Raw genomic sequence first — 65,211 nt, forward strand, 5'->3', positions numbered from 1 at the left:
CCGCTCTAACCAATAGACTCCATTCCCCTTCCAAAGCCAGGGAGAGAACCCAGGAGTCCTGGCCCCCAGACTCCCCCTGCTCTTACCCACTAGACCCCACTCCCCTCCCAGAGCCGGGGAGAGAACCCAGGAGTCCTGGCTCCCCTGCCCCTCCCCTGCTCTAAAGATAATTTAAACCCTTCAGTCCAATGACAAGACTTTACAGACTGGAATGAAAACGGAGCTGAAATCAGGGCTGGTTCCTTGCTTGGGGCTCTGGGCGGGTTCAGGGATTCCCAGAGTCATGAGACTTAAACACAGGGTGTTGGAAGGGAAAAAATTTCTATGGAGCCAACTTCAGCACCATGAAATATAGATGAGGCAGGATGCAGCTATGGCTCGAAAAGGCATGAATTATTCAGTGGGCCCTGGAAGGGCTGGTCAAAAGGAAGCTGGGCCTCTCCCCGCCTCCGCGAAAGTCCTTTGAAGGAGGGGAAAGGTTGCACAAGTCCCGGTTCCCAGCACCTCCCAGCTCTAACCACTAGACCCCACTCCCCGCACAGAGCCAGGGCAGAACCCAGGAGTCCTGGCTCCTAGCACGCCCCCCTGCTCTAACCACTAGACTCCACTCCCCTCCCAGCACTCGGGAGAGAACCCAGGAGTCCGGGCTTCCAGCCCCTTTCCCAGGAGGAGCCACCCCAGACATGGCTGGCAGTTGTGGGTAGTTTTCATGGCCTGGGGTGTTAACAGTTTAGTTAACCCACGAGGCAGGTTTTCAAGTTCCCTACGGAGACGGTTCGCTCGAATCTACCTGGGTCACCTACCCGACTCCCATCCTTGGGACAGGCTATTATCCCATGGTACAGAGGGGGGCTGGGGAGAGGCTAAGTGACTGAACCAGGGTCACCTGGGGAGTCTGTGGCAGGGTACATGCTGGAACCAGGTTTGCCATCTCCTAGGCTGTGTCCTAATCCCTGGGCCGCCCTGCTCTGGGTCAAGGGAAATAGCAGATCTAAGGGAGCAATACTGTCTCCCCCATGCACACGCGGGGGTCACGTGGAACAAACCAGGAACTCCTTGAAAACCTCCATTCCCCTGCTGCCAGCTCCCTGGGTGCCCTGCTTCCCTCCCAGGGATTCCCTAAAACCCCCAGATTGTCCCCCATGCCAGGGGCTATATGTGCCCTCCCATTCCTGCCACCTCCCATACCCGGGTAGCTGTGGGTGCCACCCCTCACCCCTATGCCTCTAGGGATTGTGTTTTTAAGCTTTTTGCCCCAACTGGGAGGTCTAAAAGGATTACTATTTTTCATTTTAAATGGAAGCTGACATTTTCACAAAATCCCAGGACTCTGGGAGCTGGGGATTCGGAGAGAAACAGAGACTGTTGCCAGACACTGAGGTGCTGTCAAAACCCCTGGAGTGCCTCTCACTGCATCTTTGTGTTCCTAAATCTCTTGGGAAATTTGGGCCCAATTTCTCTTTCTCTCTCTCTCTCACACACACACACACACACACACACACACACACACACACACAGAGCAGGACTCATCTGCTCAAGCAAGGGGAGGCCAGGACACAGGCACACACAGGATCCGGCCTTGGCACATGACAAGAAGCAATTTCACGTTGGGAGCCGGGCGGGAGGATTAGCCCCGGCCCAGCTGTCTAGTTCACAGCAGTGAAGGGAAAAATATCGAACGGCCTTTCGACTTTGCACTGGCCTCCCGTGACCCTGAAAGGTGTCGGCAGCTGCCAAACAACCCAACACCTTCCTGCACAAATCTTGTGTGTGTGTGTGTGTAATAGATCAATAGATAGAAGGGCTGGGTGGGGATGCATGGATAGATAGAGGGGGTGGCTGGGGATAGATAGAAGGAGTGGAGGGGGATAGATGGATGGGGGCGGCTGGGGATGGATAGATAGATAGATAGATACAGGGGGTGGGTGGGGACGGATAGAGGGAGTGGAGGGGGATAGATAGGTAGGTAGATAGATAGAGAGGGGGTGGCTGACGATGGATAGAGGGGGCGGCTGGGGATGGATGGAAGGAGTGAAGGGGCATAGATGGGGGGTGGCTGGGGATGGATAGATAGAGGGGGCGGCTGGGGATGGATGGAAGGAGTGAAGGGGGATAGATGGGGGACGGCTGGCGACGGATAGATAGATAGAGGGGGTGGCTGGGTATGGATGGATAGATAGAGGGGGTGGCTGGGGATGGAGAGAGGGGGTGGAGAGAGATGGATGCAGGGTGGCTGGGGATGGATGGATAGATAGAGGGGGTGGCTGGGGATGGATAGAGGGGGGGATGGGGGATGGCTGGATAGATAGAGGGGGTGGCTGGGGATGGACAGATAGATGGGGGGTGACTGGGGATGGATGGATGGATAGATAGAGGGGGTGGCTGGGGATGGATAGAGGGGGGGATGGGGGATGGCTGGATAGATAGAGGGGGTGGCTGGGGATGGACAGATAGATGGGGGGTGACTGGGGATGGATGGATGGATAGATAGAGGGGGTGGCTGGGGATGGACAGATAGATGGGGGGTGACTGGGGATGGATGGATGGATAGATAGAGGGGGTGGCTGGGGATGGATAGAGGGGGTGGAGAGAGATGGATGGGGGGTGGCTGGGGATGGATGGATAGATAGAGGGAGTGGCTGGGGATGGTTTGATAGATGGGGGTGGCTAGGGATGGATAGAGGGTGTGGAGAGGGATGGATGGGGGTGGCTGGAGATGGATGGATAGATAGAGGGGGTGGCTGGGGATGGATAGATAGAGGGGGTGGATGGGGATGGATGGGGGATGGCTGGGGATGGACAGATAGATGGGGGGTGACTGGGAATGGATGGATGGATAGATAGAGGGGTGGCTGGGGAGAGCTGCCGAGGCCAGGAGGCTGGCGGGCCCTGCGGCAGGGCATTGGAGGAAGGGACAGGAGCTGTGGGGAGCCGACTGGCTCCTATCCCCGCCCCTGCTCCTGAGCACCTGGGCGAGGCCAGGCAAGGCCCCTCAAACCAGGGTTTCCGGGTGCCCGCTGTGCTGGAAGCACTCTGCACACACCGGCCCTAGGAGGAGCCAAGCGAGTCCTGCCCGGCCCCTCAGCTTCCCGGCGGTGATCATGGGGCTCAGTCCCTGATCTGGCGCAGGGGGAAAGGAATCCACCCATGGGAAGCCCGGAAGGGATCAAACACGGCGCAGTGAGCAGGGGGCGGGTTGAACCATGTGCCAGGAACAAGGTGCGAGGCTGCCCGGGGAGGGGTGCGGGAGCTGAAGAGAAAAGCGAATGTTGAGCGACGAGGCTGAAACTCAACAGGGAAGAGCCGCCCTGTAACGAGCCTCGGCCGTGCCGTGAGGCGCCGGCCCGGCATTAAAAGCTGCAGGTGCGGCCGGAGTTAAGGACGGTCTGGAAAGACCGGCGCCCAAGGGGACCCGGATTAAGGACGCTGAAGAACCTTCCATGGGGTGTTTCTGGAGCACTTGACTTGCCGCTCTTAGTCCTGATCTTTTAACGTCGGTTTCATCCACGCGCACCCAGAGCTTAGGCGAGGGAAGAGATACGCACCCAGATCTGCGGCCCCCGGCCTGTAGTAGCTACACAAAGATTTGGCTTGATCGATCACAGCCGGCGTTTATAGGTTATATATAGAATAAAGTGTGTGGGTGGATCGCTAGTGCATAGGCACACCGCTTAGACACACATATAGACACATGCAGATCTGTGATAGTGTCCATATATAAATGAGTGTGGAATTGATAGATATACATCTATGCAAATAGATTTTATTTTGTCCGTACTCATGATTTTATACCAACGGTGTAAGGTCTAGACTGGTAGTTTTCAACACTTTGTTTCTGGCGACCCAGTTGAAGAAAATTGTCAATGCCCGTGACCCCGCAGAGCTGGGGGTGAGGGGTTTGTGAGGGGATGAGGGATCTGGGCTAGGGGTGCAGGCTCTGGGGTGGGGCTGAGGATGAAGGGTTTGGAGTGCAGGAGAGGACTGTGTTGGGGGGCTCAGGGCTGGGGTAGGGGATTGGGGTGCAGGAGGGCGTCAGGGCTCTGGGCTGGGACTACAGGCTCTGGGGTGGGGTCAGAGATGAGGGGTTTGGGGTGCAGAAAGGGGGCTCTGGGTTTAGGTGTGGGGGGCTCAGGGTTACCTCAGACGTCTCCCAGTCAGCAGTGCAGCAGGGGTGCTGAGGCAGGCTTCCCACCTATCCTGAAGCAGCCAGCAGCAGGTCTGGCTCCTAGGTGGAGGCACACAAGCTGCTCTCACCCGCAGACACTGCCCCCTCCCCAGCTCCCATTGGCCAGGAACCAGCCAATGGGAGTGTGGAGCCGGTGCTCGGGCAGCGCACGGAGCCCCGTGGCCCCCCCGCCTAGGAGCCGGACCTGCTGCTGGGCACTTCTGGGGCGCAGGACAGGTTGGGACCAGCCTGCCTCAGCCAGGCAGCACCACCGATGGGACTTTTAAGGGCCTGGTCACCAGGGCTAACCAGAGCCACCGCGACCCACTGGTCTAGATAATACTTAGTCCTGCCATGAGTGCCGGGGAGTGGACTGGACGACCCCTCAAGGTCCCTGCCCGTCCTCTATATACAATATATAGACACACACCTGGGAATGTGTCCATAGATACGCAGGTGCATATATATATATATATATATATATATATATATATATATATGCGCGTGTTTATTGCATCGTTTTTATTACGCGTGTTCATATACCACCCAATCGGTGTGTGTGTGCGGGCTCGCTCATATATATTACATACACACCCATGCCCGTAGGGTTTATTACATGCAGATATCTGTGTATGTGTGGAAAAGTAGGTGTAGCTAGATATGTATTATATATTATCACCTCTGGGGGTGTATATTTTATTGTATGTAACACACAGAAAATCTCACAGATGGGATGATTACACAATAGACACCCCTTTGATTAGCTATATAAGGGCATATATTAATATATATTATATGCACAGAAATTGTTATGACACACACAGAGGGCTTTGATCTAATCACCTCCTGCTTTGCACAGCTCCTGGCCAGAGCCTTTCGCACAGGGTTTCTCGCTTGCTGTATAAATAAATCGCGCGGGATCCATTTAGAAACCTGGTGCATATTTCATGAGGTTTGGCTCTGGTGGGACCCACTCTTCGGCGGAATCCGGGCCAGTTACGTAAGGGCACCGGGATCCGTCTCCGTGCCAGGGCCGGGGTTTGTTCTGCTCACTCGGCGGTTTGCGAACACCACAATGTCCCGGCTCCGCATCGATCCGCCCTTCCCCCCCCCGGGGACCGCAGCGCTGGGCGGCTACGGACCAGACCTGCGGGCTGGGGCCCGAGGCGGGAATTCATGGCTTACGTTAAAACTCGTTCAACCCCCCAGCACACCCCCCACACCGCACGCCCCCACTTCCAAGAGATACCCACGTGCAGATGCTTGCCAGATGTGCAGGGCACCATGCACACAGCACAGGGCCCGTCCCCTCCAGCAGGGGGCAGCAGGGACCCACACCAACCCAGCAACTGCATGACCTGAAATATCCCACCCCCCAACTTGCAGGGCAACCCCAACATTGTGTGATCCCTTCCACACTCATCACAACCTCCCCCTAGGTCTCCCAGCCCAATGGGCCTGTCCCCCCCATTCCCCTCCCCCACCAGACCCACAGAAGGGTTCAAACTTCATCGGGGGGGGGGGGAGAAATTGCACCAAGCTGCAGAAATGCAGAACCCGGCCCGCGTGTAAAGGCCAAAGCGGGGGGATTAGAGAGGGTTGGGGGGGGGGGGGGGGGGGGATGAATGGATGAAGGTTATAAATAGAAAGCAAATATCTCTCCATCACATCCTCCCCAGGAAGGGCAGATGGGAAGCGTCTCCCTCCCTAAGGCAGATCTGGGGTGTGCCCCCAAGCGAATTGCCAGCCCCTGCACCCCACCACAAAGAGTTGTGTATAAGTGTGTGTGTGTGGGGGGGGGGGAAAGAGAGGGGTCTGGCATCTGCCCCTGGGCATCAAGGCAGGGTTTGGGAAGGGAGGGGAGTGTGTGTGGGGGGTGAATCGTGGGGGTGCAGCAGGCGAGTCTAGAGTTAAATGTGGGGGGCTGAGAAATGGGGTAAAGCTAGAGGGCAGTGGGGGGGCCTGAAGCCAGGGTTTGAGGGGAAGTGATGGTGTGTGGGGGGGGGTGCTGAGGAAGAAGAAGTGGATCTGGGGGGGCAGGGGGCTGAGGGAAGAGGGTAGATCTGGGGGTCAGGGGACTCAGAGGGGTGAACGTGGGGGGGCAGGGGACTCAGGGATGGGGGAAAGGGTGGATCTGGGGGGCAGCCAGCAAAGACCAGCCCAGGTCATGCAGTAACGCGCCACCCGCTTGGCCACCAGCCGGCCCCAGCCCACCAGGGCCCCGATCCCGGCAAAAGCAGAGACCAGGGCCCTGATCCTGGCCCCACAGGGGCCCAGATCCTGACAAACCCTCCCACGACCCTTCCCCACGCCTCACCTGTGCACCTGGCCCAGCGTCTTCCCGGCCAACTTCTGGAATTCCTCCTTGTTGAACTGCATGGCAGCGAGCGGGACCGGCCCGGGCTGGGTCACAGCACCATGCTCCGGCCCGCGGCACCGGGGGGCGGTCGGTGGGGGTGTCTCTCTCCTTCCTCCCTCCTGTTTCCTTCCTTCTTTTCTCTTCTCTCTCTTTCCGTCTCGTTCCTTCTCTCCCTCTTCCCTTCCTTCTCTCCGCTTCTCTCCCGCCCGTCTCTGGCTCCCAACCGCGGCAGGAGCTCTCAGCCGCCGGCTGCCCAGGACCGATCTGTCCCAGCCCCAGCTGCTCCCCTCTCCCCGCCCCACGCTGAGCCTCCCGCGTCACTGGCTCTCAATCCAGGCGATCCTGCGTGGGACGCTGCCGCCGGCTCTGCCCCCCCCCAGGCTACAGCGGCCCAGCCCTGAGGCCACGGGGAGGGGCTGGGAGCAGCACCAGGGACAGCTCCGAGCAGAACTGGCCATCCCCCGCGGAGGGGTTCCTCGGGAGAGGAGCCCATGGGGGACAAGGAGGCTGGGAGCCAGGACTTCTGGGTTCTTTCCCAGACTCTAAACCTGCACAGCCCATCCCCTTCCCAGAGCTGGGGAGAGAACCCAGGAGTCCTGGCCCCCAGACCCTCCCTGCTCTAACCAGTAGACCCCACTCCCCTCCCAGAGCTGGGGAGAGAACCCAGGAGTCCTGGCCCCCAGACCCTCCCTGCTCCAACCACTAGACCCCACTCCCCTCCCAGAGCTGGGGAGAGAAGCCAGGAGTCCTGGCCCCCAGACCCTCCCTGCTCCAACCACTAGACCCCACTCCCCTCCCAGAGCCAGGGAGAGAACCCAGGAGTCCTGACTCCCAGAGCCCTCTGCTCTAACCACTGGACCCCGCTCCCCTCCCAAGGCAGTGGACCTGGCCAGCTCCAAGCTTGTCCTCCCCTGGGCCCCGGAGCAGCCAGCTGTCGGCAGCCCCAGCCAGCCGGGAGGCAGCTGCCCAGACCGAGGGGGGGGTGGGGGGGGCGGGGGGAACATGCCCCAGTGGGAGACAGATGGTGCAAGTGTCTCAGGGCACAGGCCCCCTCTTGGCAGGTGAGGTGGGAGCAGCCGGCAGCCTTGAGCAAATCTGTGCCCCCCCACAAACTGCCAGACCCCACTCCCCTCCTAGAGCTGGGGAGAGAACCCAGGAGTCCTGCCCCCCCCCGCCCACCAGTGAGAATTGCATCCCAGGAGCAATGGACACTTCCCAGCACCAGATGGGATGGGTGGGCAGGATAATGAGATGCAAAGATATGCACCGAGGAGGGAGTGGGGACAGGGTCTGGGGGTAAAGAGATAGGAACGGGCTTGAGGCCCCCCCTAGTCTGAGTTTCCAGGGTGGTCTGGGGGGAGGTGCCGGAGAGCCAGGGACAGCCCGAGACAGATGCCCCCCCCAGCACGGCAGTGGCCTCAGGGAAAGGCTGCAGGTTCCCCCTCCCTGTCATCCCCCCCGCCTCCAAGGGGAAAGCCCCATTCCCTGCCCCCCTGAGCCAGCCAGTCCCTGCCCTGGGGCCAGATGGGAGCCGGCGCCCCCTAGAGGGGACAGGCCCCATGCCCCACCCCCAAGCCAGACAGGCCCCACCTTTCAGTGCCCGCCCCAGGGAAAGGGCCCCGCATGGGGTGGCAGAGAAAATCCTGCAGCCCCAGGCACGGCTGGCAGATGGCTGGGGGGCGGCAGAGGGGGCCGGCTGCGAAGGGGGGGGGGGAAACAGGCTGTACGAAGGGAAGGTGAGAAAGCAGCGCCGGGAAGGCGGAGGTGGCAGAACAGAGGAGGGAGGGACGGACGGAGACAGAAATAAGAGCTGGAGATGTGGACTCTGTGCCCAACCAGCGCCCCCCGCTGGGCAAGGCCAGGCCCTGCCCCCCAGCCGGCACTCCTGCCCCATCTCCCCGCCCCATCCCCGCCGGGCACAGACGGACGACGCCGTGTTTCCATCGCACCGTTTATTGTGCGCCTTCGGGTGAGGATTTGACATGGCACGAGCCAGCCTCCCAAGCCAGCTGCCCCCCCCATCCCCACACCAGGGCAGCAGGCCCGGCCCCCCCACGGACAGCTGATCTCTGGGCACACCAGGAGCAAGAGCTAGAAAGAAAAATCCAGGAGTCCTGGCTCCCAGCCCTCCCCCCCCCACTCTAACCACTAGACCCCACTCCCCTCCCAGAGCTGGGGAAAGAACCCAGGAGTCCTGGTTTTCTCTGTCCACCCATTGCTGCTGGGGATCGCAGCCCCAACCCCCCACATGCTGGCTCCCCCTTGGTCTGGTGGGGGGCCCCCCACTCCGGATCCTGGATTCTCTCCTGTGGGCGGGGGAGGTCTCCTCAGGGGGGCGCCAGCTGGGGCTGGATGGGCATCTTCACCGTCAGCACCTGTGGGGAGACGAGGGGGGGATGAGTGGGGAGAGGAACGGGGGGGGCCCACTGAGTAGGGGGAGGAGTCACAGCCTGGCAGGGAGGGGGCACACCTAAGGGGGTGGGGTCATGACAGAAAGGAGGGGGCCACAGCCCGAGGGGAAGGAGTCACACCCTGGGGGCGGGATCACTGCAGAGGGGGAGGAGTCACACCCTGGGGGAGGGGTCCCTGGCTTGTGGGATGGGAGTTTTTGCCCTGGCGGACGAGTGCTCACCCCACCCTGATGCAGAGGAACGGGATGCCCCGAGGGGGCAGGGATGGTGGTGGGGGTCCCTGGGGGGCTGGAGGCCGGGGGAATGCCGGGGTCCCGGGGGGGGGGGCTCACCGCAGTGCGCCGGTGGAAGCGGGCGTGGCTGCGCTCCGGGACGATGTCGTGGGGGATGTAGATGTCGAGGATGTAGGGGCCTGGCCCCCCCCGCAGCACAACCCGGTCCTGCCCCAGCTCCAGGGAGAGCTCCCGTGCCGAGCTCTGCGGGAGGGGTCATGAGTGCCCGTGGGGAGAGACCAGCCCCACGGCCAGCCCCCCCACAGGGAGAGACCCGCCCCATGACCCGCCCCCCCACCCCACAGCACCCCCCCACAGGGAGAGACCCAGCCCACAGCTAGCATCCCTGCCCCACAGCACCCCCTCTGGGGTGAGACCCGCCCCACGGCCAGCGCCCCCGCTCCACAGCACCCCCTGCTGTGACAGACCCGGGGCTGGAGCAGACAGGAGCTCCCCTTTGCAGAACTCACCACTCTGGGCAGGTGGATCTCAGCCAGCAGGAATTCGGGGGCCCCTCCTGCCGGCTCCGCCAGGATGGTGAATTTGGGGAGCACAGGGGAACTGTGCAAAGAAATGGGGGTGGGGAAAGCAGGCGCTCAGAGGGGGACAGGTCTGAGCTCCCTGCCCAACACCACAACAGCCGGCGCCCCACTGGGGAGGGGTCACATGGCCCAGCCAGCGACTCTTGCCAGGGGAGGAGGGGGACCCCAGCAGGGGAAGGGGGCTCTGGATTGCAGTGGGACAGGACCCCAGCAGAGAGAGGGGACTCTGGGGTGCAGTGGGGAGGAGGGGGACCTCTGGGGGGAGGGGATTTCAGCACCCAGTAAAAATCCCCATCTGCCCCAAGACCTGGCAATGGACCCAGAACCCCAAGTCTGGGAACATCACGGCTCCATGGGTCTCTGGCTTGTCTCCCTGCCTTCACTGCAAGAGACCCACAGGGAACAGGCCCGGGCCTGAGCCTTCTGGTCAATTTCTCTCGCTGTGTCAATTTCGGTGATGGAAGAGAGGGCCTTTAGCAGCCCCTCCTGCATGCACACGTGCTGTCCCCCCCCCCCCAACATACACAGCCCCCTCCAATCAACTAGCCAGGGAACCATTTCAACCAGGCCAGCCAGACCCTTGCAATCACGTCAGTCTGATTACCTCATTGCCTCCCCACACACTGGATTTCATCGCCCGGCCCTTCCCAGCGCACTGCCCAGAGCCCCCTGTGCCTGATGCCGTCACAAAGCTAGGATGCTGGGCTTTTTGGGGGAGTTAGAGAATCCTTTGTAGACGCTCAGGCTCACAAGATACCTGTGGTTCTAGGCCTCCCCCACCCCAATGGAGCTGGGCATGGTCTGCTCAGATCAATTGTATTTTCCATCCCTGGATGCGTGCCAGACAGGGGGAGAGCCCATTGCACTCGGGGGGGGGGGGCATTAGAAGGGGTAAACCTAGGGGGTTCAGATACACCAGCATTTATCTCAAAACACACGGAGCCAGTGGAACTCTTTGCCACTGGATTTCCAAAGCAGCAATCAGAGAACAGAAGTCATGGGGTGGGGTGGCGGGGGGGGGGGGGGGAAGGGGATGGGGAGTGGGTTGTTAAAATCCACAGCATCCCAAGGAGTCAGACCCACAGGGGGCAGAGTCTGGGGGCGGGAAGGGTAATCAGACCCCCACTCACCTGAAGTCCATCTCCTGTATGACAGGGCTGGACTTGGTGCGGATGGTCTGTCCCGAGATGGAGCCCATGAACTTCCGGTTCTTCAGGATTCGCCACTCTGCAGAGCGGTGCGGAAGGGATTAATGGGGAGGGGCAGATTGGGGGCACTGGAGCAAGAGCCCCCCCCACCTCCCTGCCGGTGCCCCTCACTCCCGACCCGCAGCCCCGGGCTCCCCCCCAGCCCTGCCGGTGCCCCTCACTCCCGACCCGCAGCCCCGGGCTCCCCCCCAGCCCTGCCGGTGCCCCTCACTCCCGACCCGCAGCCCCGGGCTCCCCCCCAGCCCTGCCGGTGCCCCTCACTCCCGACCCGCAGCCCCGCCCTGGGCTGGACAGTACCCAGGTGATTGATGTCCATCTTGTACTTGTCTGCCAGCCCCTCCAGGGCTACTGTGATGAAGAACTCTTTGAAGAAGGGGTCAGCCTGGCACAGAGAAAGGGCAGGGTCAGCCGGACCCAGGCAACAGCCTGGGGACCACTATGGACCTGCATCCCCTCCCCTCCTCACTGCACACACATTAACTCCCCCGCTCCTGACCCCGGCCACACCCATAGCCGTGGGGCTCATGGGGGCGGGAGGGCCTGGCCCAGCAGGAGGCACTTACCTCAACTTTGCTGAAGAAGCCGGAGTTGATGACCACATCATACGCAGTGCAGCCATTCCCGCCTGCGACGGAGAACGACTGTGAGCACTCGGCCCACCGGGTGGCCTCTGAGCTCCCCTCGCACCGCAGCCCGGGGTCAGAGCCGGTGCGGCCTGATCTCTGGGGCCGGCTGGGAGCGGGCACCCCGAGAGGGGACAGGCCGCACATCCCATTCCCTGCCCCCCTGAGCCAGCCAGTCCCCGCCCCAGGACCGGGTAGGAGCCAGCACCCCTAGATGGGACAGGCCCCGGGCCCCATTCCCAGCCCCCCTGAGCCAGCCAGTCCCTGCCCTGGGGCCGGGTGGTCACTGTGGCAGGTTCCATCCATAGGGCTGAGGGATCACGGGGGAGGGGGGGGCTCACTGTTGTCCAGCTCGGCGTGGGGTTCCCCCAGGCTCATGGGGATGCGGAAGGATGAGGCGCTGTCCGACTCAATCAGACACTCCAGCTCCTGGCGGTTGAGGTCGAGGGGTGGCGGGATGTGCAGCGACTGGCAGATGTTCACAAACACCTTCTCCTGGGAGCCCGTGTGGGTCTTAATGCAGAAGCCTAAAGGGAGAGGGAAAGGAAGGAGTTGGTGTCCCTCACTCCCAACCCGCAGGCCCCTAGCATCCCAGCCCTGGGCTCCCCCACCTCACCCCACCCCAAACTCTGTACCAGGCTGAGGCTGGATCGGTTTCGAGTCACGCACTGAAGGCATCGCGCTCTGGATCTTCTGGGTGGCCTAGAGGGAAAGAGGGATGAGGCAGGCACCGGATCCCAACACGCCCACCCCGTGGTCCCTCCAGACCCACACGCCTGCGATGAGGCCCCAGCACAGACGGGTCCCTGTGAATAAACCCACAACTCCTCCTCCTCGCCCCCGCCCCCAGATATGAGCCACCCACCTCAACTCAATTGCTGCATCACCTGGAACGAGTGAGAATGGGACCAAGCAGGGATCCCACCAGTCACCGATTCCCCCATCTGATCCCACCAGTCCTCACCGGGCTGATCCTGCCCCACCAGATCCCATCAGCCCCCTGCCTCCTCCTTCCAGAGGCTGATTCCTCTGCCAGCTCCCTCCTACCCACAGCTATCAGAGAGCCACAAACCCCATAGGTGGGGAGGGAACGGAGCCCACTGAGCCGACATCACCCCGAGAGATTCTTGCTGAGACCCAGCCCTGCAACCCACCGAGGGCTTCCTACTCCCCCACAGGGCCCCACAAGCAGAGCCAGCATGCTGCCCCCACACCACTCCCCAGCGCAGCCCTGCATGGGGTGGAGTGCGGGGGAGAGACACACACAGGGGCTGGGCCGCTCACAGACCTGGAGCAGCAGCTGTCTGAACTCCTCATCGTCTTCCTCCTCCAGCTCTGCCGACAGCAGGGACTTGTCCGTCTGGGAGGCCATGGGCTCTGCTCCGGGGACGGGGCTGCAAAGCAGACAGAACTTCAGACAGATGTCCCAGCTCCCGTGGTGTGGGAGCAAGGGAACGCACTGCCCCCAACCTACCCCCACCGCATGGGCAGAGGGGCCCGTGGCCTCCCAAGCCAGACCTGGTCCCTGCCAGCATGGACTCCGGGGCAGTGCTGGAGCATGGGGCACCAGTGCAAGGAGCAGATTGGGGCACCGTGGGGCATTTGCCGCAGCCCCCCACAAGGCAGCACCCCCTGCGGCACCACGCCAGGCTGTCGGCGCTGCCAGCCCAGGGGGCCCGGAGGGAGACGGGGGCGGGGTGGGGGGGTGTCTCCCTCCTGGCGATGCCCCCTCTACCATGTCCTCCGGCCTGGAGAACTGCCAGCCCTGAGGAGACAGATACCAGCCTCCCCACCCCGAGCCGGGGATTGAACCCAGGAGTCCGGGCTCCCAGCCCCCAGAGCCGGGGATTGAACCCAGGAGTCCGGGCTCCCAGCTCCGAGTGGGGGAGAGAACCCAGGAGTCCGGGCTCCCCCTCCCAGAGCTAGAGATTGAACCCAGGAGTCCGGGCTCCCGGCCCCCAGCGGGGGAGAGAACATAGGAGTCCGGGCTCCCCCTCCCAGAGCTAGAGAGAGAACCCAGGAATCCGAGCGGGGGAGAGAACCCAGGAGTCCGGGCTCCCCCTCCCAGAGCTAGAGAGAGAACCCAGGAATCCGAGCGGGGGAGAGAACCCAGGAGTCCGGGCTCCCAGCTCCGAGTGGGGGAGAGAACCCAGGAGTCCGGGCTCCCCCTCCCAGAGCTAGAGATTGAACCCAGGAGTCCGGGCTCCCGGCACCCAGCGGGGGAGAGAACCCAGGAGTCCGGGCTCCCCCTCCCAGAGCTAGAGAGAGAACCCAGGAATCCGAGCGGGGGAGAGAACCCAGGAGTCCGGGCTCCCCCTCCCAGAGCCAGAGATTGAACCCAGGAGTCCGAGCGGGGGAGAGAACCCAGGAGTCCGGGCTCATACCCAGGCACCCACGCGGGCCCTGACTCCTGCCCTTTGACTCCCCGCCTCTCCGCTGCTATTGGCAACAGTAGCCCACGCCTGCGACGCCCGCTTCCGGGCGCGTTAAACCAACTTCCGGTGTCTGTTGCCACACTTCCGGTAACAACAGTATCACTTCCGGGGTAGGGTTTTCGCCGCACTTCCCGTCGTCCGCCACATTCCCCATCACGGAGCGGGGGCGGGACTTCCGGCGACTAGCTTACTGGTTGTTTGTCAATTTCGGAGAGGCCCTTTCCGGCTTTTGGACGCCACACTTCCGGCGGCGGTCTGCCACACTTCCGGCCTCTCCGTAGTGTGGTTTTACCTTCTTCCGGTGGAAGTGACCGAGCTAGGTCATGGCCCGTCCCCAAAACCCTAGTCTCTATGGTGCTCCGGAGGCCGGAAGTGGAGTTGGGTCCCTCTAGCGACCAGGGGCGGGCTGCCTGGGGGCAGAGTCCTGCGGGAGTCAATGGCTGGAGCTGCGGGGGAGCGACCGTCCGTGTGGGGCATCTACAGCTCCATGGAGTATGGGCCTGCCCCAGAGGGGGCGGGGCCTGCCCAGGTAAGGCCCCCCCGCCCCCACATTGGGAGCCCGGACTCCTGGGTTCTCTCCCTGGCTCTGGAAGCGGAGAGGGGGTCTAGTGGTTAGAGCAGAAGGGGTGCTGGGAGCCAGGATTCCTGGGTTCTCTCCCCAGCTCTGCTCCAGGCTGCATTAAGTTGGTTGAGTCCCACACAGCTATGTGTGCCTCAGTTTCCCCATGGGCAGCGACAGCCCCGCTGGCTGCCTGGCCCTCGGCCAACGCAGAATTGCCGAGACAGTGAGATTCCACTTCCCCTTCCCAACCCCCACCCGCAGCCCTGACCTTGGCGTAGCTGAGCCAGCACTCGGGGTGACGTGCGGGCGGGGGATGCCTGCACTGCGCCAACACCCCAGCCCCGGGCCTGTCCCACCTGGGTTTTTCCATTGCAGCCCCAGCTCTCGTCCTGCTGCGCGGACACCGCACCCAGAGCCAGGAGCTCGTCCCTTGAGGGGCGGGGGGAGAAGGGGGGCAGTACAAGAATAGAACCCAGGTGTCCTGGTACCTGGTCACCACCCCCGAGATCCTACTCCCTTTCCAGGACTAGTAATAGAACCCAGGACTCCTGGCTCCCTAATTTCTTTAAAACAGGCCCCTCCATGTTAAAACACATCACAGTGGGCTTCGTAAGAACTGGGATCCAATGATTGACAGCCAGGACTCCTGGGTTCTGTCCCCAGCTCTGACCCTCTCCGATCCTCAGTTTCCCCGTCCGTTTAATCAAACAGTGGGTAGCGTTTCATTTCAGCTCGCAGGGGTGCGTCTGCTATGCTGGACTAAGAATCAGAACGCAGCGATCCTGCTGGGAACAGCCCCTGTCCCCGCCACAGCGGGACCCCTCCCCTCCCGCACCTGAATGGGCATTCTGCAGAGAATCCCCCTTTTGCACTATAGGGCTTAGGACCCCCGTGGCCACATTCTGTTTCCAGCCACTAAACCAGTGGTTCTCAAACTTTTGTACTGGTGACACCTTTCACATAGCAAACCTCTGAGTGCGACCTCTCCCCCTTATAAATTAAAAACACTTTTATAAATGCTGGCGGCAAAGCGGTGTTTGGGGTGGAGGCAGACCGGTTGCGACCCCCCATGTAATAACCTCATGACCCCCTGAGGGGTCCCGACCCCCAGTTTGAGAACCCCTGCACTAGAGGGCAGTGTGGGGCCGATCGCCCCCTGGTGGGTGTGCGATGTATTGTTGAGGGTCTGACTATCTGTTCCAGGGGGTGTATTTCTCCTGCTTTCCCCCCCCAGGCCTGGCTGGAGACTCACGGTCGAAGCTTTGGGCATTTCGTGGCTGGCAAATGGTGGAAGCCGGAAGGCAGAGAAACCGCCAGTGGCACCAATCCAGCCACAGGTTCAAGCCCAGACCCCGCGCGGCAGCTCATGGCATCTGACTCAGAAGGGTTAAACTGGACCTTGAGAAGGGGGCGGGGAATGGGACTGGGGGCCTCTCCCCATAGGGGGCCACCGGCTCCCATCCGGCCCCAGGGCGGGGGACTGACGGGCTCGTGGGGACCGGAAATGGGACATGGGGCCTTTGCCTCTACAGGGCGCCGGCTCCCGTCCCAGCTGTGGGACTCAGCTCAGTTCCGAGCAGAGTGTGTGTGTGTGTGTGGGGGGGGAAGCAGGGAGATCTCTCCATGGGGCAAGGGCTCCCGGCCCCCTGCGCTGACCCCATTCCCCTCACCAGGGGAGCTGCTGGCCACCACCCTCCAGGGAGAGCCGGAGGATGTAGAGGCTGCTGTCCAAGCTGCCACGAAAGCCTTCGAAGCCTGGAGCCGCCTGCCGTGCCACGCCCGAGCCCGGCACCTGCACAAGTGAGCGCCGGCCGCGGGGGGGGGCGGGGGGAGGGGGGTTTGCTCGGGGCGGGGGGAGAAACGCACCCGGTTTGGACGCATGGTTCTGTCGCCACCTAGTGGCGGCAGCCTGCCTGGCGCCCGCGAAGCTGTCGCGGGGCCCCCTCCTGCCTGGCACGCTGGGGTCGCGACTGTCGCCACCCGCTGGCCGCAGCCTGCGTCGCGGGGACGCAAGCCCCGGCCTGACCACGGCCCCTCCCTTCTCCAGCATGGCCCGGACCATCCAGAAACACCAGCGCCTGCTGGCGCTCCTGGAGAGCCTGGATACCGGGAAGCCCATCGGGGAGGCCCGGGACCGGGACGTGCCCCTGGTCGTCCGACATTTCTACCACCACGCCGGCTGGGCCCAGCTCATGGGCACCGAGATGGGGGGCTGGAAGCCCCTGGGTGAGTATCTTGTCCCAGAGAGTAAGGGACTGCGGTGGTGTTCCCTCGCCCCGTGCTGGAGCCACGTGCTTGTTTACATGGGGGAAACTGAGGCACGATGTGGGAGCGGGGATTTTGGGCTGCAGCAGGGTTCAGCACAGAACCCAGAGGTCCTGGCTCCCTCTTGCAACTGCTTGACCTCTCCTCTGCTCCCAGAGTCAGGGAGAGAACCCAGGTGTCCTGCCTCCCTGCACCCCCCTGCTCTAACCACTAGACCCCACTCCCCTCCCAGGTCTGGGGAAAGAACCCAGGAGTCCTGGCTCCGCGCTCTGACCTCTCTCTCTATCTCCTCCCCACCCAGGGGTGGTCGCTGCTGTGGTTACCTGGAATTCCCCGTTGCTGCCGCTGGCCTGGAAAATCTGCCCAGCTCTGGCCATGGGTAGGTGTGGGGGGGTCGCCCCCTCTGTGCCCCCCATGTGTGCTCCCTTGGGATCCCCTTGCCCCGTTGGGGGTCAGCCCAACCCTCCCGCTTGGGGTTCACCACCCAACCTCCATATTTCTATTCCCCCAGCTCCTCTTGGAGGGTGTGACATGGTTCTGAGTCTCCCCAGCCCCTCTGTGTCTCCCCTTGAGCTTCCCCACAGCCCCCTTCTAAGGGGAAGGGGTCACCCAGCTGGGATCTCCCCCTGTGATTGTTCCTGTCTGGGGGTCCCCCTGCTGTGAGTCCATTGCACCTTCCCCGGTGGTCCCCTCTGAGGCCCTCTCTCCCTTCTTTGGGGGTTCTCAGCCCTGAGCCCCCTGTGCCCCCATGTGTGGTTCCCCTCTGAGGCCCCCTGTATGGGGGTCCCCCTTCTCTGAGCCCCCTGCAGACCCTGCCCTGAGCCACCCATGTGTGGTCCCCCTTTTCCCTCTGTGGGGATCCCCCTGCTCTGAGCTCTCTGCGCCCCCCTCTTGACCCCCATCTACCCCCCCCAGGAAACACCGTGGTTCTCATTCCACCCCCCCGCGCCCGGCTCTCTGCCCTGCTGCTTGCCGAGCTGGGGGCCCAGGCTGGGCTGCCCCCAGGGGTGCTGAATGTGCTGACGGGGGAGGGGGCACTGGCCGGGAGGCTGGCTGCCCATCCCGGGGTGGACGCTGTGGCCGTGGCTGGCTCTGTGGAGGTACGTGCTTCCAGGCGGGGGGTGTCCCCCTGACCCACATGTGCCTGAGGGTGGGTCCGTGGGGGGGGCGGAAATGGGGGGCTGGTATCTTGGGGGGGAGCTGCCATGGTCTAGGCTGGGGGAATGGGAGGGGCTCTGGAGAGTGGAGTTGAGGGGGAGTAGGGGGCCCTGAAGGGAGGGGGCTGCTGTCTCTTGGAGGGGTGTGGGGTCTGGGGGGAGGGGGCTGCTATGGCCCATGGGGGTTTAGGAGGCTGGACTCCGGGGGGGCGGGGAGGCTGGGGACCTAAGCCATTGGGGAGGGCTGGGCTGGTGGAGTTCGGGGCTGCCCTGGCCCCATTCCCAACACCCCCCTTTCCCTCCCTCAGATGGGGCGCTCGCTGCGCCGCGCCACGGCCGGTGGGGGCCCCCAGCTCTCGCTGCAGCTGGGGGGTGACATGCTGGCCGTCGTCTTCGACTCAGCCGACCTGGATGAAGCCGCTGTGGGGCTGAGCGATGCCGTGAGCTGCCAGCGGGGCCTGGTGAGCAGAGAGCGCAGCTTTCCCCTAGGGGGCACCAGCTGGCGGGGGACGGGGCGCGGGACCTTTCCCCTCTAGGGGTCTCCAGTTCCCATCTGGCCCCAGGGCAGGGCCTGGCTGGCTCAGGGGGGCGGGGAACGGGGCACGGGGCCTTTCCCCTCTAGGGGTCTCCAGTTCCCATCTGGCCCCAGGGCAGGGCCTGGCTGGCTCAGGGGGGCAAGGAACAGGCCCCCTCTGGATTGTGACTCTGTGGCTCCCTAGTGGCTGCAGCCTGCCTTGCCATGAGGGCCTGTGCCCTGCAGGGGGCGCCGGCGTGTCGTTAACCCCTTTCCCCCCAGGGTCCTGGCGCCGGGGCACTGCTGCTGGTGCAGGAGGCCGTGGCCGGGGCGCTGCTCCAGCGGCTGAAGACGCGGCTGGGGCAGCTGCGTGTGGGGGACCCGCTGGACAAGGCCATGGATGGGGGGGCCCTGGCGGATGAAGCCCAGCGGGGCGCCATAGAGACCTACGTGGAGGAGGCCCGGGCAGAGGGGGCTGAGGTGAGGGGCTGGGTCTAGGGGGTAGAGTGGAGGGGTACAGGCTGGGAGCCAGGACTCCTGGGTTCCCTCTCTGGCTCTGGGAGGGGAGTGGTCACTAGTGGTAAGAGCAGGGGGGCAGGGAGCCCGGACTCCTGGGTTCTCTTCCCAGCTCTGGGAGGGGAGTGGGGTCTAGTGGTAAGAGCAGGGGGGGACTGGGAGCCCAGACTCTTGGGTTCTTTTCCCAGCTCTGGGAGGGGAGTGGGGTCTAGTGGTAAAAGCAGGGGGGCTGGGAGCCCGGACTCCTGGGCTCTCTTCCCAGCTCTGGGAGGGGAGTGGGGTCTAGTGGTAAGAGCGGGGGGAGATGGGAGCCTGGACTCCTGGGTTCTCTTCCCAGCTCTGGGAGGGGACTGGGGTCTAGTGGTCAGAGCAGGGGTGCTGGGAGCCCGGACTCCTGGGTTCTCTCCCTGGTTCCGGGACTGGGGGGGTGTCTGTCTCCCAGGCTCATGCTGTTGTCTCCCCACTCGCAGATTTTCCAGGCGTGGGCAGCGCTCCCAGCCCGAGGGCCCTTCTACCCCCCGACCCTGATCACCGGAGTGGCCAGCACCTCGCGCTGCGTCCGGGAGGAGGTAGGGCCCCCCCGCCCCCCGGCCCGGGGGGCCAACCCAGGCTTCCTCCGCCTGCCTGCTGGGCCATGCATGGGGAAGTGGTGACCTCTGGTGGTCACGATCAGAATTGCAGTTCTCTGCCCCCCCCCCCCCCCCGCCAGGCGTGCCTGCCAGGGGAGAGTACCCCCCACTGAGCCCCCGGTCCGCTCCCTTCAGCCCAGCACCCTGCGCTGAACCCTCCCACCCCGCAGCCCAGTGCCCCCTGCTGAGCCCCCCGCCCCGCTCCCCACAGCCCAGTGCCCCCCGCTGAGCCCCCCGCCCCGCTCCCTGAAGCACAGCGCCCCCTATCTCCCAAGACTTCTCTTGTCCCCTGCTGCAGATCCTTGGGCCGGTGCTGGTGGTACTGCCCTTCCGGACTGCCAAGGAGGCCGTGGCGCTGGGGAACCACCGCTCCTCCGGGCTGGCAGCCAGTGTATGGACCGAGAACCTGCCCCTGGCCATGGAGGTGGCGCAAAGGTTAGTTCTGAGCCCACGGTCTGGCTCCAGGATCCGGCTCCGGCTCCCCCCATCCCACCCCGTGCATCCGCTCCCAGAGTTGCAGGGATCCAGCTCATGTTTCCACCCCCCTTCCAAGGAAACTCCAGCCCTAGGGCTGCAGGTCATCTCCCCCCGCCCCCACCTCCCCTGGCCTGTCTGTCCACCCCACTTCGTTACCCTTGAATCCCGCAGCGCCCCCAATTTCACTAGCGTCCCTTCCGTTCAACCCCTCGCCCGGGCGCTCGGCCCCGGGAGGTCCCCGTCGTAAAACCAAAGCGAAGTTTATGGGATGCAGCAGAAGACGAAGCTTCACATTCCCAGTCGCGGCGGGGCCGCCGGCCGATCAGTATTTAACGCCCCGCAGCCGCTGAGATCCAAAGAGTTAACGTCTGAAGACTGTGGAGATGCACTTTGTTGGCAGCGCCTGCGACAGCCTGCAGCGGAAGCAGGTTCCCCCGCAGGGGTTTTCACATGTGGCCTGGCCCTAGGTTTCCACTGCTCTTGGTGGAAATATTTTTCCGTGGCTTGGTGCGTGCGGTCGGTGTTTGCAGATGAAAAATCCATCCTCCCCCACCTGCCTGCGATTTCCTCCTGGCTCACGAGAGATTTTGCCCCCTGGGGTCGGCCTGGCCAGCCGAGAGAAAAGAGACCCTTGGCCAGCTGGCCAGAGAAGTGTTGCCTTGGGCAGATCTGGTCGAGAAACAGCCCGTCTTGATTTCAGAATTGCCCGTGACGGAGAATCCCCCATGAGCCTGGGGAAGTGGGGCCCGGGGTTAATTACGGTCACCGTTAGAAATTGACGTCTCGTTTCCAGTCTGAAGGCGTTGCGCCCCGACTCCCAGCTGCTGGCCGCGTCGGCCCCGGCTCAGCTTCGCTCTCTGAGCTCCCGTTCGTCCCCGTCGGTCCCCTGCTTCCCCGACTTTTTTTGCGCATCGGACAAGCGACGAGTTTGGCGCTTTCTGCCAGACCCCTGCAGAGGGATCTCGCTGTGGGAAACGCACCCATTTGTCGCTGTGTACCCGCTCTCTGGGGCCAGCCTGGGGCCCCTGGGCTCTGACACCCCCCACCCATCTCGCTCTTTGTGGCAGCCTGCAGGTCGGCACCGTCTGGATCAATGGGCAGAACCTCTTTGATGCGGCTGCGGGCGTGGGAGGAACCAAGGAGAGCGGGAACGGCTGGGATGGAGGCAAGGAGGTGTGTGGGGCTGAGCCGGGAAGGGGGCGAATATCAGGCTGGAGGGCCTGTGGGGTTGACTTGTCCCTTCCTTCCCCCACCCAGGGCCTGTATGAGTATGTCAGACCGAGCTGGCAGAGCTGGCCCCGGCCTGGCCCCACGGAGCTGGACTACAAAACTTTTGCTGCCTCCTATGGGGCCAACCCTCCCCCCGTTCCCGGGCGCAGTGGGGTAGCTTGCCCCGAACTGGAGGAAAACATGCCAAGGTACTCACGACTCATGGTCCCCCAGAGCTGGCCCCCCTTGCCCGGTGCTGGGACGTGGCCCCCTGGGGTGGGGTGCAGGGATTGGGTATACAGGGACCCCTCGCCCAGTGCTGGGACGCGGCCCCTCTGGGGTGGGGCGCGGGGGCCAGGTATACAGGGACCCTTCGCCTGGCCCTGAGACACGGTCCCTCTGAGGTGGGGTGTGGGGGCTGGTTATACAGGGGCAATATTCTCTATAAATTTTTCCGTCCATGTGCGGAGTGAATTTTGTTCTATGGAGCACCAACAGGGAGGTAGCATGCGGGTGTGCACCATCCCTTCCGTACTTTCAGGGCACCCCTTATCCCCCCCCGAGAGCTCCCAAAGTCCCACAGCTCGTCCCTAGCTGGGTCTTGGGGAAGGTCTGACTTCGGGTGGCATCTGCAGCACCCTGTCAGTTCATTCGTCCAGCCTCCTTCCACGAGGATGAAATGCAGCCACCTCTGGGGAGGGAAATCGGCCGCCAGCTAGCGCAGCGAGCCCTGTGCAGTAGTTTGGAAAGAGACGGGGAATTTTGGATAGGAAGAATCTTTTCCTCTCATGCAAAATGCTGGAGCTATTTAATGTTCAGACGGGGCTTCATCTGTCAAAGTCTCCTCTGAAGGTAAAATATAATACGGCCCCATTAGGCATCCATGTAAATGTTTCTTTCTAAGTCGAGACATTAAGGCTCAAAATAATTGTCAAAAACTCAACTTCCCTCCTCTTATATTAACCGTCCGAAGCACTTCAAAAGCCCCGTCGACTATTCATGTCTTGCACGTCTTAGGCTGGACAATGAAAGTAACGCCCCAGGTTCACCTTTGGATTCTCACCCTCGCAATGTTCCTGTATCTCGGTTGTTACAGTGGAACGTTTACACTGCACTTTCCAAACACGTGGGCTTGGACAAACTTTCACTTGACGTGATGTTTTCGCCCACTCCTTTCCCTGAGAATTACTTTGCAGGGTCAGGGCTAGATAAAGCCCGTCTCCTGCTGCCTGCGAAAAACTTTGCAACCACCGTGAGGGGTAATTTAAATCCACCACAGAGGATGGGTGTCGTTGGAAATCAGACCAAAACGTTTCTCTTTGAGTCATTTCCATTTAAAACACAAATCGAAAAGCCAGTGCTCTTTAGCGCTTTGCGTTTGTAAATCTCAAAGGGTTATGCAGCGTTATTCCAGTCTAGGAAATGGGGAAACTGAGGCTCGGTGTGGGAGTGAAGTGACTTCCCAAAGGCCACACAGGAACGCAGTGGCAGAGTAGGGGAAAGACCCAGAGTCTCTTCATTCCCCAGGCTTCCCAAACTCTGGGGCTGCGGCAGGGAGAGATGACTCCCATCTTTCCCATCCCCGCTGCAGGCCCGGGGCCAGGGGAGAGGCGTCTCTCCGGTCTCCGCTGCAGCCCCGGGGCTGGGAGAGAGGTGTCTCTGCCCCCCCCGCCCCATAGCCCTGCATGGCCCAAGTTTCTCCAAAGCCCCATTACGGCCCCCCCACATCACCCCATTCCCCCCACCTACCCTACACATAATCCACACTCACCCGTGTGTGGGCCTGCACCTTAGAGGGAACACAGACACGGACCCCTCGTCCGGCGCTGAGATGCAGCCCCTCTGGGGCAGGGATCCCCGGCCCGGCAATGGGACGCGGCCCCTCGGGGTGGGGCAGGGTGGCTGGGTGTACAGGGATCCCCAGCCCGGCGATGGGACGCGGCTCCTCTGGGGCGGGGCGCGGGGGCTTTCCAATGAGCGTGGGGGTTCAGGGGTCGCCTCGGCCCCCCTTGTGTCTCTGCAGGGTGGACAGAACCTACAAGCTGTATTACGGAGGGGCTCAGAAGCGACCTGAGGGAATGGCCTCGCTCCCCGTCCTCGACCCCGCCGGCAACGTGCTGGCGTACGTGGCTGACGGCAGCGCCAAGGACATCCGCAACGCCGTGGAGGCGGCTCACAAGGCCGCGCCAGGGTGAGATGGGGAGCAGCTCAGGACTCCTGGGTTCTCTCCCTGGCTCTGAGAGGGAAGTGGTTCTAGTAGTTAGAGTGGGGGGCTGGGAGCCAGGACCCCTGGGTTCTTTCCCTGGCTCTGGGAAGGGAGTGGTGTCTAGTGGTTAGAGCAGGGGGGGCTGGGAGCCAGGACTCCTGGGTTCTATCCCCAACTTTGCCCCTGAACTCGCTGTTTACCCTTCGTGCCTCGGTTTCCCCATCTACTGAGCAACGTCGCTCCTTGCCGTATGAGGCCTGGCTGCAGGTTGGGGCCCTCTCTGAGTTCCCAAGCCAGGTGGTGCCAGCCTAGAGCAAAGTGTTGCCCACTTTCTGGCCTGCTGCCAGGTGCCGATAATCTCCCCCACCCCCCGGCCTCGCCTCTCTTATCTCTCCCCCGGCAGCGGGGGCGGCCAGAGTCCCCGGAGAACTGAAGAACCGCTGGCTCATTGCAGCTGGGACCCACCCGGCACCTCACGCCGCTGGAAATGGTTTGCTTCTCGGGGAGCCCGGCCTGGTGGTGGGGAGCCAGGGGGAGGGTGGGGGGGGGGCGTCCATAGAGCTGGGATCTGGTCAAACCAGGGGGAGAATAATTTTTGCCTAAATTTTCCGGACACTTTTCTTGTTTGGGGCGAAAGTTGGAGAAATTGGACAGTTTTGCCCCCAAAACTAGACGGTTTTGGCCCCCCTCCCAGACAGGGACAATGTAGATCTGGGACTGCCACTGCTCGGCCTTATGGGAGTCCCTGGCTGTGGTGCATCATGGGAGTGGTAGTTCGGACAGTCTCCTCCATAGGCCGCGCATCATCTCCCATGGTTCATCACAGCTCCCCCCTTGCCTGGGAGCGGGTTGCATAATGGGAACCCCTGGCTGTGGTTAGGGTGGCCAACTTTCTATTGGCACAAAACCAAACACCCTAGCCCCGCCCTTTCCCCAAGGCCCCGCCTCCACTCACTACATTCCCCCACCCTTGGGGGCTCGCTCTCCCCAGCCCTCACTCACTTTCACTGGGCTGGGGCTGGGGCAGGGGGTTGGGGTGTGGGAGAGGGTGAGGTCCCTAAATGGGGGTGCAAGTTCTGGGCAGAGCCAGAAATGAGGGGTTCAGGGTGTGGGAGGGGGCTCTGGGCTGGGGTAAGGAGTTGAGGGCTCTGGGCTGCAGGTGCAGGCTCTGGGGTGCAGGAGGGGGCTCCGGGTTTGGGGTGCAGGAGGGGGTATGGGCTCTGGGCTGGGGGTGTGGGCTCTGGGGTGGAGCCAGGGATGAGGGATTTGGGGCGTAGGAGGGGGGTTCCAGACTTGGGGGGTGTGCCAGAGGGTTCAGGGTGTGTGTGGGGGCTCTGGGTTGGGGCAGGGGGTTGGGGTGTGGGAGGGGGTGAGGGCTCTGGGCTGGGAGTGCGGGCTCTGGGATGGAGCCAGAGATGAGGGGTTTGAGGTGCAGGAGGGGGCTCCAGGCTTGGGGGTGGGCAGAGGGGTTCAGGGTGTGGGCTCTGGGCTGAGGCAGGGGGTTGGGGTGCAGGAAGGGGTGAAGGCACTGCGGGTGGGGCTGGCGATGAGGGGTTTGGGGTGCAGGAGGGGGCTCTGGGTTTGGGGGGGCTCAGGGTTGGGGCATGGGCTTACCTCAGGCAGCTCCCAGTCAGGGGCATAGCGGGTCTAAGGCAGGCTCCCTGGCTCCACCCCACCCCACCCAGCTCCCATTGGCCGGTGCTCGAGGCAGGGGCAGCGCGCCGAGCCCTGTGGCCCCCCCGCCTAGGAGCCGGACCTGCTGGTCTTTTCCGGGGCGCAGCGCGGTGGCCCTGGACAGGTAGGCTCAACTCTGGCACCCCCCCGAGCCGTAAAGTGCAGCCCTGCTTTGCAGCCCCCCTCCCCCCGCCAATGCCCAGCACTTAGCTGAGTGGCAGCCCCTGAAATTCGGGGGTGCCTTGGGCGGGGGGGAGGGGCTTCAGGATTCCCCCTCGGGTCCGGTGGGGAAAAGAGGGGCCAGGAGGGTGGCGCAGGGTCAAGGAGCGCAGAGGCGCTTACATTTTATTGGTTTATTGTCTAGGGCTTGACTGGTGTAATCTAATGGGGGGGTGGGGGGGCAGCTCCTGGGCTAGGCCTCGTCCACCAATCAGATCCACAGGGGCACTGGGCAGGGGGAGCCTGATCCCTTGGGGGTGGGGCAAAACACTGTGAGAATGAGATTCAACTTTGCAGTCAAATGGGTTAGAGTGGGGGTGGGGCTGGGAGCCAGGACTCCTGGGTTCTCTCCCAGCTCTGGGAGGAGAATGGGGTCTAGTGGTTAGAGTGGGGGGGGGCTTGGGAGCCAGGACTCCAGGGTTCTCTCCATTGCTCTGGAAGGGGAGTGAGGTCTAATGATTAGAGCAGTGGGGGCTGGGAGCCAGGACTCCTGGGTTCTCTCCCCAGCACTGTGAGGGAAGTGGGGTCTAGTGGTTGGAGCAGGGGGGGTCTGGGGGCCAGGACTCCTGGGTTCTATCCCAGCTCCATCTCTCTCCCGGCAGGTGGGGGAAGCGGGCGGCCCACACCCGGGCGCAGGTGTTGTACTACGTGGCGGAGAACCTGGAGCTGCGGCGGGAGGAGGTGGCGTCCCGGCTGGGGGTGCTGACAGGAGCTCCCCCCGAGGAGGCACGGCGGGAGGTGGACCTGGGCCTGGAGCGGCTCTTCCACTGGGCAGCCTACTGCGATAAATCCGGGGGCGTTGTGCAGGTGGGGCCCCAGAGCGCCCCCTACGGATACGGGGCAGCCAGAGATGCAGGCGGGGAATGCCAGGGGGTGGGGATTGTGGGGGGGGGGAGAATGTGGTGGGTAGGTGGCTGTGTTTGGGGGTGGGCATAGTGGAGAAGGTGGGGGGGTGCAGTGGGGGGGCGTGAACAGGGGAGGGGCTTGGGGGGGTGTAGTTATGGGGGTGGACCCAGGAGGGGGCGGGGCATGCAGGGCAGGAATGGGGGTGGGGTCAGGGGAGAGACTCTGGGGCTGGAGCTCCACCTACAGGCTGAACACAGCAGCATGTGCCTGGGGGCAGGGTTTACTTTGTCACTAGGGCTGGAAGTGGGTGGGGGGAGCCCAGAATCACTCCTATGGCTTTGCCTCTCCCCCAGGGAACCCCCCTGCACGGCACCACCCTGCGGCTCTGCCAGCCCCTGGGCGTCGTGGGGGTCGCCTGCCCGGACGAGCGCCCCCTGCTCAGCTTCCTGAGCCTGCTGGCCCCCGCTGTGGCCCGGGGCAACGCCGTGGTGATGGTCCCCAGCCCGCGCTACCCACTGCCTGCCCTGGACCTCTGCCAGGTACCCTCCCCCCCGCATGTCTCAGTTTCCCCACGCCAAAAAGGGAGTCGTCACCCCACCCTGTAGAGGACATGGCTGTCGAGAGAGGGAAAAGACGCTACTGGGAGCGTATGGGCCATTGGACTCTGAGACCCTCTGCCTGGGGAGTGAACCCAGGAGTCCTGGCTCCCAGGCCCCCTGCTCTAACCACTAGACCCCACTCCCCTCCCAGTGCCGAGAGCAGTAGCCATAGCTCCATTGGCACTGGCTCCTGTCCGGCCCCCACTGAGCTGCCCTGGCTGGCAGCAACTGTACACGCCACTTGGGGCTTACGCTATGTGAAACAGACCCATCCCCCCTGACCTGAGATCGGGGTCCCCATTGGGCCGGGCACTGCACAGATTCCCCCACCCCCCGCCCGCCCGACTGAGATTAGGGGACCCCGCGGCACCAGGCGCTGCACAGACCCCTCCCCTCACCCGATCCCAAGTGGGGGACCCCAAGGCGTTACCCCGACACAAGTGCAGAGCCCTGCATGGCTACATTTGGACCCGCGTCCACGGCTGTCCCCCGATTTGCTAGACTCCATACACGTGTCCCGGATCCCCGGGACCGGTGCCTAGAATGGATCGACACTGAGAAGGCCACGGTTGGGGCCCCCCAAACCCTGCTGGTTTCCAGCCAGTAACACACGAGTTTCTGTAGGCCCCGCTGGTTCACATGAAGCAAAACACGATCCCCCGGAAGGCGTTTCCAGCCCGATCCACCATCCACACAGCACGTCTTTTAGTGAGAGGTTACTAAAAACCCAATTCCTCGTGCACGAGGTTTTGCCCATCCCCAAGGATCCCACCTCCCCGGTCCGCATCACTTCAGAGCTCACCCAAACTTCCCGCCGGCGGCCCGCCCAACTAGCGAAAGGTTTTATTTGGAATAAAATAGAAAAGCGGAGAGTTACGAACGGGGGAAAAGTTACGAGCGGAGTTGTCACGTGGGCACAGGCGTCTCTCTGGGACGCTCCCAACCGGCTAGAAGCCAAGGGGCAGCGTAGGTGGGGCGGCCGAGCGGCTTGGAGACCTCAGGCCCCTGCCTTTGACTTTTCCCCGCTCACCGTTCAGACCAGGCTGGGGGTTTCTCTTTTCTAGCTGTCTCGGGGTTTGAGACTGACCTCTTCTGTGTCTCACCATTCCATTTCCTGTGCGCACACAGGTCACCTCGTTACTAGGATGACCAGATGTCCTGATTTTATAGGGACAGTCCCAATTTTGGGGTCTTATCTAGGCTCCTATTATCCCACATCCCCTGTCCCCGATTTTTCATCTGGTCCCCCTACTTCGTTCCACTCGTTTGCATAAGGCGGAGGTCCCCAAAGTGTGGGGCGTGCCCTGCTGGGGGGAAGCGTGAAGGAACATCCGGGGAGGGGGAGCACGGCGGGGCCCCAGGCCAGCCCGCACAGCGGGTGGGGAGGAAATACCACCTGGGCCCCGTGCCAGGCCCCGGTCCCAAGCCTTATGGCAGCGCTTCCGCCCCCAGATCCTGGCCGTGGCCCCAGACCCATCCCCAGCTGTGGCCCCATTACCCCTTCCCCTCCCCCGAGCCGTGGCCCCAGCTCTAGGGGGGCGCAGACTTAGGTAAGGGGGGCATTCATCCTCAACAGTTTCGGGACCGCTGCCCTGGGTCGTTCATTATAACAGGGATCGTTAAACTGAAGACAATGTCGGTCAAAGTAGCCGCCCGTCTCATACCTTTGGTTTCATGGCTGGCTGCTCACGATTGCCTGGGTAAAATAGAGGCCGTTAAGACATGAAAGGGACTTCACACCACAGACACACACGCTTGGCATGGACGCTTTGGTTCGTAGCCATACAAGTCAACGGGTTTGAAATTGTCCGTCGGCTGCTTGCGCCACATAGTTAGGGCCCTGCCAAATTCACAGCTCGTTTTGGTTCATTTCACGGTCGTTGGATTTTTCCTAGCGTCTGTCTCACAGTTTCAGACCTTTAAATCTGAAATTTCACGGTGTTGTCACCGGACGCGGAGACGGGGGGGGCATCTCTGACCGAAAAGAAGGTGGGGTGTCCGCAAGGCTATTGTAAGGGAGGGTCACGGTATTTCCGGGCTCCCAGCTCCGTGAAATCTGGTCTCCCCTACACTAGCCAGATGTCCTGGGGGGGGGGTGGGATTTCATGATCCAGGATGGGTTTTTCATGACTGTGATTTTGGTAGGGCCTTACACATAGAGCAGGTTGTCAGTCACCCTGCATGGGGCAGCTTTAATGCATTCGCGCCCACTGGGCAGCACTGCAAAGCAACGGGGAAACTGAGGCACACACGGGGCGGGGTCCTCCAAATTCGGCAGAAGACTCCCACACACAACACAGCCTGCATGACCTCAGGGGGCGGTGGAAGTGAAGCGTTTCCATTACCTTCCTCGTTAAGGAGCCCGTTAATTACCTTCCTGAGTCACTTGTTTCCACTGCTAAGAGCTGGGAACAATTAACGCTGGCCCGTGGGGACCCCGCTGGCCCGGCCCCAGGGGTGGGCCACGTGTTCCCTTCGGTGGCCACATCCGCCCACACAAATGGTTCTCGCTTTGGCCCATGACGTTCACCAGGGCTTTGTTTCCAAAACGCCCCTGTCAGTGGGTCCCACCTTTCGTTCTCTGTCCCTGACCTACGCAACTAGCTCCCTGTGACAGGAGAGAACCCAGGAATCCTGGCTCCCAACTCCCCTGCCCGTGGCTCTAACCACTAGACCTCACTCCCCTCCCAAAGCTGGGATGGAACCCAGGAATCCTGGCTCCCAGCCCCCCCACCCACTAGACCCCACTCCCCTCCTGGCACTGGGTTAGAACCCAGGAGTCCTGGCTCCCAACTCCCCAGCCCTCTGCTCTAACCCTTAGAGCCCACTCCTCTCCCAAAGCTGGGATGGAACCCAGGAGTCCTGGCTCCCAGCCCCTGCAGGTCCTGGCTGCTAATAGGACCCATCTGCTTCCTCCCCTCTGACCCCAGATCTTCGACACCTCGGACGTCCCCGGGGGGGTGGTGAATATTGTGACGGGGAATCGGGACCATCTGAGCCGGACGCTGGTGCAGCATCAGGATGTTCAGGCCATGTGGTACTTCGGGTCTCCGCAGGTGAGAGCGGTTCTGCCCCCACTGTGTGCCCCCCCGCCAGGCAGTCCCTGCCCTGGGGCCAGACGAGAGCCAGCGCCCCCTAGAGGGGAAAGGCCCCGGGCCCCATTCCCTGCCCCCCTGAGCCAGCCAGTCCCTGCCCTAGGGCCGGATGGGAGCTGGTGCCCCCTAGAGGGGAAAGGCCCCGGGCCCCATTCCCTGCCCCCCTGAGCCCGCCAGTCCCTGCCCTGGGGCCGGATGGGAGCTGGTGCCCTCTAGAGGGGCCAGGCCCTACCTCCTGCGTCCTCATTTAACCCTTTCTCTCCTGCAGGGCTCCCAATTTGTGGAATGGGCCTCGGCCGGTAACCTGAAGCGGACCTGGGTGAGCCACGGGGCCCCCCGGCGGTGGGAGGACACGGCCCAGGGAGCAGGTGAGGAGTTTCTGTACCAGGCCACCCAGTGTAAGAACATCTGGATCCCCATGGGGGAGATCTTTGCCAACTGAAGCCAAGGGTCCCCACCCCAAACCACGCAGCCCAAGGGCTATAATAAAAAGGCTTGGTATGGTTTAACCCTGCCCCCTGGTGGGGGTCCGTCTCCTGTTGCAGCATGAACGTCACTGCCTGAACGGGGAAACTGAGGCACGAGGCTGGGGGGCAGGGGAGAGAGAATGACAACTGGAGTCTTGGCTCCCAGCCCTCCTGCTCTAGCTCCTATGCCCCACTCCCCTCCCAGACCTTAAGGTACTGGGGCTCAGGACTCCTGGGTTCTCTCCCCAGCTCAGGAGGGGAGCGGGGAAGAGCATCGGGGCAGGCGCACGAGGACCGTCAGAGGTGGTTTGTCCCATCCCAGGCAGGTGGGAGATGAGCATCTTCAAAGACATATTGTTCTTCCTAAGGGCCCAGCTGGACTGATGGCCTGGCGAGCATTCCCCTGGTGGAAACCCACCGGTCATTGTTACAGAGTCAATATTCCTAACTTCAGCTACAGGCGTGGGACATGCATACAAAGAGGGTGATCACATTCAGCCAATCATCACTCTCAGCAAGTTTGCGGATGACACTAAACTGGGAGGAGAGGTAGATATGCTGGAGGGTAGGGATAGGATACAGAGGGACCTAGACAAATTAGAGGATTGGGCCAAAAGAAATCTGATGAGGTTCAACAAGGACAAGTGCAGAGTCCTGCACTTAGGTCGGAAGAATCCCAGGCACCGCTACAGACCAGGGACCGAATGGCTGGGCAGCAGTTCTGCAGAAAAGGACCTAGGGGTTACAGTGGACGATATGAGTCAACAGTGTGCTGTTGTTGCCAAGAAGGCCAATGGCATTTTGGGATGTATAAGTAGGGGCATTGCCAGCAGATCGAGGGATGTGATCGTTCCCCTCTATTTGACATTGGTGAGGCGTCATCTGGAGTACTGTGTCCAGTTTTGGGCCCCACACTACAAGAAGGATGTGAAAAAGCTGGAAAACGTCCAGCGGAGGGCAACAACAATGATTAGGGGACTGGAACACATGACTTATGAGGAGAGGCTGAGGGAACTGGGATTGTTTAGTCTGAGGAAGAGAAGAATGAGGGGGGATTTGATAGCTGCTTTCAACTACCTGAAAGGGGGTTCCAAAGAGGATGGATCTAGACTGTTCTCAGTGGTAGCAGATGACAGAACAAGGAGTAATGGTCTCAAGTTGCCGTGGGGGAGGTTTAGGTTGGATATTAGGAAAAACTTTTTCACTAGGAGGGTGGTGAAGCATTGGAATGTGTTACCTAGGGAGGTGGTGGAATCTCCTTCATTGGAAGTTTTTAAGGCCAGGCTTGACAAAGCCCTGGCTGTGATGATTTAGTTGGGGATTGGTCCTGCCTTGACTAGATACCTCCTGAGGTCCCTTCCAGCCCTCATCTTCTATGATTCTATGCTCACCTGTCTAACGATATCTCACATACCTCATCTTCCACAAAAGATATCAGAGTGATGCTATAATTATATTGTTATAATCATATATATATATATATATATATATATATATATATAACAATATTTCTATGAAGAATACGGGGTGTGGTGTCACAGGGTCTGGGAGGTTAGAGTGGATGGAAGTGGGGTCTAGTGGTTAGAGATATGCCCGCAAGTGGACAGCTGGGGCCCAAGCTAAAGAGAACCTGCTTGACCTAATTGTACTGGAGCAACTGTATGAACGGTGCCCTTCCGACCTGAGGCTATGGTTGGTGGACAAAAAGCTAGAGAACCCACAGCATGCAGGGCAGCTGGCCGACGAGTTTGTGAACAGTCGGTCCGGGGCTGGCAGGGACGAGTCCCAAAAGAACAGGCCCCCCACGATGCAGAGAGAGAGTCACCATGGGACCTCCCAGCGGGGAAATATGGAGAACCTCCTCCCAAGGGGCACGCCTGGCATCAGGACCATCCAACCCGCTAGAGGGGACCAACGTGACCTGAGCTGCTATCACTGTGGCCAGAGAGGCCACGTACGGACCCAGTGCCCCAGGCTCAGGGACAGACTGAGCAGACCCAACCTACCCAGGGTTAACTGGGTAGGGACCCAGCTGGACGAGGGGCAGATGACCCAGGCCAGGGGGGCTGCCAGCTTACCACCTGCTCAGGAGGGGAGTACCCCAGGCCAGCTCCACCAGAGGGCTGGAGGCTCTGGACTCAGGGTTCTTGGTTTACAGGGTGGGCGCGGGGCTGTCCCTCCGGAGAGAGTGCCTTGTTCCCCTGGAGGTGGATGGGAGGAAGGTCAATGGATATTGGGATACGGGCGTGGAGGTGACGCTGGCCCGGCCCGAGGTGGTGGCCCCAGATCGGGTGGTGCCCAACACCTACCTGACCCTGACGGGGGTGGGTGGGACCCCATTCAAGGTGCCCGTGGCAAGGGTACACCTGAAATGGGGGGCCAAGGAGGGGCCCAAGGATGTGGGGGTGCACCACCATTTGCCCACTGAGGTTTTGATGGTGGGGGGACCTAGAGGACTGGCCAAGCAACCCCCAGACCGCCCTGGTTGTGACCCGTTGCCCGAGCCGGCGAAGGACACTGTGCCCTGACCTTGGGGAGGCACGCCGGAGGCACAGGACCCTACCCTGGTGGGGAGGGAGCACCGAGGGACACGGCTCAGAGAGGCTGTGGCCTCAGACCCGGACAGTGAGAGGGAACCAGGCCCCATCCCTTCCCCAGCTGCTGAGTTCCAGGCCGAGTTGCAGAAAGATCCCTCCTTGCGGAAGCTCAGGGACCTGGCCGACCTCAGTGTGGTACAGACCATGGGGAGAGGTTGCCAGGAGAGGTTCCTGTGGGAGGAGGGGTTCCTGTACCGAGAATGGGCTCCCCCAGGGGAAGTGGAGTCATATGGGGTCAGGAGGCAGCTGGTGGTCCCCCAGAAGTATCGCCGCAAGCTCCTGTACCTGGCCCATGACATCCCTCTCGCAGGGCACCAGGGAATCCGGCGCACCCGGCAGAGGCTGCTGCAGAACTTTTATTGGCCTGGGGTCTTTACCACTGTCCGGCGGTATTGCCGATCCTGTGACCCTGTCAGAGGGTGGGGAAGGCCCGGGACAAGGGGAAAGCGGCTTTGAAACTTTTGCCCATCATAGAGGAACCTTTCCAGAAGGTGGCCATGGACATAGTGAGGCCAGTCAGCAAGACGACCTGGTCGGGGAAGAAATATATCCTGGTGGTGGTAGATTTCGTCACCCGCTACACTGAGTCAGTGGCCTTGTCTTCTACCAAAGCAGACACCATGGCAGATGCGCTCCTGACCATTTTCAGCCTAGTGGGGTTTCCCAAGGAAGTCTTGACAGACCAAGGGTCCAACTTCATGTCGGTCTTGCTCCGGTGCTTGTGGGAGAAATGTGGGGTCCGGCACAACTGGGTCTCAGCATATCACCCCCGGTCCAATGGGCTGGTGGAGAGGTTCAATGGGACACTAAAGATGATGCTGAAAACCTTTATGGACCTGCACCTGCAGGACTGGGACAAATACTTACCGCACCTGCTGTTCGCGTACAGGGAGGTGCCCCAGGAGTCTACTGGGTTCTCGCTTTTCGAACTGTTATATGGACGGAGGGTAAGGGGCCCCCTGGACCTGATGAGAGACGAATGGGAGGGGAAGGCCACTCCCGATGGAGAGTCAGTGGTGGAGTATGTCCTGACCTTCCGAGAGAGACTTGCTGAGCTCATGGGCCTGGCCAGGGAGAATCTGGCCAGAGCCCAGAAGAAGCAGAAGGTCTGGTATGACCACATGGCGCAGGCCCGCGCCTACGCCACCGGGGATGGTTCTCATCCCCGTGAGAAAGAACAAACTACAGGCCGCCCGGGAGGGCCCGTTCAAGGTTGTCAAGCAGCTAAATGAGGTAAACTATGTGGTGGAGCTGTCGAACCGGGCGCACCACCACCAGGTGTAGCATGTGAATATGATGAAGCCATATTATGCCAGGGGGAATGTGGTGTTGACTGTGTGTGGACATTGGGAGGAGCAGGGAGATGACCCTTTAGTAGATCTATTCCCTGGGACCAGACCTGATTCCCCCCTGGAAACAATTCCCCTCTCGGATCAGCTAACCCCTGCCCAGCAAGCTGAGATCAGGGGGGTGCTGCATCTGTACCGACAGCTGTTTTCCAACCAGCCTGGACGCACCAATCTGACTGTCCACCGGGTGCAGACAGGATCACACCCCCCAAGTCACAGGGAAAACTGCTCAGGACCTGGACAGAGAGGTCAGGGACATGCTGGCTTTGGGGGTGATCCAGCCGTCTGCCAGCCCTGGAGCCTCGCCAGTGGTGCTGGTACCCAAAACAGAAGGGTCGATCCGGTTCTGTGTGGACTGTCAGAAGCTCAATGCCATCACCATATCTGATGCCTACCCCCTGCCCAGGCCTGACGAGCTCCCAGACAAGCTGGGGGAGCTCAGTACCTTACCACCGTGGACCTTACAAAGAGCTGCTGGCAAGTGCTGTTGCGAATTATACCTGATAGGTCACGCATGGTTTGAGTCTAGGCTGAGGTACACAAAGTCCACAACTGCAGAGTTCCCAAAGATACTTAGTTTATTACTTGCCAGCGTGGTGCCCCCCTGCTAGTCAGGAGGGGACCCCGAATGCAAATTATACAAAGGTTATATACCTTTTAGCAAAGCATGTTGCCCTCGTGCATCATCCGAAACCTTAGCCAATAGACAAACCCCTTTCTTATCTTCCACCTATCCCTGCTAAGTCCATTCCCCCTGCTAAACCATTACTTTAAGTGCACACCATGGCCCTGAAGCAATGCACCAGTAACTTCTCTTATCAGGATGGGAAGCCCACATGTAAAGGTCAAGATGCAGGGAGTTAAAAACAGACAAGAAACAGACAGGCTGGGAACGAGGGGGAGAGTTTTTACAGGAATGCAGTGAACACAGCCGTTATATGGACAACATACCCCCATATCTCAATGTCTATACTTTGACCTGTTAAACTTTTACCCCCAATCGGGGAGATTGCAGATTATGTATTCCTTACGCCACCCGCTCCTAAACTGAATTTCGCACCCCTTGATAATCTGTACCTTATTCCCTGATAACCAGAAACTTCTATGCCTAAACTGTGTACCATTTTCTTTTTTACTTCAACATTATCTTAATAAAATTATTAAATCTAAGGAACACTCCTCCTGGTGCATGATGTGCTTGCTTTTAGACAACGGTGGGCCCCAAATCAAAATGGTCACATATGCTAACTTTTCCTTAACGGTGCCGCTGGGTGCAGATGCCCAGCTGAAATCGGCCTTTATCACCCCTCTGGGGCTCTATGAGTTCCTGGCCCTGCCTTTCGGCCTCAAGGGAGCGCCGGCCACCTTCCAGCGCCTGGTGAATCAGCTACTGAGGGGGGTGGAGGGTTTGGCCCTGGCGCACATTGCTGACATCTGTGTCCCTAGCCAGACCTGGGAGGACCATGTGTCCCAGGTTAGACAAGTGATGGACTGACTCCAGCAGGCTGGGCTGACTGTAAAAGTGGAGAAGTGCAAGGTGGGGATGGTGGAAGTATCTTACCTGGGCCATTGGGTGGGGAGCGGCCGCCTAAAGCCGGAACCAGCCAAGGTGGAGGGGATCAGAGACTAGCCCACTCCCCACACTAAAAAGCAGGTCCAAGCCTTTATTGGATTGGCAGGATACTACCGAAGGTTTGTGCCCCACTTTAGCACCATAGCCACCCCCATCACCGAGCTATGCAAGAAGGGGAAGCCAGACAAGGTGATCTGGACCGAGCAGTGCCAGGAGGCTTTCTGGGCGCTGAAGGAGGCTCTGGCCAGTGGCCCAGTTCTGGCAAACCCAGACTTTGACAAGCCCTTTATAGTGTTCACCGACGCCTCAGACACGGGACTGGGGGCGGTGTTAATGCAGGAGGATGAAAAGGGGGGGGAGACACCCCGTCGTGTACCTGAGCAAGAAGTTGCTACCCCGGGAGCAACACTACGTGGCCATCAAGAAGGAGTGCCTGGCCGTGGTGCGGGCCCTCAAGAAACTACAGCCAGATCTCTTCGGGCGACACTTCACCGTGTACACCGACCGCTCCCCCCAATCGGGCTGCACCAGATGAAAGGAGCCAAGGCCAAGCTCCTGAGGTGGAGCCTGCTCCTGCAGGGTTAGGACATGGACGTGGTCCATGTGAAGTGCCAACATGATAGCGGATGCGTTGTCCCAGAGAGGGGGCCCTGAATTTCCCCAGGTCACTGGTCAGAGTGACCCCGCTCAGTTCAGTCTGGAAGGGGGGAGAGATGGGATGCAGCAGGAAGGGGGGAGTGTTGACCTGGGAATGTGGCAGGGGAGTTTTCCTGGGGATGGGAGACCTGAGAGCCTGTAACCAGAGCCAGGAGCAGGAGGGGGAGGTAACACCTCTGCCCTGGGAATGTGGATAAAAAGCTGCAGGAGCCTGCTGGGGGTGGGGGTTAGTTTCAGTTTGGTGCTGGGTGGTGGAACGCAGGGAACCCCAGAGCTGGGGTCGAAGCTCCCTGCTCCCCCAGAAGGACTTGACGGAGGGGTCCTGGTTGTACCCCCAAACTCTGTTTTAGACTGTGTTCCTATTGTCCAATAAACCTTCCATTTTACTGGCTGGCTGAGAGTCATGGTGAATCCCAGGAAGAGGGGTGCAGGCCCCGGATTCCCCCACACTCTGTGACACCTCCCAAAGCTGGACTCGAACCCAGGAGTCCTGGCTCTCAGCCCCCACTCCCCTCTAACCATTCAACAGACATAGATGGTCCCATCACTCTGGACACTTCTATGAGAAATTGTCAGATGTAGGTCATTGGCTCCTCCGTATGGGTGTCACAAAGTTTGGGGGAGTCAGGGCCCTGTACCCCTCTCTTCCTGCGATTCTCCGCGACTCTCAGCCAGCCAGTAAAACGGAAGGTTTATTAGACAACAGGAACACGGCCCCAAACAGAGCTTGTAGGTACAAACAGGACCCCTCAGTCAGGTCCCTCGGGGGGACAGGGAGCTTAGACTCCAGCCTTGGGGCTCGCTTCGTTTCCCCAGTCCACTCCCAACTCAACCCCCTCCAGCCAACTCCCCCAGCCTCCCCTGGCTCCTCCTCCAGCCTTTGTCCAGCTTCCCGGGGAAAGGTGTCACCTGGCCCCAGCCCCCCTCCCGGCTCAGGTATTGTCCCTCAAGTGAAGCTACCCACTGGCATCCATCCCCCATGCAGACAGTCCCAGTGAAACTCCCCTGCGACATCCCCAGGTCAATCCGCCCCACCCCCCTGCTCTGTCACAATGGGGCTCTGAACCCCATCAGCCCAGCTCCAATCTCCCCCTATCTCCCCAGCGCAGCCCGAACCAGCCAGGGTTCCCAGGTGCCCACTCCTTGGCCGACCGGAGTCCTGGCAGGTGGATCCTGTGGCCATCGGATGAGCTCCTTTAGCAAGTCATTCCACTCCGCAGCGGGGAGAGATCGGCGTTGATCCCGATCCACTCGGGCAGGAAGGCGGCTGCAGGCTTGAAGATCTCGAGGAAAGGGGAATCGGGGAGCATGTAGTTGGCCAAGTAGACGGTCTCCCCCCCAGCCAGGTAGCCGGCCCAGATGCCAAAGGTCCCGATGGTCATGATCGTGTGGTTACAATGAGCCAACAGAGTGAAATCCCTCCCCGGCGAGGACTTCTTCCTGTCCCCCGAGAAATACACGTCTCCCCGCGAGGCGTCGATGTTCTCCCGGCACCACTCCATCCCGTTGCTGGTCACCATGAACACCGGCTCCTGGTACTTGGCCCGGAAGTAGCCCATGGCCTTCTCCAGGTAGGCCTTGTCTGCCACCACCCCCTTCCAGCGCTCGGCCATCACGGGGACGAAGTCCCCCCTCCGGACATGGACATCCACGTAGGTCACGTTCCGGCACTGCCCGCGCAGCCTGGTCAGGTACCGGTTGGCCTCCTCCTTGACGTGGTCATGGAAGGTGAATTCCTGGAGGATCTCCTGCCGGAGGTGGTGGTAGAAGGTCCAGGAGCAGGGGTAGCCCGTCAGCCGGACGTATTTCCCCTCGATGTGCCTGTACTCCTCCGACATCCAGTCATGGAGCTCATTGTCCTTCCACGGGATCCCCCAAGCCCTGAATCTGGAGATCACGGGCAGGCTGATGCGGAAGAGCGGCGCCAGATGCTGGTGCATCTCCGGGAGGATGTAGGGCTGGCGCCCGTTCATCTTGGCCAGGGCGTAGAGGGTGGCATATTCCCCCATCTGGTTCCCCAGCCGCCCTTTGGTGTTCACGGTCCACACGCCCCGCTCCATGGCATTTGGGGTGGGGAGCCCCCACTCCACGGTGGGGATCCAGATGCTTAAGTAGATGGAGCTGAAGAGGATCACGATGAACAGCAGGCAGACGGTCAGCGTGAGGGGCGTCCAGAAGGAGACCCAGGAGCCCGGGGCAGTCATTGTTGAGGGAAGGAGGTCCCAGCCTGGGGGAGGGGGGTGAATAGAAGGGAAAGGGGGGAGGGAAACAGGGGAGGGAGGGAAGGGGGTGGATGGATAGGCGGGTGGTTAGAGGGGAAGGGGGAGGGGGTCTTCCTGGCCCAGTTACCTCTTTTCCCAAAAGACCACCAGCTGCAAGCAGAGCCCCCTCCCCCTGCAGCCCAGCCGAGGGGGCAGGTGACCCCAGCTCCAGCAGGACGCGTGTTGGGGGCAGCAGAGTCACCGGGTTTCTGGAAGGGCCAATTCCCTCCCCCCCAACTCCACTGGATCCCGGATCAGCCCTCTTCCGCCACAGTGCAACCCATGGGCAGGCAAGAACCATCAGAGCAACAGTGTCTCCACCCCCACCCACCCCACAGCTCTGCTGGTGCCCCTCATGCCTGATCCACAGCCCTGCTACTGAGAGAGAACCCAGGAGTCCTGGCTCCCAGCCCCCTCATGCTCTAACCACTGGACCCCACTCCCCTCCCAAAGCCAGGAAGAGAACCCAGAAGTCCTGGTGAGCAGTGGTGGGGAAAGGGGGGGTCACTGGGGCAGGAGGGGGCTGCCATGGATAATAGAGAGTACTGACTGTGGGGGAGCCTCCCTACCAAGCCCCCCACCCCACTCCCTGCAGCCCAGTGCCCCCTGGGGCCAGGGTGGGGGGGGGAAGTCCTATGTTTGCCTAGAATTGCTGAGTTCTACCCCTTGACCCCCGCCCAGAACCTCAGCAGTGGGAACTGGGGGGGAACCAGCCGGCATCCTGGGGTATCAGATGGGGGAGGGCACTGAGAGATGTGGGGTCAGGGGAATGGGCGGGTGAGGGGAAGGGAAATGGGGGGAGGGGAAATGGGGGGAGGAGATGGAGGGAGGGTAGAGATGAGGGGATGGAGGGAGGGTAGAGACAGAGGGGGAGGGGAAGGGAAATAGTGGGAGTAGATGGAGGGAGGGTGGAGATGAGGGGAGGGGAGGGAATGGAGGGGGAGGGGAGGGGGAGATGTAGGGAGGGGATGGAGGGAGGGTGGAGATGGAGGGGGAGGGGAGGGGAAATGCAGGGAGGGGATGCAGGGAGGGGGAAATGGAGGAAGAAGAGGCAGAAGGAAGTAGCCCCCCGGCAGAGGAGTGCGGGACAGGGTGGGAGGTTTCCAAGCCGAGGGACAGGACAGGAGCGAAGCCGGGTTGGGCCGGGCCAGGGAGTCTGGGGTCTGGAGGGACCTGGGTGCCGAGCCGGGGTGATGCCCCCCGCCCTCCCCGCTGGGCCTGCGGCCGAGGTCCCAGCCCTGGGTCCGTGGGCCCAGCTGCACCAGGCCGCTCGCCACCCCCGGACGGATGGTGTGGGGAAGTCGAGCCAGGCCAGTGTCAGCACCCCACACCTCGGTCCCACAGCACTCAGAGCAGTGGGGGCTGGGAGCCAGGACTCCTGGGTTCTCTCCCCGGTTCTGGCAATGGGGCAAGTCCCCTTCAAAGCCTCCAGCCGCCGGGCTACAACCCTCTTCCCCAGCTCTTGGGGCACCGGCCCCGTCCTCCCCCGGCCCCCATCTCTGTTCCCCAGGTCAGGTTGCCTGCTGCCGTGCGAGCGAGCTGCTTTGCACGGGTGACATCCTGCCACAGCTTCCTGAGCAACCACCTGGGGCCAGAGCTAGGTGTTACTCACCCCCATTCACCTGGTGGGGGGAGAGGGGGGTTTCTTGCTGGTTTTCGCGGCCCCCACTCAGTGCGGACAGGGGGCACCTGGCGTCTCAACGGGCTCCTGGCACCAACAGGCCCCCCGACATTCAGACCCTGAGCCACAAAAGTGGGGACGCCCGGCTGATGCGTTTCCTGACCATGCCCGGGTTCCTCCCGCCGGGTCCGGCGCGCCGGCTGCAGCCGTTGGCCTCTCTCGGGCGGGCGCCGCTGGGACGTGTCTGGTCGCAAAGGAGGGATCAAAAGGCGCGTCAGGATCTCTGGGCTCGCGCCGCTTCGCAGCCGGGGTTCGGGCCCCAGGTCCTGCCCCGGGGCCCAGAGCTCCAGACTGGCCAGCACATCTGGCAGGGCTGGCCCCAGGGAGCGCTGGGCTGCGGGGAGCAGGGTGGGGGGCGCTGGGTTGTGGGGTGGGGGTTAGCGGGGGTGCTAGACTGCGGGGAGCTCAGCAGGGGGTGCTCTCCCTTTAGGGACCTGGGGGGGCAGGTCCTGTCCCCCTGACCCATAAATTGAGCTGCCTGGTTCTCAGCCCTCCCTGACCACAGGCCTCTCTCTGCCCCTACCTGGTGCTTTAAAGGGGTCAGAGAAAACAGAGAAGCAGGAATGACCAATCGGAATTGTCTAAGATCACTTTTCTAGTGATCTTAGACCCCAAAAACCCCAAAAACCAGGCCGGGTTGGTTACAAACTGACCTGGTTTAGAAGGGAAGTGGAGGCAGCTATAAAAAAGAACAAATTGGAAGGTGTCACGGCATCCCCGGGGGACGCTCTGGATCTGCTCCCTGCGCAGCCAGGCAGGACTCCGGGGAGTCTCCTCTCCGGGAGCAGCCCGTCTGCAGGACACACAGCTCACCCGGCTGCCCCCTTCCTGGGGCTGACCCCGGAGCATCCAGCATCCTCTGCCCCTCCGGGCGCTTCCCACAGCCAGTCTGCCCAGGCGGGGTCCTATGGGGGTCAGAGGGTCCTGCCCCCCACTCCGCAGTCAGACGTGACTCTCAGCCAGCCAGTAACACAGGTTTATTAGACGACAGGAGCATGGTCTAACACAGAGCTTGTAGGTGCAAAGAACAGGACCCCTCAACTGGGTCCATTTTAGGGGGCAGTGAGCCAGACACTTCACTTCATGTCCCCAGCCAGCCCCAACTGACTCCCCCTCCAGCCCCCCCTCCTCTGGGCTTTGTCCCTTTCCCAGGCCAGGAGGGCACCGATCCCTTTGTTCTCCAACCCTTTAGCTCTCACCTTGCAGGGGGGAAGGGCCCAGGCCATCAGCTGCCAGGAAACAGGGTGTCGGCCCTTCTCTGTGTCCAGACCCCTGCCCACACCTGCCCTCTAGGGCTCTGCAACGATCATACACCCTTATCCCACCACCTAGATACTTAAGAACTGCCTAGGGGAAACTGAGGCACCTCCACACTATTCAGAGGAAACATTAAGAACAGTCCCGCTTCGTCACACCTCCTCTCCCAGCTCTCGGGGCACCGTCCCCGTCCTCCCCCGGCCCCCGTCTCTGTTCCCCGGGTCAGGTTGCCTGCTGCCATGCGAGCGAGCTGCTTTGCAGGGGTGACATCCTGCCACAGCTTCCTGAGCAACCGCCCGGGGCCAGAGCTAGGTGTTACTCACCCCCATTCACCTGGTGGGGGGAGGGGGTGTTTCTTGCTGGTTTTCGCGGCCCCCGCTCAGTGCGGACAGGGGCCATCCGGCGTCCCAACGAGCACCTGGCACCAACAGGCCCCCCGACATTCAGACCCTGAGCCGCACAAGTGGGGACGCCCGGCTGACGCGTTTCCTGACCACGCCCGGGTTCTCCCGCCGGGTCCGGCGCGCCGGCTGCAGCCGTTGGCCTCTCTCGGGCGGGCGCCGCTGGGACGTGTCTGGTCGCAAAGGAGGGATCAAAAGGCGCGTCAGGATCTCTGGGCTCGCGCTGCTTCGCCGCCGGGGTTCGGGCCCCAGGTCCTGCCCCGGGGCCCAGAGCTCCAGATTGGCCAGCACATCTGGCAGGGCTGGCCTCAGGGGGCGCTGGGCTGCAGGGAGCAGGGCGGGGGGCTTAGTGGGGGGCACTGGGCTGTGGGGAGGGGGGCTCAGGGAGGGCGCTGGGTTGTGCCGGGCTCAGTGGCAGGGCGCTGGGCTGCGGGGAGCGGGACAGGGGACTCGGGGGGGGGCGCTGGGCTGCAGGGAGCAGGGCAGGGGGCTCAGCAGGGGGCGCTGGGCTGCAGGGAGTGGGGTCGGGGGCTCAGGGGGGTGCTGGGCTGCAGAGAGTGGGGTGGGGGGCTCAACGGGGGGCGCTGGGCTGCGGGGAGCGGGGCGGGGAGCTCAGGGGGAGTTGCTGGGCTGCGGGGAGCGGACAGGGGGCTCAGGGGGGGTGCTGGGCTGTGGGGAGTGGGGTGGGGGGCTCAGCGGGGGGTGCTGGGCTGTGGGGAGCGGGGTGGGGAGATCAGGGGTGGCACTGGGCTGCGGGGAGCGGGGCAGGGGGCTCGGGGAGTCGCTGGGCTGCGGTGAGTGGGATGGGGGGCTCAGAGGGCCGCTGGGCTGTGGTGAGCAGGGGGACAGCAGGGGGCGCTGGGCTGCGGGGAGCTCAGCAGGGGATTCTCTCCCCTGGCCACCAGCGCTGGGCTTTAGGGACTTGGGGGGCAGGTCCTGTCCCCCTGACCCCATGAACTGAGCGGCCTGGTTCTCAGTCCTCCCCCACCACAGGCCTCTCTCTGCCACCCCTCTCCGAGGTCTGACGAGGGCTCCAGCCCACCCCGGCTCCTGCTGCTGCTGCCCGCAGAGCCCCATGGCCGGGCGCCGGCACCTCCCCAAGGATTTGGGTCAAGACAGGCATCCCACAGCCGGGGAACTGCAACTGGGCTGGACTAGCAGGGGGCTGCGGGTCAGGAGTGAGGGGCACTGGGGCAGCAGCAGGGGCTGCGGGTCGGGAGTGAGGGGCACCGGGGGACCTCGGGGGCTGCGGGTCAGGAGTGAGGGGCACTGAGGGAGCAGCAAGGGCTGCGGATCAGGAGTGAGGGGCACCGGGAGAGCTGGGGGGCTGTGGATCAGGAGTGAGGGGCACTGAGGAAGCAGTAAGGGCTGTGGGTCAGGAGTGAGGGGCACCGGGGGACCTGGGGGGCTGCGGGTCGGGAGTGAGGAGCACTGGGGAGCTGGGGGCTGCAGGTCGGGAGTGGGGGGCACCGGGGGAAGTGGGGGCCTATGGGTCGGGCGTGGGGGGCACCGGGGGAGAAGCAGGGGCTGCGGGTCGGGAGTGGGGGGCACCGGGGGAGCTGGGGGGCTGCGGGTCGGGAGTGAGGGGCACCGGGGGAGTTGGGGTGCTCCGGATTGGGAGTGAGGGGCACCGGGGGAGCTGGGGTGCTGTGGATTGGGAGTGAGGGGCACCGGGGGAGCAGCAGGGGCTGCGGGTCAGGAGTGAGGGGCACCGGGGAAGCTGGGGGGCTGTGGGTCAGGAGTGGGGGGCACCAGGGGAGCAGCAGGGGCTGTGGGTCGGGAGTGGGGGGCACCAGGAGAGCTGGGGGGCTGCGGGTCAGGAGTGAGGGGCACCGGGGGAGCAGCAGGGGCTGTGGGTCAGGAGTGAGGGGCACCGGGGGGGCTGCGGGTCGGGAGTGAGGGGCACCGGGGAAAGTGGGGGGCTGTGGGTCGGGAGTGAGGGGCACCGGGGCAAGTGGGGGGCACCGGGGGAGCTGGGGGGCTGCGGGTTGGGAGTGAGGGGCACCGGGAGAGCTGCGTAGCTGTGGGTCGGGAGTGGGGGGCACCGGGGGAGCAGCAGGGGCTGTGGGTCAGGAGTGAGGGGCACTGGGGGAGCTGGGGGGCTGCGGGTCGGGAGTGGGGGGCACCGGGGGAAGTGGGGGCCTATGGGTCGGGCGTGGGGGGCACCGGGGGAGAAGCAGGGGCTGCGGTTCGGGAGTGGGGGGCACCGGGGGAGCTGGGGGGCTGCGGGTCGGGAGTGAGGGGCACCGGGGGAGCTGGGGTGCTCCGGATTGGGAGTGAGGGGCACCGGGGGAGCTGGGGTGCTGTGGATTGGGAGTGAGGGGCACCGGGGGAGCAGCAGGGGCTGCGGGTCAGGAGTGAGGGGCACCGGGGAAGCTGGGGGGCTGTGGGTCAGGAGTGGGGGGCACCAGGGGAGCAGCAGGGGCTGTGGGTCGGGAGTGGGGGGGCACCAGGAGAGCTGGGGGGCTGCGGGTCAGGAGTGAGGGGCACCGGGGGAGCAGCAGGGGCTGTGGGTCAGGAGTGAGGGGCACCGGGGGGGCTGCGGGTCGGGAGTGAGGGGCACCGGGGAAAGTGGGGGGCTGTGGGTCGGGAGTGAGGGGCACCGGAGCAAGTGGGGGGCACCGGGGGAGCTGGGGGGCTGCGGGTTGGGAGTGAGGGGCACCGGGAGAGCTGCGTAGCTGTGGGTCGGGAGTGGGGGGCACCGGGGGAGCAGCAGGGGCTGTGGGTCAGGAGTGAGGGGCACTGGGGGAGCTGGGGGGCTGCGGGTCAGGAGTGAAGAGCACTGGGGGAGCTGGGGGCTGCGGGTCGGGAGTGGGGGGCACCGGGGGAAGTGGGGGCCTATGGGTTGGGAGTGGGGGGCACCGGGGGAGCAGCAGGGGCTGCGGGTCGGGAGTGGGGGGCACCGGGAGAGATGGGGGGCTGCGGGTCGGGAGTGAGGGGCACCGGGGGAAGTGGGTTGCTGTGGGTCGGGAGTGGGGGGTACCGGGGGAGCTGGGGGGCTGCAGGTCAGAAGTGAGGGGCACTGGGAGAGTTGGGGGGCTGTAGGTTGGGAGTGAGGGGCATTGGGGGAGCTGGGGGCTGCGGGCCGGGAGTGGGGGGTACCGGGGGAGCAGCAGGGGCTGTGGGTCGGGAGTGAGGGGCACTGGGGGAGCTGGGAGCTGCGGGTCGGGAGTGGGGGTCACCGGGGGAAGTGGGGGCCTTCGGGTCGGGAGTGGGGGGCACCGGGGGAGCTGAGGGGCTGCGGGTCAGGAGTGGGGGGCACCGGGGGAAGTGGGGGGGCACCGGGGGAGCAGCAGGGGCTGTGGGTCGGGAGTGAGGGGCACCGGGGGAAGTGGGGGCCTGCGGGTTGGGAGTGGGGGGCACCGGGAGAGCTGGGGGGCTGCGGGCCGGGAGTGGGGGGTACCGGGGGAGCAGCAGGGGCTGTGGGTCGGGAGTGAGGGGCACTGGGGGAGCTGGGGGGCTGCGGGTCGGGAGTGGGGGGCACTGGGGGAGCTGAGGGGCTGCGGGTCGGGAGTGGGGGGCACCGGGAGAGCTGGGGGGCTGCGGGTCGGGAGTGGGGGGCACCGGGAGAGCTGGGGGGCTGCGGGTCGGGAGTGGGGGGCACCGGGGGAAGTGGGGGGGGGCACCGGGGGAGCAGCAGGGGCTGTGGGTCGGGAGTGAGGGGCACCGGGAGAAGTGGGGGCCAGCGGGTCGGGAGTGGGGGGCACCGGGAGAGCTGGGGGGCTGCGGGCCGGGAGTGGGGGGTACCGGGCGAGCAGCAGGGGCTGTGGGTCGGGAGTGAGGGGCACTGGGGGAGCTGGGGGGTTGCGGGTCGGGAGTGAGGGGCACTGGGGGAGCTGGGGGGCTGCGGGTCGGGAGTGGGGGGCACCGGGGGAAGTGGGGGCCTGCGGGTCGGGAGTGGGGGGCTCCGTTCCCTGGGCCGTGTCACTCTGAGCCAGGCTGCGCGTTGGAGTCGATATTTGCTGAGCTTGGCTGGGTGCTGGGGCAGGGCGCGGTGTTGGGGGGCCGGGAGCTGGGGGGAGGGGCTCACAGCCACCCTCCCCTCCAGGCCGTGCCCTGGCCCCCCCAGCAACCCGTCACCTCGGGTGCCCCCCGCCTGCACGGGCCCTCCCCCCGCTTTCCCGACACTTTCACTTTCGATCCCATCTGAGCAGCTGCGGGGCCCGACGGGCGGGTCAGTCCGGGACGGCAGCGGGGGGGGAGGAAGGGGGAGCAGCCCCCCCAGGGCACAGGCAGCGGGGGGGCAGGAAGGGGAGCAGCCCTCCCAGGGCACAGGCAGCGGGGGGGGGAGGAAGGGGAGCAGCCCCCCAGGGCACAGGCAGCGGGGGGCAGGAAGGGGAGCAGCCCCCCCAAGGCACAGTCAGCGGGGGGAGAGGAAGAGGGAGCAGCCCCCCCAGGGCACAGGCAGCGGGGGACAGGAAGGGGAGCATCCCCCCCGTGCACAGGCAGCGGGGGCAGGAAGGGGAGCAGCCCCTCCCCGGGCACAGGCAGCGGGGGGCAGGAAGGGGAGCAGCCCCCCCGTGCACAGGCAGCGGGGGGGCTCTGCGCTCGGCGATGCACGTGGTTCCCATTCCCGGGTGCGACAGGGGTGGGGGGCTGGCTCCGATCCTGCGCTAATCGCGGCCCCCGCCCTGCCGGTGCCCCTCACTCCCGACCCGCAGACCCTCCATCCCAGGTCTCTCACCTGCCCTTTCTTGCACCCCTTAGCTCCCACGCCGAAAGCCCCCCACCAGCATGCCGGCCGCCCACCCCCCAGTGAGGAGATGAATTGGCGCCATGCGCCCCCCGACGCCCCACCCCCACCCGGAGCCTCCGTGGTGAGTGGGGGGCAGGGCCGGGGGCAGAGGGGGTTGGTTTGGGTGGGGCAGGCAGGGGGTATTGAGGAGACTGAGGGGGGTTGGGGATAGCCCGGGGGGTGGGGGCTGAGCTGGCTAGGGGGGCTCTGGGCTCGCAGGGGAGAGTCTGGGGGGATGGGCTGGCTGGAGGGACTGGGGGGGTTGGGAAATGCGGGGGGGTGGCTAGGGGTTTGGGGGAGCTGGGGAATTCCAGGGGGGCTCTGGGCTGGCAGGGGAGGGCCTGGGGGGAGGGGCTGGCTGGGGGGATTGAGGGAGGTTGGGAATAGTTGGGGGGGTCTGCACTGGCTAGGGTAAATCTGGGCTGGCAGGGGGCGGGGGCTGGCCAGGGGCTTGCGGGAAATGAGATGGGCTGGGGAATGCTGGGGGCCTGATTTGGCTGGGGGGGATCTTGGCTGGCAGGGGATGGCCTATGGGGATAGGCCGGCTTGGGGGGTTGCAAGGAGATGGAGATACCTTGGAGGGGGGCTTGGCTGACTGGGAGGAAATCTGAGCTGGCAGAGGAGGGCCTGGGGGGGGGGGTCCTTGACTCACATGTGCCCCCCCCCAGCAGGTCCCCCTCTTTCTGCTGCTGGTCCTGGTCCCCCCGGGCGGTGGCTGCGTCTTCATCTTCGACCCGCTGAGCACAACGTTCTCCAGGGACATCGATGACCTGGTGAGTGGGGGCCCCCCGTCCCCCCCACACTCAGCACAGCCCCCCCAACTCACCCTCCCCCCATGTCTCCTTCTTTCCTTCAGACCCAGCATCTGCTCCATGATTATTCTGTCTCGATTCCATTGAACCTGGAACCGGTGAGAGAAGGGGGGGCCCCCCTGATATCCAGAGCCCCCCTCCCCCATCAGCCAAGGCTCCACCCCGTATTCCCTCTGACCCCCACTCCCCGTTTCTCCCCCAGGATGGCTGGTGCGCGGAGCTGTGGAGGGTCCATTTCCTGGCGGTGGAGCTGAGGCACATGAGGGGGGTCGCGGGCACGGCCCTGCAGCCCCTCGTGGCAAAGGTGGTCCAGCAGGTCCGGTTCGTCGAGGAGTGCGGCATCACCGTGAGCGCCCGGCGGGCAGGGGGGCGGGGCCTGCCCCTCTAGGGTGTGCCGGCCCTTGGGCGGGGGCTGGCGGGGCACGGGAATGGGGGGCAGGAGCTGTCCCCTGTAGGTGTCTGGTGGTGGGGGCAGGGGGGATACAGCACAGAGTGGTCAAGGCCCCCCCGCCAGTGCAGTGACACTAGCCCGTCCCTCCACCTCTGCCCCCCAGGACCCCACGGGCTGCGTGGGGCAGGAACGCAGGAACGTGTCGTGGATGCTGCGCGCCCTGAACGGCCACATGGCAGCGCTGAAGAGCAAAATGGCAGGGCAGGACTCGGTCGACTTCAGCAACTGCACCCCCATCCGCTGCCAGCCAGGTACCCCCCCCAGCGCCGCCCCCCCAACCCCGTCCGCTGCCAGCCAGGTACCCCCCCCAGCGCCACCCCCCAACCCCGTCCGCTGCCAGCCAGGTACCCCCCCCAGCGCCACCCCCCAACCCCGTCCGCTGCCAGCCAGGCGCCCCCCCAAGACCCTCTCAGCACCCTGACTCCCGTCCGCTGCCAGCCAGGTGCCCCTCCAAGACCCTCTCAGCACCCTGACTCCCGTCCGCTGCCAGCCAGGTACCCCCCCAGAGCCGCCCCCCCAGCCCCCCAACCCCGTCCGCTGCCAGCCAGGTACCCCCCAGAGCTGCCCCGCCAGCCCCCCGACCCCGTCCGCTTCCAGCCAGGTACCTCCCCAGAGCCGCCCCCCCAGCCCCCGATCCCATCCTCTGTCAGCCAGGTACCCCCCAGAGCCGTCCCCCCAGCCCCCTGACCCCGTCTGCTGCCTGCCAGGTACCCCCCCAAGACCCTCCGAGCACCCTCACCCCCGTGCACTGCCAGCCAGGTGCCCCCCAGTCCCCTGACCTGCCCCCCAGTCCCTCCTGCTCCCCCCAGCCACTGCACTTGCATCTGTTGCCAGCCAGGTACCCCCTGGTGGCCCTGGACTCTTCCTTGCCCCCCTGACACCCCAGGGCCTTGGCATCCTCTCCCATACCCCTATAATGCCCCCTATTGACCCCCCAGCTCCCCAGCAACTGCTCCCCCTTCCGTTGCCATCCAGGTACCTCCCCGGCCCCCGCAACCCCCCCTCCCCCGTCCGTACCTGTATTGGCTGCCAATCTGGCACCTCCTCCACCTCCCTCATTCCTTCGTCCCCTTCACTGCCCTCAACCCCCCCCTCCGCACCCCGCTCCGCCCTGCCCCCAAACACAGCCCCCCTCGTTGGCCCCACGGTGGGGAATCGCCTCTCCCCTCTCTCCCCAAGCTCTCCGTGTCCCCCCAGAAGCCCTGGCACTGCCACCTGCGCCAGTCGGGCTCCCGCAGCCCGGCTTCTCCAGCCGGAAGCAGCCGGGGACCCAGGCATCCGGGGCCGGCTCCTTGCACAAGAACCACCTGCCGGTGCTGCTCCTCCTGGTGCCCATCCTGGGGTCTCTGGCCTTCGTCAGCCTGTGGCAGTATCAGAGGCAGCTCCGTGGCCAGGTAGTGGGGGGAAGGGATGGGGCTCCTGGCGGGAGGGAGGGCAGATCCCGGGACTCCTGCAGCTGCTTCTTCCCTCTCTCCCCACAGGGGACCCAGGAGTCCGAGCAGTTGGACACCTGAACGAGTGGGGTGCAGGAGCTGATAGGAGAGAGATGGCTCAGGTATAACCTTCCCCTGGCTAACACATGTGGGGTGCGGGCCCTTTTCTGGAGGACAGTCTTGGGAAGGGGAGCGGGGTCTGGTGATTAGAGCAGGGAGCCAGGACTCCAGGGTTCTCTCCCCCGGCTCAGGGAGGGGACTGGGGTCTAGAGGGTTAGAGCGGGCGGTGGCCAGGGAGCCAGGACTCCTGGGTTCTCTCCCCTGGCTCAGGGAGGGGACTGGGGTCTAGTGGTTAGAGCAGGGGGAGCTGGGAGCCAGGACTCCTGGGTTTTCTCCCCTGGCTCAGGGAGGGGACTGGGGTCTAGTGGGTTAGAGCGGGGGTGGGCAGGGATCCAGGACTCCTGGGTTCTGTTTCTCTCTACTGCCTCCCCTTTTTTTCCTGTCTCCTCCCAGGACCCCCAGAGCCACGGTTGGTCCCCCTGCTACGGATTCTGGGATGTGGGCGGCCAGCACCGGAGCCAGCTGGGGCCACCAGAGCCAGACTCTGCTTCCTACACCCCACTCCTGCGAGCCAAGCGGAGGGTGGAATCAGCCACGCCTCCCGGCGGACTGCAAGGCTGAGACCTGCGGCCAGCCCCCCATGGGCCCTGGTGCCATCCCCCGCCCCCAGGAGGCGCTGTGTAGCGCCGGCTCGCACCCGGCCCCACGGCTCCCGCTGTCTGGACTTCATTTCTGCAGCGCTGGGGAAGCCGGAGATGGATTTTTCTTCTATGCTAAGCCATGTTTCGGAGACCTGCCTCCGGGGCTGGGGATCTTTTGGGGGGCCTGGGGTCTGCAGGGACAGATGGCCCAGCAGGAAGAGGCAAAAGACCTCCCCCCCCCCGCAACCCCCAACAGGCCCCGAACTGTCATTGGAAACTAATGGATTTTCCTTCGTGCCAAGACGCGGTCCGTCTGGGGTGGAGCGCGGAGGACTGGTTATATGAGGACCCTTCGCCTGGGTGGGACCCAGATGCCTGAGTTCCCACCCCAATGCTGGGCGAGGAACACTGTGGCCCAGTGGCAATTATTCATAATATTTTATATGAATACTGTGTCTGCCTCAGTTTCCCCATGTGCTGCGTGGTCACCACGTGGGAGGGGGTGAAAGAAGCTGTTGCTCGCTGCACAGACCCAGGTGTGACCCATGAGCTCCCCCCATACCTCCATGCCCAGGAAGGAGCCCAGAAAACAATGGCCCTGCCCACTGCTGCTGCGCCCAGACCCCCAACAACCTCCCTGCGCTCCCCCCACTGGCCGAGTCACTCCTGAGCCAGGAGCTGGGGGGCCTAGCTCCCTCTGGGGGATCCATATGCCCCCGGGGCCCATCCTGGGGCACTCGATGTGGGGGGCTCCTGCCTGACCCAGTGGTGGGGAGGGGCTGCAGGTTCTTGGAAGAGCAGCCCCAAGGGGGCTGCAGGGGCTCCCCTGGGGCTGGGCCAGGCTTGGTAAAAACACCAGGCCTGTGTGGGTCCGAGACACCCCTCTGGGGTTATACAGGGACCCCTCGAGTCCCATCCATTGGGGTTGGGGGCTGTTTGCCATCCTTTGGAGTCTGCTGCCCCCTAGTGGCGGATGTGGCTAGTGCACCCCTGAGCCAGGCTAGGGGTCCGATGGGGGATCCCTCACCTGTACCGGGGGTCTGATCACTGGAGCTGGGTTTATGGGTCTGGGGGTTCTCGGGCCCCCAAATGACACCCCAGAATCAGGGGGGCTCCGATGCCTGCTGAAATTTCTCCTGGTCGATTTCACACTGTACCACTTTGTGCTGGAAGGGGAGGCGGGGGGGAGCCAGGACTCCTGGGTTCGCTACCTGGTCCTGGGAGGGGCATGGGGGCTAGTGGTTAGAGCGGGTGGCTGGGAGCCAGACTCCTGGGTTCTACTTACAGCAAAACACGGCCTCCCAAATCCTCATACCCCCCAATCCCATGACTGACACCCCCCCCGCGGCCACCTCCCCGTCACCCCGCCCCTCCCCCTAATCCTGTTCTCCCCCCCATCCTCCCAAGTCCGTTGATTAAACCCAGTCGTGGGGGGCGGGGGCATCGTCTGGCTCTCCCAGATCCCCCCCCCCATTCCCTCCCCTTCCCTTTAATCCCCCGCTCCGAGTTCTTCCTTGGCTGCTTGACGTCAAGCTGTTGGGGGGGGGGGGGACAGAGGGGGAGCCATACACACCCCTGGCCTCTGCTGGCACCAGTTCCCCCAGCACCTCCGGACCAGGCAGGCGCCAGCCCCGGGTAAGGCCTGTCCAGGGGGCTGGAGGGATAGCGGGGAGGGGCACGGGGGGGGGCAGTAGGGTGCATCCTGCCCAAATCCAAACATGGCTCTATAGGGGGTGCTGCTGGGTGCTTTCACCTCCAGCAGGGCGCATCTGGGGGCCCAGAGCCAGGTCTCCTGGTTCTCTCCCCTGCTCTGGTTAGGGGAGTGGGGTCTAGTGATTAGAGTGGGGGGGCTGGGAGCCAGGACTCCTGGTTCTCTCCCAGGCTCTGGGTAGGGCAGTGGGGTCTAGTGGTTAGAACACAGTTTAGTTGGGGGGGGCGCTGGGAGCCAGGACTCCTGGGTTCTCTCACGCACACACACGGAGCAGGTCTCTCCCCGTCCAGCAGGGGGCACACATACCCACAAGGGGAACGCCTATGTAAAGCGACATCTGGGACGTTCCCCCTCTAGGGGGCGCCAGCTCCCATCCGGCCCCGGGGCAGGGCCTGCCTGGCTGAGGGGGGAATGGGGCACGGGGCCTGTCCCCTCTAGGGGGCGCCCATCCAGCCCCAGGGCAGGGACTGGCTGGCTCAGGGGGGGCAGGGAATGGGGCACGGGGCTTCTCCCCTCTAGGGGGCACCGGCTCCCATCCAGCCCCAGCATATTTCCACTCTGATAAAATCTTTTTTTATTTCTTGTGTCCATGGACTCCTGCCCCCAGGGATCAGAGATACCCCCCCCCCCGCCCTGTCACCCTCCCAGGAGGGATTATGTTCCTGCTGCCTCCTGTATGTTATTGTGAAGATGATTTAATGCCACGCGAAAGAAATTGAAAAATCCTCCATGTTAATATGGATTAACGGGGCGGGCGGGGGGCACCCAGCTGCTGTCCAGGCCAGACGGAAACTTAGCGCTCAGAGGGAAAAGTTCTGTGCAAAATAACCCCAGTAATTCCTGCTGGGACCCTGTGAGCCCCCGGACTCCTGGGTTCTCTCCCCGGCTCAGTGAGGGGAGTGGGGGTCTCATGATCAGGGTGGGGGGGTCTGGGAGCCCGGACGCCTGGGTTCTAGCCTTGGCTCTATCCTAGACTCCCTGTATCTCTCTGGGACTCAGTTTCCTCATCTCTATAATGGGCAAAATAACCTTCCTCTGTCGCTGTGGCGTGGATGCTGCTGGGGGCAGCAGGGGCCAGTGGTGAGGGAGCACAGCCTGGCTCCAGCCACTAGAGGGGAAAGGCCCCAGGCCCCATTCCCCATCCCCCTGAGCCAGCCAGTCCCCGCCCTGGGGCTGGGTGGGAGCCGGTGTCCCCTAGAGGGGAAAGGCCCCGGGCCCCATTCCCTGCCCCCCTGAGCCAGCCAGGCCCAGCCCTGGGACCAGATGGGAGCCAGTGCCCCCTAAAGGGGACAGGCCCCATCTCCCACCCCCAGGGTTTAATTCCCAAGGACTCCCTGGAGGGAGAAGCCGGGATTGTGAAGTCATGACCCCATAAAAGGACCCAGGGGCTGCCCCCCACCCAGGCCAGCAACCTAGGTGTCCTGGTGACCCCCCCCCACCCCAAGAAATTACATCATCCAGCACTTCCTGTCCTAAGCACTTATGTGGTTGCCCCTCAGCCCCCACTCCCCACCCCAGAGGTGCCACATCTCAGTGCCGGGCGAGGGGTCCCTTAGTAGCTCTAGGAGGACAGGATTAGGGAATTCTGTGGGAAACAGGGCACGGGGGGGGGCAGGTGTCTGGGAGCCGGGACTCCTGAGTTCTTCCCCCAGCTCTGGGAGGGGAGTGGGGTGGAGTGGTTAGAGCAGTGGGGGGGGCCTGGGAGCCAGGATTCCTGGGTTCTCTCCCCGGCTCAGCGTTCATTCTCTCCTTGCCCGCAGAACAGGCCTGGGGTTTCTCCTTGAATCCCCCCCCCCCGACCCAAACCCCAGCGATGACCCATCAGGTGGAGTTGGCCATGGGGGAAGGGCCCCACTGCAGCCTGGACCCGCTGCCCAAGCCCTGCCTGGCCAAGCACTGTGGGTGGCTCACCCGCAACCTGCTGCTAACGCTCACCGTGCTGGGTAGGTGTGAGCCCGGGGGGCACTGGGGGGCAGGGGTGGACGGGAACCTACCCATTCCCACCCTCCATTCTTGCCCCACATTGATCCATCCCCCAGCCCCCTTCTCTATCATTGCACACAAACAGGTTATCAATGGGGGGGGAGCAACAGATGTGACTCCCCCACACCCTTTCCAACCCCACCCCCCCAGAGATGGGACATGGGGGGGGTGGCATGTGATTAACGTCTCATTGTGTCTTTTACGTCACTACCCGGGAGGAAGAAAATTACACATGGGCTAATCCCCCCCCAGTGGCTGTTGGCCTGACTCCCCCCGCCCCGCGGCCACCTTTTCCCCCCCCCAGTGGGTGGGTTGACAGATGGGATCATTGTAGCCCCAATGCAGCGCTAGGGGGCGCTGTGCTGCCAGGAGTAGGGCGTAGGTTCAGGAGGGGGCGCCCTCCCCAGAGAGGGGTCCCCGTTTACCCAGCCCCCCCCATGCCCCACCCCAGAGCCAACCGCATCCCTGCTCCGGGCAAGGGGTCCCCGTATACCCAGCCCCCATGCCCTACCCCAGAGCCAGCCGCATCTCGGTGGTGGAGGGGGACCCTGTTGGGGGTCACGCTGAGGTTCTGTCCCCTCGTCTCTAGGGGTGATTTTGGGCGCCGTGTTTGGGGGCCTCCTGCGGCTGCTCCCCCCGTTGGATGAAGACCTGCTGGTCCTTCTCTCCTTCCCGGGAGACATCCTCATGCGGATGCTGAAAATGCTCATCTTGCCCTTGGTCATCTCCAGCCTCATCTCAGGTGAGGGAGGGGGAGGGGGAAGGGGAAGGGGAGGGGGAGGGGAAGGGGGGGCGGCGGCCGGAGCCAAAGCCGCCCCACCCCCACTTGAGCAGAATCTCGTTCCCCCCACCCTGGGATTCAAACTCGCAGCCCTCGGGAACAGCACAGGGCTGTAGCACCCAGTCCAGCCACTAGCGGGAGGGGGGTGGACCGACCACCCCAAGGCTGCTGTGCTGCACGGAGCAGGGCGGAGGACTCACTATGGGGCACTGTCCCCGTGTACCCAGCCCCCCCACACCCCACCCCAGAGCCAGCTGCATCCCAGCGCTGGGTGAGGGGCCCCCGTGTACCCAGCCCCCCCACCCCACCCCAGAGCCAGCTGTATCCCAGCGCCGGGCGAGGGGTCCCCGTGTACCCAGCCCCCTCGCCCCACCCCAGAGTCAGCCGCATCCCAGCGCCGGGCGAGGGGTCCCCGTGTACCCAGTCCCCACACCCAACCCCAGAGCCAGACGCATCCCAACATCATGTAGCTTTCGCTCTGTTCCTGGGCAGGGCTGGCCGGGCTGGATGCCAAGTCGAGCGGGCACATGGGCACCCGGGCCATGGTGTATTACATGTCCACCACGGTGCTGGCCGCCGTGCTGGGCGTGATCCTGGTGCTGTCCATCCACCCGGGTAACCCCAAGCTGAGGACGGCGACGGGCGCGGCGGCGCGGAGCGAGGAGGTCTCCAGCCTGGACGCCTTCCTGGACTTGATCCGGAACCTCTTCCCCGAGAACCTGGTGCAGGCCTGTTTCCAACAGGTAGGGGGCGCTCGCCCTAGGGAGGCAGTGCCCCGGGGCGGCGCTAGGCTGCAGGGCGTGGGGCCGCGGGGCTCCGTAGGGGGTGCTCTCCCCACGCAGTCAGTGCCCCAGGGCGGCGCTAGGGGGCGCTGGGCTGCAGGGTGTGGGGCTGGGGGGGCTCTGTAGGGGGCTCTCTCCCCAGGCAGTCAGTGCCCCAGGGCGGCACTAGGGGGCACTGGAGGGGCTCAGCAGGGGGCGCTCTCCCCAGGCAGTCAGTGCCCCAGGGCAGCACTAGGGGGCGCTGGGCTGCAGGGCGTGGGGCTGGGGGGGTCAGCAGGGGGCGCTCTCCCCAGGCAGTCAGTGCCCCAGGGCGGCGCTAGGGGGCGCTGGGCTGCAGGGCGTCGGGCCAGGGGGGCTCCATAGGGGGCGCTCGCCCTTCTCAGTCCGTGCTGAGCCTGGTTCCCCTGCCCAGGTCCAGACGGTCTCCCAGAAGGTCCCGGTCCCGCCCCAGGTGGTGCGGCAGGAGAACGTCACCCGGCTCCTCCCGGGGAACCTGTCCCTGCTCAACGCCACCGTCACGGAGATCAGCCTGGGGCCCAGCACCGCCACCCACAAACGGCTGGAGTTCAAGGCCGGCATGAACGTGCTAGGTACGTCCCCGGCGGGCCACTGCTGGAGGGAAGCTCGCAGCAACCGGCGTGCCCACCTGAAGGCACTGCTGGAGGGTAGCTCACAGTGCTGGGGCACTGCTGCGGGGAAGCTCACAGCAACCGGCGTGCCCACGTGAAGGCACTGCTGGGGGGAAGCTCGCAGCAACCGGCGTGCCCACCTGACAGCACTGCTGGGGGGAAGCTCGCAGCAATTGGCATGCCCACCTGAGGGCACTACTTGGAGGAAGCTCGCAGCGCTGGGGCACTGCTGCAAGGAAGCTCGCAGCCCACCATGGCCCTGACACCCCCCCCCATTGCCTCCCCACAGGGCTGATTGGGTTCTTCATCGCCTTCGGGGTGGCCATGGGGCAGATGGGGGAACAGGCCAAGCCCATGGCCGACTTCTTCAACATCCTCAACGAGATCATCATGCAGCTGGTCTCCATGATCATGTGGTACAGGGGGGTGAGGAACCAGGGGGCTGGGGGGTATGATGGGGGGTAGGGGGAGTTCGGGGAGGTGGGATTATGATGGGGGGCGGGGGGTAGCCTGGGGGTGGGGGAATGATGAGGAAGGCCTGAGGGGGGTGTCACAATCTCATCCCCCACCCCTCTCTTTAGCTGACCTGGGGCGGGGTCTCCCCAGGACACCCATTCACTGCCCCCCCCACTATCTCCCCCCAGCCTCCCCCAGCCCCTCCCCTCACAGTCTCCCTTCCTCATGGTCCCCCTGCCCCTGGTGTCCCTTACATCCCCTCCTCTCAGCCCCACGATCTCCCCTCAGCCCCCACCTCATAGTCTCCCTCCCTAGCTGTCCCCTTCACCCCCTCATCTGCCCCCTGCCTCACCCCACACAATGTCCCCTGCTCCCCCTCACTGTTCCCTCCAGCCCCACCCCTCCCCTCACGGTCACCCCCTGCCGGCTCCGCCCCTCAAGGTCTCCCATAGCGTCCCTCATGGTCTGTCTCCCTCCTGTCACGGTCTCCCCCTTGGCCCTCCCTGCCCCTCACGGTCTCCCCGGCTCCCCCAGGTACTCGCCCTTCGGCATCGCCTCCCTGATCTGCGGGAAGCTGGCCGGCCTGCAGGACCTGGCGCTGGTGGCCCGGCAGCTGGGCATGTACATGGTGACGGTGGCCCTGGGGCTGCTGCTGCACGGGGCCCTGGTCCTGCCCCTCATCTTCTTCGGGGTCACGCGCCAGAACCCCTTCGCCTTCTACGCCGGCATCTTCCAGGCCTGGCTCACCGCCCTGGGCACCGCCTCCAGGTGGGGGGCACCAACCGGGGGCCCTGGGGCTCCGTGTGTCTCACTCCCAGTCTGGGGCCAGAAGGGTTGGGGGGGCGGTTGAAGGGGATCAGAGGGGTGTCAGGGACTATTGGGGGATCAGAGGGATCTGGGGTATGGGGGTGTCAGGGACTATGGGGCTCCGTGTGTGTCTCACCCCCAGTGTGGGGCCAGGGGGTTTCGGGGGGTGTCAGGGGCTCCATGTGTCTCCCCCCAGCGTGGGGCCGGGGGGGCTATGAGGGATGCTGGGGCGTGTCAGGGGGCACTATGGGGGATGTTGGGGTTATGACGGGTGCTGGCGGGTTTTGGGGGCTATGGGGGTGTTGGGGTTATGGGGGGTGCTGGGGGTGTCAGGGGGCTATGGGAGTGTTGGGATTATGGGGGGTGTCAGGGGAGCTATGGGGGTGTCGGGGTTATGGGGGGTGCTGGTGGGCTTGGGGGGCTATGGGGGTGTCAGGTTATGGGGGGTGCTGGGCGGTTTCAGGGGGGCTATTGGGGTGTTGGGGTTATGGGAGGGTGCTGGGGAGTGTTGGGGGGGCTATGGGGGTGTCGGGGTTATGGGAGGGTGCTGGGGGTGTCAGGGGGCTATAGGGGTTTTGAGGTATGGGGGTACTGGGTGGTTTTGGGGGATGTCGGGGGGGATATAGGGATGTCGGGGTTATGGGGGTGCTGGGGGTGTCAGGGGGCTATGGGGGTTTTGGGGTTATGGGGGTGCTGGGTGGTTTTGGGGGGCTATGGGAGGTGTCAGAGGGGCTACGGGGGTGTCGGTTATGGGGGGTGCTGGGGGGTGTCAGGGGAGCTATGGGGGTGTCAGGGCTATCGGGGGCACCATGTGTCTCCCCCCCAGTGCAGGGACGCTGCCCGTGACGTTCCGGTGCCTGGAGGAGAACCTGGGGGTCGATCGACGCGTCACCCGCCTGGTGCTGCCCATCGGCGCCACCATCAACATGGACGGGACGGCCCTGTACGAGGCTGTGGCTGCCATCTTCATCGCCCAGATGAACGGCATCGCCCTGGACGGGGGGCAGATCGCCACCGTCAGGTGAGCCCCCGGCCCCGGCTTCCTGCCCCCCCGGGCCCCCAGATCCCCCAGCTTCCTCTCCCCTCCGGGCGCCCTGGCCCCGGCTTCCTGCTCCCCCGGGCCCCCAGATCCCCCAGCTTCCTCTCCCCCATGGGCACCCCGGCCCCGGCTTCCTGCCCCCCCCGGGCCCCCAGATCCCCCAGCTTCCTCTCCCCCCCGGGCGCCCCAGCCCTGGCTTCCTGCCCCTCCGGGCCCCCCGGCCCCAGGCTTCCTGCCCCCTCAGCCCCCCCCAACCCCAGCTTCCTCTCCCCCCCGGGCGCCCTGGCCCCGGCTTCCTGCTCCCCTGGGCCCCCAGATCCCCCAGCTTCCTCTCCCCTCCAGGCTCCCCAGCCCCGGCTTCCTGTCCCCCGTGGGCCCCCAGCTTCCCAGCCTCCCAGCCCTCCGAGCCCCCCGCCCCCCCAGTCCTCTGAGACCCCCAGCTTCTTCCACCCCTGGCTCCCAAACTCCTGGGCCCCTGGGCCTCCAGCCCCACACCCCCAAATCCCTGAACTCCTGGGCCCCTGGGCTTTCAGCCCCCCAGACAGGGTTGCCACCCTCCCTGTTTGGGTGGGAGTCTCCCGGAATCAGGCCGGGTCTCCCGGCGGCTACTGACGCCAAACCCGGAGATGGGTGGCGACGTGGGGCTAAGGCGGCCCCCTGCCTACCACTGCCCCACACCACTCCCGGAAGCAGCTGGCACGTCCCTTCGCGCTCTGCCCCCACGCCCAGTGCCGACTCCGCAGCTCCCATTGGCCGGGAAGTGCAGCCAATGGGAGCGGCAGGGGGCGGTGCCTGCAGGTGCACCCTCCCGCACCCCAACCCCCTGCCCCAGCCCAGCGAAAGTGAGGGAGGGTGGGGGAGAGCGAGCCACGGAGGGATGGAGGGAGTGGGGCGGGGCCACTGAGAAGGGGCGGGGCAGGGGCGGGACCTCATGGCAGGGGTGGGGCCAGGGTGTTTGGGTTTGTGGGGTTAGACCCTCGGCAACCCTATCCCCAGACCCCCAGACCTTGAACTCCTGGGCCCCTGGCCCCCCAGCCCCTGGCCTGGGGCGGGAGGGAAGCCAGCGCCCCGCACAGAGGAAGGGTCCCCTGCCCCCTGCATTGACCCCCTGGCCCCCTCTCTGCCCCCCAGCATGACGGCCACCCTGGCCAGTGTGGGGGCGGCCAGTATCCCCAGCGCCGGCCTGGTCACCATGCTGCTCATCCTGACCGCCGTGGGGCTCCCCACACAGGACATCAGCCTGCTCATCGCTGTGGACTGGCTGCTGTGAGTGCCGCGGGGGGGGGGGGCAGGGGCGGGGCTGGGGGAAGGGAGGGCCGGGGCAGAGGGGGCAGGGTGGAGAGGGGTGGGGAGGCTGAGGCAGGAGGGGGCTAGGGGAGAGGCGGGATAGGGAGGGGTTAGGGCGCAGGGAGTGAGCAGGAGGGGGCAAGAGGGGAGAGGAGGGAGTTAGAGGGCAGGGGGCAGGAGGGATGTGGTGGGGATTAGGGGGCAGGAGGAATGAGGAGGGGCTCCGGGGCAGGAGGGGTTTAGGGGCAGGGAGGAGGCAGGAGGGGGCTATGGGGCAGGGAGGGGGTCACCCCTTGTCGGTGCCCCCCAGTGCTGACCCCCAGCCCCGCCCCCCAGGGACCGCCTGCGCACCTCCATCAATGTGGTGGGGGACTCGTTTGGGGCGGGGATCGTTTATCACCTGTCGCGGGCCGAGCTAGCCGCCGTCGACGCCCGGGCCAAGGGGCACCCGCCTGAGCCCCCCAGCCCCAAGCTCCTGCCGCTGCCCAACCACCAGGGGCCCCCCGAGGGTGCCGGGGCAGGGTACACAGCCCTGCCCGCCGCCGACAGCGAGGAGGAGGAGCAGGTGAGGCCAGTGTGCTGCGAGCTTCCCTGTGACAGTGCCCCTGCCGTGGCAAGCTTCTCCACGACAGTGTCCCCAATGCTGCGAGCTTCCCCGTGACAATGCCCCTGGTGCTGCAAGCTTCCCCGCGACAGTGCCCCTGGCACTGTGAGCATCTTCGTGACAGTGCCCCGGTGCAGCAACCTTCCCCACGACAGTTTCCCCGATGCTGCGAGCTTCCTTGCGACAGTGCCTCGGTGCTGCGAGCTTCCCTGCAAGAGTGCCCCGGCACTGCGAGCTTCCCCGCGACAGTGCCCCTGGTGCTGCGAGCTTCCCCATGACAGTGCCCTGGGTAATTTGGTTCCTGTCCCGAGCAGGCGGAGACGCCGTCGTGGGAGCCGGGGGCTGAGGCCGAGGGGTCGCTGGGCAGTGACCAGGAGGAGAAGGAAGAGGAGGAATAACCAGGCCCCAGCCCAGAGCAGCTGCCACCAGTGGGGGGAGCGCGAGGGGGGGATTAATTCTCTGTATTCAGTTCTGCCCCAAATCACTGGGTGGGGACCCCCCTTGTCCCCCCAACCATGCTCTGTACCTAGCCCCCGCCGCACCCCAGAGGGGCCCATCCCAGTGCCAGGAGATGGGTCCCCGGATACCCCGCCCCCACAAGGGGCCCATCCCAGCACCAGGAGAGGGGTCCCTGGATACCCCCCCCCCCGCAAGGGAAAGCGTGACTCTAGACATATTGTGGATACAGGGCTTGTGGGGGGCTTGTGGCTCCTTCTGTTGACGCCCCCACTGGCATCCACACCCCCCCCACAGGCCCCTGGAGTCCCCCGCCTCTGCCTGCCCTGCTGGGGAATGAGTACATCCAAAGGGGTGGCGCGCAAGAAGTGGGGGAAGCTCTTGATCGCCACCCCCGAGCTGGGGCCTGTCTGTCCAGCTCCATGCCCCCGTCTGTCCATCCAGCCCCGTGCACACACCGCCCCCCGTCTATCTGGGGTTTCACTGAGCCCCACACAGCCCGTGGGTCACGCCCCCAGCTCATTCCCCAGCAGGAATATTCCAGGTCTGCCCCCCCCGGTTATTGGTTTCCCCTCCCATCCTGCCCCCCTCTTTTCACAGGCTCCCCAAAGGCCCAGCTGCCCACCCCAGTCTCAGCCATCAGGGGGCATCTGGACTATGCCCCCCCTCATTCTGGGGGGGGGCTGTTTGGCTTATGTCTCCACCTGGCCCCATGGTTCCGCCCCGCTGAATTCTGACCCCCCCAATCATCAACCCAACAACACTGGGTGGGGGGACCTCAGGGTTTGTAATAAACTAAAACCTGCCGTCAGCTTTGGGCTTGGCCCTGTTCCATGCTGGGGGGGGAGAAACGTGGGGTGGAGCCTCTACCAGCGGACGCCTGATCTTGACCCCCCTCTCATGCCCCCCACCCCGCTTCTCAGATGGGGCATGGACGGCGCAGGCTCTCGGCAGACCCAGGCAGTGGTGCCGAGTCTCTCACCCCCGGGGCAGCTCCCCCCCAGCGCCGGGCGCAGGCTCTCGGCAGACCCAGGCAGTGGTGCCGAGTGTCTCACCCCCGGGGCAGCTCCCCCCCAGCGCCGGGCGCAGGCTCTCGGCAGACCCAGGCAGTGGTGCCGAGTCTCTCACCCCCGGGGCAGCTCCCCCCCTGTGCCGGGCGCAGGCTCTCGGCAGACCCAGGCAGTGGTGCCGAGTCTCTCACCCCCGGGGCAGCTCCCCCCCAGCGCCGGGCGCAGGCTCTCGGCAGACCCAGGTAGTGGTGCCGAGTCTCTCACCCCCGGGGCAGCTCCCCCCCTGTGCCGGGCGCAGGCTCTCGGCAGACCCAGGCAGTGGTGCCGAGTCTCTCACCCCCGGGGCAGCTCCCCCCCAGCGCCGGGCGCAGGCTCTCGGCAGACCCAGGCAGTGGTGCCGAGTCTCTCACCCCCGGGGCAGCTCCCCCCCAGCGCCGGGCGCAGGCTCTCGGCAGACCCAGGCTGTGGTGCCGAGTCTCTCACCGCCGGGGCAGCTCCCCCCCAGCGCCGGGCGCAGGCTCTCGGCAGACCCAGGCAGTGGTGCCGAGTCTCTCACCCCCGGGGCAGCTCCCCCCCAGCGCCGGGCGCAGGCTCTCGGCAGACCCAGGCAGTTGTGCTCTGGCAGTGACACCCGGGGCAGCTCCCCCGCAGCGATGGTGGAAGGAGGCTGCAGCCACTGGGGTGGAGCTGAGGTGCTGGGCAGATGTTAGCAGCTGCTGCGGGGTGGGGGTGGGAGTGTGTGAAATGGGATAATGAGCCCCCAGGCCGTCAGCCGGCCAAATCTCAGTGTTGGGCTGGTGCAAGGGCCCCCAGCAGGGCTTGGGGGAGCCCAGGGCTGGGCTAGCAGGGGCTGCGTGTCGGGAGTGAGGGGCACCGGCAGAGCAGGGCGGGGCGGGGGCTGAGGGTCAGTTTGTTTTTGTAGGGTTTCCCTCATTTCCTGACCAGTAAAGGAGGCCGGGCAGGTGGGTTGGGGGGTGGGAACCCTATTTATTTAAACTGACAAGCCACATTAGATCTAAGAGCCACTGAAGAGCCGAGCCCCAGAACGTCCTGACGGCCGGTCAGCTCCCCCCCCCCGCCCCAGCCCCTTGGGGAGGCAGATCCAGACCCTCCCTGGGTCAGAAATAACCCAGCCAGTGGGGGAGGGGCAAGGTGAGTTCCCGCCATGGCAGGACAGAGAGGAGTGGAGGCTAGTGGTTAGAGCGGGGGGTGGGAGCCAGGACGCCTGGGTTCTATTGTGGGGGTCCCAGTGGGGAGGTTAGCCGGGGACAGACACTCCAGCCTTGGGGGGCTCGGCTTAGACTGCTCGGAGCCGGCGGGCCCTGGAGTCTTGTCCCCAGGGGGTGTCTGTGAGGCAGGGAAGGGGGGCTGCGGTGGGGGGCAGGGCCAGGGCAGGGCCTGAGCTGGCTGCAGGGGGGCCGGGACCTTCTTGTCGTCCATCTCGTAAAGGAACCAGTCGTATGAACCCTTGGGGCTGTCCAGGTGCAGAGCTGGAGGAAGGAGACACGAGTCAACGATGGAACCCAGGAGTCCTGGCTCCCAGCCGCCCCGTGACCCCCCTCCCCTCCGAGACCCGGGGACAGAACCCAGGAGTCCTGGCTCCCAGCCCCCACCCCCAAACCAGTAGGTCCCGCTCCCCTCCCAGAGCCGGGGAGAGAACCCAGGAGTCCGGGCCTCACTCACCGAGGTCCTCGAGGGACCCGTCCTGCAGGCGCTGGTGCGCGAAGGGTGACCCCTTGGCCCCCCGGCGGTAGGCGCAGTAGATCCCAGAGAAGAGGCAGAGAAGGAGGCCGGAGGCCACGAGGAAAAGACCCATGGCCTGGCCCCCCCCGTCCCCACGGTGCTCGTCAGGCCGGCCTGCGGGGGGAGGAGAGAGCGCTGGGACAGGACCCAGGCGTCTGGCTCACCCGCCCCTCCCACTCTGCTTCTGCACCCCCAGCCCCCCTGGACCCCCTCGCCCAGCACTGCCACGGTCACTCTGCACTATGCCAATGCATTGACCCCCTTTCTGCCCCCCACAGCTCCCCTTCTGCACCCCACCTGCCCCACGCACCCCTCTCTGTCGCCACAGCTCCCCCATCTTCCCCCCACCTGCCCCATGCACCCCCTCTCTGCCCCCACAGCTCCCATCTGCCCCCACCTGCTCCTGCACCCTCTCTGCCCCCCATAGCTCCTTTTCTGCACCCCACCTGCCCCACGCACCCTCTCTCTGCCCCCCACAGCTCCCCACCAGCCCCATGCACCCCCTCTCTGCCTCCACAGCTCCCATCTGCCCCCACCTACCCTGTGCACCCTCTTTCTGCCCCCCACAGCTCTCCCATCTGCCCCCACCTGCCCCATGCATCCCCTCTCTGTCCCCCACAGCTCCCCACCTGCTCCACGCATCCCCTCTCTGGCTCCCACAGCTCCCCATTTTCCCCACACACACCCTCTCTGCCCCCCACAGCTCCCCATCTTCCCCCCACCTGCCCCATGCACCCCCTCTCTGCCCCCACAGCTCCCATCTGCCCCCACCTGCTCCTGCACCCTCTCTGCCCCCCACAGCTCCTTTTCTGCACCCCACCTGCCCCACGCACCCTCTCTCTGCCCCCCACAGCTCCCCACCTGCCCCATGCACCCCCTCTCTGCCTCCACAGCTCCCATCTGCCCCAACCTACCCTGTGCACCCTCTTTCTGCCCCCCACAGCTCTCCCATCTGCCCCCACCTGCCCCATGCATCCCCTCTCTGTCCCCCACAGCTCCCCACCTGCTCCACGCATCCCCTCTCTGGCTCCCACAGCTCCCCATTTTCCCCACACACCCCCTCTCTGCCCCCCACAGCTCCCCATCTTCCCCCCACCTGCCCCATGCACCCCCTCTCTGCCCCCATAGCTCCCATCTGCCCCCACCTGCCCCATGCATCCCCTCTCTGTCCCCCACAGCTCCCCACTTGCCCCATGCATCCCCTCTCTGGCTCCCACAGTTCTCCACCTGCCCCACGCACCCTCTCTCTGCCCCCCACAGCTCCCCATCTGCCCCATGCATCCCCTTTCTGCCCCCACAGCTCCCCACCTGCCCCATGCACCCCCTTTCTGCCCCCCACAGTTCCCCTTCTGCACCCCACCTGCCCCATGCACCCCCTCTCTGCCTCCACAGCTCCCATCTGCCCCCCCACCCTGTGCACCCCTTTTTTGCCCCCCACAGCTCCCCCATCTGTCCCCCACCTGCCCCATGCATCCCCTTTCTTCCCCCCACTTCCCCATGCACTCCACTTCTGCACCCCCACACTCTCCTTGTACAGCCCACCTGCGCACTCCTTCCCTGCCCCC

At 64.2% G+C, this 65,211-nt stretch overlaps 7 protein-coding genes across 14 annotated transcripts in view; 3 read left to right on the forward strand and 4 right to left on the reverse strand.

Annotated features, from left to right (window-relative positions):
• The window catches only part of SLC17A7 (solute carrier family 17 member 7), a 23,966-nt gene extending 17,082 nt beyond the window's left edge, over nt 1–6,884 (reverse strand). Inside the window, exon 1 of the mRNA XM_038382327.2 lies at nt 6,483–6,884. Coding sequence (XP_038238255.1) covers nt 6,483–6,544 — 62 coding nt within the window. The 5' untranslated portion in view covers nt 6,545–6,884. The remainder of the gene's footprint in view (nt 1–6,482) is intronic.
• A 1,874-nt stretch (nt 6,885–8,758) lies between these two features.
• PIH1D1 (PIH1 domain containing 1) lies at nt 8,759–14,119 on the reverse strand. Of its 6 annotated transcripts, none has more exons than XM_043501261.1 (10): nt 13,989–14,118; nt 12,869–12,974; nt 12,216–12,282; nt 11,922–12,107; nt 11,521–11,582; nt 11,255–11,339; nt 10,880–10,976; nt 9,678–9,768; nt 9,268–9,411; nt 8,759–8,899 (listed from the first exon to the last, which is right to left on the reverse strand). In XM_043501261.1, the coding sequence occupies exons 2-10, from the start codon at nt 12,950–12,952 to the stop codon at nt 8,852–8,854; spliced, it is 864 nt and encodes a 287-aa protein (XP_043357196.1). In that variant the 5' UTR covers nt 12,953–12,974; nt 13,989–14,118; the 3' UTR covers nt 8,759–8,851. The 6 variants fall into 6 exon arrangements, with proteins under 6 accessions (XP_043357196.1, XP_043357199.1, XP_043357198.1 ...); XM_043501264.1 differs by having other exon boundaries at nt 9,268–9,409; nt 9,674–9,768; XM_043501263.1 differs by having other exon boundaries at nt 14,010–14,102.
• Nucleotides 14,120–14,362: 243 nt separating this feature from the next.
• Nucleotides 14,363–30,492, forward strand: ALDH16A1 (aldehyde dehydrogenase 16 family member A1). The gene is made up of 17 exons (XM_038381837.2): nt 14,363–14,544; nt 15,812–15,914; nt 16,251–16,377; nt 16,625–16,803; nt 17,144–17,221; nt 17,758–17,942; nt 18,308–18,460; nt 18,796–18,993; nt 19,500–19,598; nt 19,957–20,093; nt 21,203–21,308; nt 21,393–21,553; nt 23,368–23,535; nt 26,046–26,250; nt 26,643–26,828; nt 29,819–29,944; nt 30,252–30,492. The coding sequence occupies exons 1-17, from the start codon at nt 14,452–14,454 to the stop codon at nt 30,423–30,425; spliced, it is 2,478 nt and encodes an 825-aa protein (XP_038237765.1). The 5' UTR covers nt 14,363–14,451; the 3' UTR covers nt 30,426–30,492.
• Nucleotides 30,493–37,497: 7,005 nt separating this feature from the next.
• LOC119847462 (galactoside alpha-(1,2)-fucosyltransferase 2-like) lies at nt 37,498–42,440 on the reverse strand. The gene is made up of 2 exons (XM_043501266.1): nt 42,149–42,440; nt 37,498–38,853 (listed from the first exon to the last, which is right to left on the reverse strand). The coding sequence occupies exons 1-2, from the start codon at nt 42,222–42,224 to the stop codon at nt 37,823–37,825; spliced, it is 1,107 nt and encodes a 368-aa protein (XP_043357201.1). The 5' UTR covers nt 42,225–42,440; the 3' UTR covers nt 37,498–37,822.
• A 4,160-nt stretch (nt 42,441–46,600) lies between these two features.
• On the forward strand, nt 46,601–50,803 carry FLT3LG (fms related receptor tyrosine kinase 3 ligand). Of its 3 annotated transcripts, none has more exons than XM_043501268.1 (8): nt 46,601–47,043; nt 47,630–47,734; nt 47,818–47,871; nt 47,976–48,089; nt 48,328–48,475; nt 49,422–49,618; nt 49,681–49,779; nt 50,171–50,803. In XM_043501268.1, the coding sequence occupies exons 1-8, from the start codon at nt 46,990–46,992 to the stop codon at nt 50,336–50,338; spliced, it is 939 nt and encodes a 312-aa protein (XP_043357203.1). In that variant the 5' UTR covers nt 46,601–46,989; the 3' UTR covers nt 50,339–50,803. The 3 variants fall into 3 exon arrangements, with proteins under 3 accessions (XP_043357203.1, XP_038237777.1, XP_038237778.1); XM_038381849.2 differs by having other exon boundaries at nt 46,623–47,043; nt 47,976–48,119; XM_038381850.2 differs by having other exon boundaries at nt 46,624–47,043; nt 47,633–47,734; nt 47,976–48,119.
• A 2,950-nt stretch (nt 50,804–53,753) lies between these two features.
• On the forward strand, nt 53,754–61,693 carry LOC119847165 (excitatory amino acid transporter 2-like). Its single transcript, XM_038381686.2, has 10 exons — nt 53,754–54,012; nt 54,642–54,794; nt 55,326–55,576; nt 56,028–56,205; nt 56,534–56,660; nt 57,235–57,468; nt 58,334–58,528; nt 59,678–59,812; nt 60,170–60,398; nt 60,752–61,693. The coding sequence occupies exons 1-10, from the start codon at nt 53,883–53,885 to the stop codon at nt 60,833–60,835; spliced, it is 1,716 nt and encodes a 571-aa protein (XP_038237614.1). The 5' UTR covers nt 53,754–53,882; the 3' UTR covers nt 60,836–61,693.
• Nucleotides 61,694–62,913: 1,220 nt separating this feature from the next.
• On the reverse strand, nt 62,914–63,750 carry GFY (golgi associated olfactory signaling regulator). Its single transcript, XM_043501269.1, has 2 exons — nt 63,587–63,750; nt 62,914–63,393 (listed from the first exon to the last, which is right to left on the reverse strand). Exons 1-2 carry the CDS (start codon nt 63,717–63,719, stop codon nt 63,101–63,103), a joined length of 426 nt encoding a protein of 141 aa, XP_043357204.1. The 5' UTR covers nt 63,720–63,750; the 3' UTR covers nt 62,914–63,100.
• Between the last annotated feature and the right edge of the window lie 1,461 nt (nt 63,751–65,211).

This window comes from Dermochelys coriacea, chromosome 23, assembly GCF_009764565.3.
Source record: "Dermochelys coriacea isolate rDerCor1 chromosome 23, rDerCor1.pri.v4, whole genome shotgun sequence".
Classification (NCBI taxonomy): domain Eukaryota; kingdom Metazoa; phylum Chordata; order Testudines; family Dermochelyidae; genus Dermochelys; species Dermochelys coriacea.

Coding starts and splice junctions, on each gene's coding strand:
- PIH1D1 (XM_043501261.1), bottom strand. CDS start 12,952: ATGGCCTCCCAGACGGACAAGTCCCTGCTGTCGGCAGAGCTGGAGGAG. Junction 12,283..12,868: donor TCAGACAGCTGCTGCTCCAG/GTCTGTGAGCGG, acceptor CTTTCCCTCTAG/GCCACCCAGAAGATCCAGAG. Junction 9,412..9,677: donor AGATCCACCTGCCCAGAGTG/GTGAGTTCTGCA, acceptor CCCCTCCCGCAG/AGCTCGGCACGGGAGCTCTC.
- ALDH16A1 (XM_038381837.2), top strand. CDS start 14,452: ATGGCTGGAGCTGCGGGGGAGCGACCGTCCGTGTGGGGCATCTACAGC. Junction 16,804..17,143: donor GGGGGGCTGGAAGCCCCTGG/GTGAGTATCTTG, acceptor CTCCCCACCCAG/GGGTGGTCGCTGCTGTGGTT. Junction 18,461..18,795: donor TGAGCTGCCAGCGGGGCCTG/GTGAGCAGAGAG, acceptor CTTTCCCCCCAG/GGTCCTGGCGCCGGGGCACT.
- LOC119847462 (XM_043501266.1), bottom strand. CDS start 42,224: ATGGCCCCTGTCCGCACTGAGCGGGGGCCGCGAAAACCAGCAAGAAAC. Junction 38,854..42,148: donor CCCCCACCAGGTGAATGGGG/GTGAGTAACACC, acceptor CCCCTCCCCCAG/GCTGGGACCTCCTTCCCTCA.
- FLT3LG (XM_038381849.2), top strand. CDS start 46,990: ATGAATTGGCGCCATGCGCCCCCCGACGCCCCACCCCCACCCGGAGCC. Junction 49,619..49,680: donor AGAGGCAGCTCCGTGGCCAG/GTAGTGGGGGGA, acceptor GGACTCCTGCAG/CTGCTTCTTCCCTCTCTCCC. Junction 49,780..50,170: donor ATAGGAGAGAGATGGCTCAG/GTATAACCTTCC, acceptor GTCTCCTCCCAG/GACCCCCAGAGCCACGGTTG.
- LOC119847165 (XM_038381686.2), top strand. CDS start 53,883: ATGACCCATCAGGTGGAGTTGGCCATGGGGGAAGGGCCCCACTGCAGC. Junction 56,206..56,533: donor GGCCGGCATGAACGTGCTAG/GTACGTCCCCGG, acceptor GCCTCCCCACAG/GGCTGATTGGGTTCTTCATC. Junction 59,813..60,169: donor ATCGCTGTGGACTGGCTGCT/GTGAGTGCCGCG, acceptor CCCGCCCCCCAG/GGACCGCCTGCGCACCTCCA.
- GFY (XM_043501269.1), bottom strand. CDS start 63,719: ATGGGTCTTTTCCTCGTGGCCTCCGGCCTCCTTCTCTGCCTCTTCTCT. Junction 63,394..63,586: donor CGGGTCCCTCGAGGACCTCG/GTGAGTGAGGCC, acceptor TCCTTCCTCCAG/CTCTGCACCTGGACAGCCCC.